The sequence below is a fragment of the Cryptomeria japonica genome, chromosome 9 (genome assembly GCF_030272615.1).
Source record: "Cryptomeria japonica chromosome 9, Sugi_1.0, whole genome shotgun sequence".
In the NCBI taxonomy this organism is placed as follows: domain Eukaryota; kingdom Viridiplantae; phylum Streptophyta; class Pinopsida; order Cupressales; family Cupressaceae; genus Cryptomeria; species Cryptomeria japonica.
Genome location: NC_081413.1, coordinates 603,798,792 through 603,870,880, shown reverse-complemented (window position 1 = coordinate 603,870,880; position 72,089 = coordinate 603,798,792). Strand labels below are relative to the sequence as shown.

Sequence of the window (72,089 nt, the reverse complement as noted above, 5' to 3'; positions counted from 1 at the left end):
GTCGGCAAGACACATCAACTATCACGTCGACATCAGTAAAAGGAGTGACTTCTTAAAACTACTTGGTAGAGTCTTATCGAACCCAGATGCTATACTGAAATCACTGCTTCTCTAGGCAAGTGCATAACAGAAAGGTTATTCAATTCCCTTTGAAGATGATAAATAACATTAAATTTATTCATACCGAATTGCTTGCTATAGAAACCAACTGCCATCTAAACAAGATCCCAACCAGTAAATTCGAGACATCCATTCTTAGCATAACTTCCTCATTGTGAATCAAACTTGCGACTTGGCTTCACTTCCTTCCAATCACAAGCTTGTCAAATGTAACTAGGTATACATGACAAAGAAATTAGTAGATGGAAAATTGAGCATATATAGAGAAATATTTGTAGCCAAAGGCTTTCAAAAAGTTCATGGCATTGACTATGATGAGACTTTTGCTCCAATAGCAAAAGTGGACTCCATTTGGCTAGCTCTTGTCATTATAGCTACAAGAAGACCGGATGTTCACCATTTCAATATGAAGAATGCATTTATTAACATGGTGATCTTCAGAAGGAAATCTACATGGAGTAGTGACAAGGATATCTACACAATTTGTGTTGGTGTAAATAAATATTCATTTTGGATATTATTACACTTACTTAAGTTAACTTAGGATAATGCATCTCTTTGTAGTTTGGATTTGAGACACTTAGGGAAGTGTGCACTTAGGGATAGAGCTTGTAGGAGAAATTCCACCTTTTGTGGTTTTATTTTGTTGTTACACTCCACATTCGATGGGTCATCCACCTCTTGTGGAATATTATATTATTTCTCCTACCTACCCTTAGTATTTCTCACCTACCCTTGTTTCTCATTGAGCCACATGTCATATTTGTGTGCTCATACATCCATATAGCCTTGCCTATATAAGCAGGCCTCTATTCATTGTATTGGTTAATCCAGTTGATCATTTGTATATTGATGAGAATACAGTTTGTTCTTGTCATTCTATTATCTCTTTTATGCTTTTCATTGTGCCCTTGATCTTGGCAAAATCCTACATGGTATCAGAGCTATTGGGGCTTCATTGATCGGTTTTTGGAGACATCGTGGAAGGCTTCTATTTTCGGATTTGGGGATCTTCAATTTTTGGGGGTGTCATATAGTGATTTGGACATCACCGTTGAATCCGGGAGGCCATTTCCATAAATTTCGACTATAAAGTCGACCTATTCTGGTGAGAAATTTTTTTTCCCCATTTTGGCTAATGTCATACGGATTTTGAAATTTAAAACAAAAAAAAAAAAATTTCAAAAAATTTCAAAAAATTTCAAAAAAAAAAATTAAAGAAAATTTTTTTAAAAAAAAGGAGTTTTGGGGGGTCCGCGGACCCCCCCGTACCCTTTCTACCCACAGGTGTTGCAGGTGCTGCTGTACCCTTCTGCAGGTCCTCCCGTCGTCGCCGCCGTGCTCGCCGCCCGTACCCACCGCATTCCCCACGCCGCCGGTAGCTCCGAAAGCCCTAGCCTGCAGCGTCTGTCTACTCAGTGCCACCGCTGGCTAGAGACCTCTGGCGATGCGCAGACTCCCGCCGTTGGCACTCTGACACCACATCATCGCGCAAAAACCTTCTGCACGTCCAGTCAGCATACTGAACTGCCACGTGGCTCTTAAACAACCCTCTGTATGCCACGTCAAATTCGTACAGTCTGTACTGTACAGGCACAGAGCCACGCAATCGTCCGTACAGTGCCACATCATCCGTACGGCCTGCACAGTCACCTGCCTAGTCAGCAGTCCATACAGTACGGACGCCCAGTCAACAGGGAGGCAAAGTTTTTGTGACGGTCATATGACCATCAAATTTAATGTAGTGAATTTCTAATGTCAGCGCCACATCAGCACTTTTTGAAATTTTTTTGACCCCTCTCCATTGGGCTTTTCAGTTTTGTAGTCCAACTTTGGAAGGCCATATCTTGCTCATTTTTGCTCTTTTTTTGGTGCAATTTTTTTTGAAATGGGCTAAAATTTCATGATATTCACAGTGGTGTGGTTATTTTATGATTTTGGTGCATAGGTTTTTTGAAATTTTTGGATTCTCTTAGCTGTACCTGTCCAATCCTCAATTCTGCAACTTCAAAGGCCTCGTTTGAGCTCATACGACCTCCTTTTCAGGTGCCATTTTTTTTGAAAGTGCTTATTATTTTGTCTACTTTCAGAATCTATGATCAGATTTCAGAGATTTTGAGTGAAAATTGTACTTTCAGATATTAGTCTTATTTGGCCTATTAGGTACTTGTAAATTGCTTGGATCTTAGTTAGATCTCTTGCATTATCAGTTTGAGACTCTTTTGGCCTTATTGAGGTAGTTGTAAAATTGTAAATCAGAAGTCCACTTTGCCATTTTTTGCAAGTGGCCCATTGTATACGCACTACCTATAAAGTGTCAAATCATCACATTTGGGGGGGTTCTTTGATTGAGTGAATTTGGGAGGGTGTCTTGTGTGATTGTGCCTCTCTTTGTGCTCTTTCCATTCTTGTTGTAATGAGTCCTAATAAGTTTCCACCATTAACTCCACATAATTATGCATCATGGAAAATTAAAGTATGGAGTAAACTAATGGAAAAGGGTCTCACACACTACATAGATGGAACAATAACAGCAGAACCTGATCCTAAGGCTGATCTAATTGCTCAATTAGAATGGCTCACAAAGGATTGCATGGCTCTTGGAGCCTTATGCAAGTATGTATCAGATGACCTCATTTTTCACATTGAGAAGTGTAAAACAATTAAAGAGGCTTGGGATATGTTTCAGAAATTGTATGGACAAGTTGATAAAATCAGAGGCTATCAGATTGACAATGAGCTCACCAACTTAGATCCCAAGAGTTTTGATACAATCCAAGATTATGTAACCAAAGCAAATGAGCTAAGAGCAAAGCTAAAGGATTGTGGAATTGACAAAAAGGATGCTCAGTTGATCTTCGACTTGTTGGATAAGCTTGCACCAGAATATGCAGCATTTGTGTCTAGCTTCCAAACTCATCGTTTGACAGTGGGGAGTTCTTATGTTATGCCTTCATTTGATGCTTTCACAGAAATGTTAATATTGGAACAAACTAAGTTGTTGAACATGGGGTTTCTCAAGTCTTCAAAGTTCAAGGCTTTGGTAGCAAATCAAGGAAATCAAGGAAGTCAAGATAGAGATTCCAACAAGAAGAAGAAGCAATCCAAGTCTAAGCCACACCAGGAAAAAGGACAATCATCCTCTCCATCACAAGGCAATTTTTCATCCTCTTCCAAGAAGGGGACACCACCTAAGAAGGATAAACCAACTTGTGCATATTGCAAAAAGTATGGTCATGATGAGCATTGATGCCACACAAAGCAAGTTGATGAGTTAACCAATCTTCTCCAAAAAAACAACATCAACTTGCCATCCACCTACACAAAGAAGGATTCAACTCCTTCCTCTTCCTCACAGTCTAAGGGAAAAGGGCAAGCATTTGTGGCTACAATAGGTTCTTCATAGCAATGGATACTTGACTTGGGTGCCTCATATCACATGGGTTCTACAAAGGAGCACTTTTCTTCATTGGAGCCATCTAAGGTACCTCACATTTACATAGGTGATGACACACAAGTAGAGGTTGAAGGGAAAGGTTCAGTTGACATGGATGATGGAACATTTGAGAATGTTCTCTATGTTCCTAACTTGTCTACCAACCTTTTCTCCATCTACCAAATCACTCACAATGGGAATGGAAAAAAGGTTGAGTTTACACCAGATTCAGTTGTGGTAAAGGAACTTGATGATGATGCCTTGGTAGCAGTGGGACAAGTCAATGACAACTCAAGACTTTATTCATTTTCCCACTTTGTGCCAAGTTCACCTTCTAGGGCCTTGCTTACTCATTCAAATTCAGAAAGTAAGCTATGGCATGAGCGGTTTGGTCACCTCAACTACCGCTATCTTCAGCAGCTAAGCACTAAAGACATGGTCACAGGTCTACCTCGAATCAATTTTTCAAAGGGTGTATGTTTAGGTTGTTCCATGGGCAAGCATCCCGAAGAGAAGTTTGATTAAGGGAAAAGTTGGAGAGCTTTGGAAGTTCTTCAACTTGTTCACAATGATGTAGCAGGTCCATTTCCAGCACCTTCATTCAGTAAGGCCCGCTATGTTCTTACCTTCATTGATGACTACTCCCACTTCACTTGGATCTACTTTCTCATTCATGAGAGTGAAGTATTTGACAGATTTCAGGACTTCAAGACTTGTGTGGAGAAGCAATCAGGGAAAGTGGTCAAGATTCTTGCACAGATAATGGAAGGGAATATGTGAACAAGAGACTTGAGGATTTTTGTACATTTGAGGGGATTGATCTTCAGCATTCTGTAGCATACACTCCACAGCAGAACGGGGTCGCAGAATGCAAGAATAGAACTCTCAAAGAAATGGCTAGCTGTATGATACATGCACGTTCTCTTGATCCTGCCTTTTGGGCAGAGGCTATCAATTGTGCCACACACATCTAGAATCGAGTTCCTCACAAAGCTTTGCAAGGTATTACTCCTTTTGAAGCTTGGACTGGTAGGAAACCGATTGTGAGACATTTCAGAGTCTTTGGGTGTTCAGCATGGGCTCGCATACCTCCACAGAAACGCAAGGCATTGGAACCTCAGAGTCGACCTTGCATATTTGTTGGATATCCTAAGGGTGTTAAGGCATACAGATTGATGGATCTATAGACACATGAGGTATTCATTGAGAGGAGTGTTCACTTTGAGGAAAGCTCTCCTAGCTTAGCCTCTCTACCTCCTCCACCTTCCTCCATTATGGATAGTGATGTTAGTGATTCAGATGATGAGACTCCCTCAACTTTGACTTGCAGGATTCCACCTCCGCAGGGTCCACTTGCAGTTGAGGAACCTCGTTCTCCACCTCCACCTAGGCCTCGTTGGGCTCGACAGACACTTGAGTCCATGGGTTCTCTTGTTGGGGATCCTTCAGATACACGGAGAACTTGATCACAACATCAGGATCTTCCACATGCATTTATTGCTACCGCTTCTGATCCACAGACATTTAGGGAAGCATCAGGGGTTCCTGAGTGGGACCAAGCTTTGGAGGAAGAGTATAGTTCCTTGATGAGGAACAACACATGGGATTTATTCCATCTCCCTAAGGGGAGAAAGATGGTTTGATGTAAGTGGATCTATCAGACCAAGTTTGTAGCGGATGGTAGTGTGGATAAGTATAAGGCTCGGCTTGTTGCAAGAGGTTTCTCGTAGGTTGTAGGTGTTGACTATACTGAGACCTTTGCACTCGTAGCCAAGATGAACTCCATTCGTTTGACACTTGCTATTGCTACAGCTCATGGTTGGGTTGTACATCAAATGGATGTGAAGAGTGCTTTTCTTCATGGTGATCTTGATGAGGAGATTTATATGGAGCAACCACAGGGTTTCATCCAGGATACTTCCTTGGTTTGTAGACTAAGGAAATCTCTCTATGGCCTTAAGTAGGCCCCCAGGGCTTGGTACGCCAAGATGGATTCCTTTCTTCTCTCTGCAGGTTTCACCAGATGTCATTCTGATCCGAATGTCTACATTTTGTGACAGGATGACTCTCACTTAATACTTGTGCTCTATGTTGATGACTTGATCATTACAAGGAGTACTTCATCCATCATTAGCAGGGTCAAATCTGCTTTGCATGACAGATTTGCTATGACTGATTTGGGTCTTTTGCACTACTTTCTTAGGATAAAGATTTCATAGTCACCTTCCGGGATCACACTATTAGAGCCCAAGTATGCTCTTGATCTACTTGCACGCTTTCATATGGCTGATTGTAAGCCTGCCCTGACTCCCTTTCTTTCAAGAGTCAAGCTTGAGGCTCATTGTTCTTCTCCACCAGTTGATGCCACTTTGTATCGTCAGCTTGTGGGTAGTCTCATCTACTTGACTCATACACGCCCTGATATTTCATTTGTAGTTGGCATGGTTTCCCGCTTTATGCAGGATCCACATGAGCTTCATTGGAAAGCCACCAAATGCATCCTTCATTACATCCAGGGTACACATCACTATGGGATTCACTATGCAGCAGGCACAGGACTTCGCTTGGTTGGTTACACAGACTCCAATTGGGCTAGCGATCTAGTTGATCATAAGTCTACTTCTGGTTACAGTTTTCACCTTGGTTCAGGCCCCATTTGTTGGCAGAGCAAGAAGCAACATGCTATTGCTCTCTCTTCGATTGAGGCTGAGTATCGAGGCGCTGTTAACGCAGCGACTGAGACCATTTCACTCTAGCAGATTCTCATAGAGTTTGGATTCACCACTCCACGGCCGATAGTTCTAAATTGTGACAATCAGAGTGCTATTGCGATCTCGAAGAACTCGGTCTAGCACCAGTGGACCAAACACATCAAGATTCATATGCACTATATCCGATAGCTCATCCAGGAGCAGGTCATTGATTTGTAGTATTGTCCTACAACAGAGCAGGTTGCTGACATATTCACCAAACCTTTCACCGAGAGTAAGTTCCAGCAGTTGTGAGCTCTCTTGGGGGTGCGGGATGTGTCATTAGGGGGGGTCAACTGACTTCTCCTTCCTCTCTTATGGGGGGGACTTTTTCCTCTTTGAGGTTTTGTCCTTCTTCTTTGAGAGTCTTTTGTACATTCATCTCTCTTTTGGGGGGGACTTTTTTCCCACTGGGTTTTCTCCCTTTCTCCGTTTGTGAGAGATTGCATTGCATAGTTTTGCTTGCATTTGCATATTGTACATGGGTACCTATCATGGCCTAGTAGCCGGGACCCATCTTGCATTGTTGACTTGAGTCTTCATTCCCTTAAGTTGCACTTAAGGGGGGGTGTTAGTGTAAATAAATATTCATTTTGGATATTATTACACTTACTTAAGTTAACTTAGGATAATGCATCTCTTCATAGTTTGGATTTGAGACACTTAGGGAAGTGTGCACTTAGGGATAGAGCTTGTAGGAGAAATTCCACCTTTTGTGGTTTTATTTTGCTATTACACTCCACATTCGGTGGGTCATCTACCTCTTGTGGAATATTATATTATTTCTCCTACCTACCCTTAGTATTTCTTACCTACCCTTGTTTCTCATTGAACCACATGTCATATTTGTGTGCTCATACATCCATATGTCGTTGCCTATATAAGCAGGCCTCTATTCGTTGTATTGGTTAATCCAGTTGATCATTTGTATATTGATGAGAATACAGTTTGTTCTTGTCATTCTATTGTCTCTTTTATGCTTTTCATTGTGCCCTTGATCTTGGCAAAATCCTACAATTTGTCTTTGTTATACACACTCAAGAAGCCACTCTATGGCCTCGAGTAGGTACCTAGAGAATAGTACACTAAAATGGACTTGTATCTTCTATCTCAAAGTTTCATATGATGCAAATATAATCGAAATGCAAATATCTAACTATTTTTCAAGATCACGGTGCTTTATGTAGATAATCTACTAATAACATATAGTTCAGTCACAACCCCTGCTACAATTAAAACTTCTTTGCATGACAGACATAGTTCTTCTACACTTTGTCCTTAGACTTGAAATTAGGCAAAATAAATCGGGAATCAAGGTTGCTCAATCCATGTATGCTAGAGATCCCCTAGTTCTATTTCACATGAAAAACTACAAGCCATTAACCACATCTTTTCTATGGGGGTAAAGCTTGAGAATGGGAAGGTTACACCATTGGTTGATTGCACACAATACTAATAAGTTGTGGGGAGTCTTATTTGCCTTACTCACTCTTGTTTAGATCTCTCATATGCAGTGGGGGTTGTTTCTAGATACATGCAAGAGGCACAACTACATTGGAGAATTGTTAAGCATATACTTCGATATGTTCATGGAACCATCATATATGGGATTCATTGGCAACACTATATCTGATTGAGTTAGTGATAACATTGATTGTAAGTCCACCTTAAGATATATTGTTAGTTTTGGATCTAGCCCCATTTGTTGGTCAAGCGAGATGGAATCTACCATTGCTATACCATTTGTAGAAGCTGAATATAGAGATGTAGTCAATATTTATGTTCAAACTATTTGGTTGTAGAACTTTCCAACTAAGCTCGATATAAATTTTCATCATCTGACTACTATTTGGTATGATAATCAGAGAACACTGAAGTTTTGCCAAGATCCTGAATAGCAATAGTGAACCAAAAATATCAAGATTCAGATGCACTACATGCGAGGCTTGACCCATGATGGAATCATTGATTTGCAGTATTGTCCCACTTCTCACTAGGTTGCTTCAATCTTCACAAAGATGTTCACTGAGCAGAAATTTCACTTTATGTGAGACCTTCTTGAAGTGAAGGACACTGCAACCTAGTAGCTGACAGTGTTTATTTTGAGGATGATTTTCGTTCGCACAGGGTTTTCCCTCTTTCCTTTTTTCTTTCCTCTTTTCTTCCCTCTTTTATGTCTCCTCAGTTACACTTAAGAGGGCTGCTAGCATAAGTTTCCTATTTTTCTTATCCTTGTTTTACGGGTGTTGTTGCCAATTTCAAGTGCTATTGCAAGTTTTAATTATCCTTGAATTGAAAACTGCTATTGCATTTTTTTTATAAGCTAATGAATATCGGCATTTTTATTACTGTTTTTATTCCCTTTGTTTTATGCTTTCATAAAGACTATATACTTTATAACTCGCTTCATTATCAATTTTCTCTTCTGTTTTACCTACAAATTGTGTTCTTATTTTCCAACAAATTCTGTATAGGTTTAGAGCTAAAATTTTAGCTGAAAACAATGGCCGCTGCCTTCTTGATATTTTTTCTCTCCTAATCCCCGTGTCATTATGTCAGAGGAAAGCAAGGGTTTTCTCTTCATTTGCTGCTGTCCTATTCGCACTCAACTCTTCGTGCACCATATATACATACTTTTTTCAATCTTTCAGTAATTTTTTTAATTTGTCAATAACTCGTTAAAATTCTTCAATGATGTCTCAAATTACAATATTCAACCACATAAACCACGTTTTCTAGTCTCATATTCTAATAATGCTAATTTGTTCTTATCCTGCTACCAGACTGCAATAGTGGAAATCAGAAGTGTATATGTCTGAAAAAGCTTTTGGATCCATTGAATAGCTTGGTCTTACCGCTGTACGAAAAGGTCAGCAAGATTTAACCAGGCGAGAGAACCAGACAGTAATTTGAATAGCTCGTACTGACATACTTTTAATTTTCAGTTGTGGGCCAGAATTTTGTGGACATTTTAGTCGAGTTGAGATCGCCAATACAAGATGGTGAGTTGCCATTATAGTCGGGTGCATTAGATTTTTACATTCAATGACTGGTACAGATTCCAAATAGCAGTAGATTTTGTCCATCATTCGTAGCGTATATGTCAAACTTCCATTGAACGTAAGTTGAATCTAAAATTGAAGCTGCGAATTTAGCCCCAAAATGTACACAACCATGAGTGGTAGGCGAAACGCGTTTCTATTATTTTGTTACCTAACCTATTGTAGATAGTGAGGGAATTCTATTAGTTTGCCTAAATTAGGAGAATATTTAATTTACAAATTGTAAATAGAACGCAATAATTGTTCCTTTCTCATAGCTGGATCTTTTAGCTAGAAATTCTATTATGATATTTTTAAATGTGTAGCATAATTCCGATTCAAAATAATTTTTGTTATGAGAATCTATTTTTAAGTGTTGGATGATAGTCTCTGTGACATTATTAGTAAAATCATTGTTCTAATAAGAATATAGATTCTAAACAGAAGTTGTAACTCTACATTATTAGTACAATATAGCTTGATATGTCTAAGTAGTTTAGATAGTTTAACAAGAATATGATAACCATCATGCCATAACTAATGCATCTTAATCCTCCCCTCATAAAATTATGTAAATGCACATTGATTGTAGGCTAGGCATTTAAAGTATTGATGAAAGCTAAATGAATAGCTATGGGTAATGCATCTATTCTTAGAAGTTGCGTATATATAATTTTTATTACATAAGCATGGGAAGCATCCAAACCCATTACAAGTTACCCATCAAGGCAAAAGGGACAAATCTCACAAGGCATGAGATTAGCAAAAACTAAACTAGCAAACTAGAACAAATGCAATAAAAAACTTAAAAACCAGCTAAAGACTAGCAAATAGCTAAATTTCATTAAGAGACATCACACCCTTAATGGCCTACAATTCTTTTTGTAATAATTCTAGGTGGTCTTCAAAACACACCTCCCTTAACAAGGTAGAGTAACCAACGCAAATATTATCCCAATTGGGAAAGCAGGGATTCTCTCACATATGATTTAGTCTTTTGTGCACTTGCTACAAGAGGCAACCTTGGGTTGAGAGCATCATATCCCTTCCCATCCACTTATCCTTTCTTCTCAAGAGTTCCTTCTGTTGACTTTTCTATTTGTCCTTGATGACAAGGCTCTTCGGTGGTAGTATGTTGGCTTTATTTGCCATGTCATGTCAATCATTATTTCAGCCTATTTCACACTTTAACTCAATGATAGATCATGGTTGAGTTTGACTTGAGTCATTTTACTTTTAACTCACGTGGCTGACATTATGAGTTCATCCCGGATGTCAAAAGGAAATCTATTATGATTTGGGATATTCCGGACTTCAAAGAAAGCTCAGTTTATTTTGTTGATACTTTCTTTTCACTGCCAAAGCCCTTGTTGTTTTGCTGCTTTTAGCTGAACTTGCTTGGTGATTTAGAACTGGGAGAATGCTTTGATGGTTATATGTTTCTACTATTTCTTGCTCCCGTCTTTGCTCTGGACATTGATGGGTTTCTTGTCAAGGATAAATACTTCTTCAGTTAGATCTCTACACATGCTCACTGCTGGTAATCTTATCATTTTCTCTAATCATAGGTATGCACACAGTAATTTCATTTTGAGGAGAAATGATAAGTGTCAAAAGGAAATATGAAGCAAGTTTTTTAATGGTTCAGTTGCATATAACTATTTGTCCTTTCCTCATTTTCTGGCACTGTAGAAGCATAGTAACTATTTTTTTTGTTTAAACGATTTGACAAAAAGTTAAGGGTTTCATTTTTACAGATTCAAAGGTAGTTATTGGAATCATATTGCAGATTCTTGTTAACCCTTTACGGGTTTGTTACTATGATTATATCAAGTGTTTTTGCAGGATGATTCGAGAAATTTTTAGAGATTTATCAAAGCAGTTATAAAGATTGTTTTAGTTGGTTATCCTATACGAGGGTTACTTTAGAAGATTTTATTATTCACCCTCCAGTTTTTAATCAAGGTTTTTCAGTGATATTGTGGGTACATATCAAGCATTTGTATTCTTATGAAAGGGTTCTTTTTGGATAGGATTTATTGAGAAGTTGATATTAAAATTAAACCCTACACAGATTGTGGTCTGATCAATAAACTCAAAATCAGTTTTTTTTTAACAGCAATGGTTAACTGTCTGGTTTAGTTAATGCTTTGGATACATTTATGTGTATGTATCAATTTCTAAAGAAAGGGATATAAATATGTAAATGTAGGTGAAGTTGAAGTGTGTTTTTTAGTGGAAAGAAAGAAAAGCTGTATTATTTATTTTGAGATCTCTGTTGTTGGTGGACTTACTGGATATCATATTTTTTGCTTTGTAATAAAGGTTCATGATAAAATAGTTGCAGAACAGATTGCAAATATATCATTATGAATCCACTCAAAAACTGTTGAAAAGGATAGGGGTTGAAGCTCCTTGCAGCAGGGCTGCTAAATTGGATGTATTGGTTGGTGTTTAAGATTAATAAAAGGATTGGAGTGTTTTTTTCCCTATGATGAAATCTAGTTGGATTTCGAGGGTTTTCACTCAGCACAAAAACTGTGTCATGGTGTTGGTTTCTTAGTTATGTTTAGTACTCTAATACACTTATTCCATTTTCTTTTATGTTCTTTTCACAGTCACATGTTGATGCAAGTTTTTCAAATGGACTCTTAGTTTTCAGTATTTGTGGCCATCTTAGTTTTATTCTTATGAATTTAAAGATTTAGTGTACTCTGATTCACCCCCTCCCCCTCTTAGAGTACTCATTACTTCTAACAATTGGTATCAGAGCATAGGGTCCTCATAGGTTTGTCCTAGGATTGATCCTGGTTATTTTGGAAGTCATCATGTCTCAAGCCGAAGGTGCCTCGCTCACTAGAGCTCCTTTATTTGATGGCACATATTACATTTTTTGGCAAGTTAGAATGGAAGCATTTATTCATTCTCTGGATGTCAGAATGTGGGAAGTTGTATCTAACAAGTATGATGTACCATCTACTATACCTATTGATGCAAATGAAAAGACAAAATATGAACTGGATAAGAGAGCTTGCTTTGCAATTCTATGTGGGTTATCAAAAGAAGTATTTGTTAAAGTAATGTACTTCAAATCGACCAATGAGGTATGGACAAATCTTGAATCCATTTATCAAGGTAATGAAAAGGTTGAAGAATCAAAATTGATTACGTTAAAAACTCAGTTTGATGATTTGAAAATGTATAATGATGAGTTAGTGGCAAGTTATTTTCTTCGTATTGATGAAGTTGTAAATGCCTGAAAGGGTCTTGGTGAAGAAATTGATGAACATGATGTGGTTGCAAAAGTAATTAGAACATTATTACCAAAATTTGAAACTAAGATATCTACTCTTGAAGAAAAGAAAAATTTCTCTAAAATGACTATGCATCAGCTTCAAAGTACACTTACTGCTTATGAAATGAGAATTGGTAATACCCCTTCTACCTCTAAGGAAACAGCTTTTAAAATTGAGAAACAGGAAGAGAGTGAGTCTGAATTATCTGATGTTTTTAAAACTTTACTGGTTAGGAAACTCAGGAAGAAGTTTCAAGGAAAGTTTAAATGTTTTAGCTGTGGTAAAATTGGACACTTTGCAGCAAAATGTCTGTATTTAGATCTAAGTAAAGATGAGGATAAATCTAAAAAATCATTTAAAAAACCTTGGAATCCTAATAAAAGGTTGAACAATTTTAAAAAGAAGAGTCTTATGTCAAAAGAAGAGACTGAAGATGAATCTAATGAGTCAAATGATGATGGCTGTGAAACACTATTTATGACCAAAGTTGTATTTGAAAAACCAGCAATAAAATCTGAACTAGATTCTGAAGTTGAAATAGAAGATGTAAATGTAGAAGAAGAGCTTCTTTGTGCTCTTCAAGAAGTAAAAAGTTTTAAGAAACTTGTAATTTCTTATGAAGATTCCAATCAGATCTTACAACTTGATATAGTTAATGCAAACAAGGTTATTGAAACTCAGAGTAGTCTTATTGAAAGAAAAGAACAAGAAATTAGTACACTACAAAAACAAGTATACACTCTTGAAAAACAACAACGTTCTACTAAAAAGGGTGAAACTTCACATCAGAATTCTGTAACAACAAACAGAAATTAGTTTTCGAATAACATATTTTTCCATGGCTATTGTCAATTTTGTAATCTATTTGGGCATAAAGTAAATACTTGCAGATTTCCAAGAGTTCCTATTTTTGGTCATAAACAGTCTTTTGGTTTTGTCAGAGACATAAGATGTTTTACATGTTATCAATATGGTCACACTTCTAAGTACTATAAAAAGTTACAAAAACCTACAAAAATGTGGAGACCCAAACTTGAACATTCTATGCTTGTTCAAACAGCTCTAATATCTACCAAATCTTCTATTTGGGTTTTGGACAGCAGATGTTCTCATCATATGATAGGAGACAAAAAGAAGTTTTCAGCTTTAGAAAATCATCCAGGAGGTTTTGTTAAATTTGGTGACAATACAGGTCTATACATTACTGGAATCGAAATAGTCATGATAAACAAAGACACTCCTATAAATGATGTCTATTATGTTGAAGGATTAAAGTATAACTTGCTAAGCATTAGTTAGATTTGTGATAGTGGACGTCAAGTTGTGTTTAATTCTTACGGATGTGTGATTAAAGAAAAGTCAGGGAAAATAATAGCAAATGGTTTCAAAACACCTGGTAATTTGTATCATTTGTCAGACTCCAAAAATCAAGAATAAAGTGCAGGCATGTGTCTTATGAGTCATATAGATGAAAATTGGTTATGGCATAAGAGATTTGGTCATGTTAATTTCGATAATATGGTTAGAATCAGCAAAAATGAAAATGTTTGAGGTCTACCTCTGATTAGTAGAGCTACAAACTCTGTTTGTAGTGAATGTGTAGAAGGCAAACAATCTAAGTCATCTTTCAAATCTAAGGAGTTTCTGTCCTCAAGGCCACTAGAATTATTTCACACAGATTTGTGTGGTCCTATGAAAACACAGTCACTGAATGGTAAAAAATATTTGATGTTGTTCATAGATGACTACACCAGAATCGTATGGGTAACCTTTCTCAAGCATAAGTCAGAGGCTTTTGATAGGTTTAAAATCTTTAGAAAAATGGTTGAAAAAGAGTCTGATTTGAAACTAAAATGCCTAAGATCAGACAAGGGAGGTGAGTTCACTTCTCAAGATTTTGTTGAGTATTGTGAAAATCATGGGATTAAAAGATAGTACTCTGCTGCTCGATCTCCCCAACAAAATGGGGTAGTTGAAAGAAAAAATAGAACTATACAAGAAATGGCAAGAACTATGCTTAATGAATCTAATCTATCTGATAAATATTGGAAAGAAGCTGTTCATACAGTTGTATATATATTAAACAGAGTACAAATCAAAATAAAAACAACTTGCACTCCTTATGAACTTTGGTATGGAAAAACAACATCTGTTAAGCATTTTAGAATCTTTGGTTGTCAGTGTTTTATCAAGAATGATTTTGAAAATCTTGATAGTTTTCATGCTAAATCTGATGAAGGAATTTTCTTAGGTTATTCTTCAAACAACAAATCATATAAGTGTTTTAATAAATGCTTGAATAAAATTGTTGAATTTGTTAATGTAGTATTCAATAAAAATCAGAATGTGATGAAAAATCAGATTCAAGATGTTGATGAGGAATCTGATTTAGAAGTTGGCAATGCCTCAACATCAAATGAACCAGTTGTTACCAAAGTAGATGAAACCAGCTCAAGTAAATAGGAGGAAGTTCTTAATTTTAAGGAAGATATACCTTAGAAAACACCTTCCAAGATAATTGCTAAACGACATCTTGAAACACTTGTGATTGGTGATAAAGATTTTGGTATAATAACTCATAGAAAGGCAAAACAAATAGAACAAGCTCAGATGGCTAAGCATTTTTGTCTTTTAACAGATTTTGAACCACAAAATGTTTCTGAAGCCTTAAAAGATCAATCCTGGTTAAATGCAATGAAAGATGAAATTAATCAAATTGAGAAAAATAAAACATGGGAACTTGTTCCTCATCCAGATGACCAAAATGTAATTGGGGGAAAATGGATTTTCAGGAATAAGTTAGATGAATCAGGAAAAGTTATTAGAAACAAAGCTAGATTTGTGTGCAAAGGGTATGCTCAACAAGAAGGGATAGATTTTTGGGAAACTATTGCTCCTGTAGCTTGTTTAGAATCCTTTAGAATGTTTCTTGCATATGCCTCATTTAAGGAATTTACAATGTACTAAATGGATGTTAAAACAACATTTCTGAATGGATATTTAGAAGAAGAGGTATATATGGAGCAACCAGAAGGTTTTGAATATTCTGATTATACAGATCATGTTTACAGATTAAAGAAAGCACTTTATGGCCTGAAACAAGCACCACGTGCTTGGTATTCTAGACTTGATTCACATTTGATTTCTAAAGGTTTTACTAAAGGTAGTGTTGATAGTACATTATATACTAAAGTTGTTAGTGATGATCTTCTGGCTATTGAAATCTATGTAGATGATATCATATTTGGATCTACAAATGATGAATTATCACAGAGTTTTTCAACTATTATGGAATCTGAATTTGAAATGTCAATGCTAGGACCTTTATCTTTTTTCTTGGGTATCCAAGTATCACAACTAGAACATGGACTTTTTATTTCACAAACTAAATATGCAAAAGAGATGTTAAAAAGGTTTCAGATGGACCAGTGTACTCATGTTGGTACACCTATGGAAACTAGGTGTAAGTTGGTTAAGGCTGATGATTCTCCACTTGTTGATCAAAGTAAATATCAGTCTATGGTAGGAAGCTTGCTCTATCTTACTGCTTCTAGACCTGACTTAATGCAAGTAGTTTGTTTGGTCTCACGCTAACAGTCTGCCCCTAGACAATCTCATCTAAATGCCATAACACAAATTTTTAAATATATCCAAGGTACTCTGGACTTTGGTTTATGGTATCCAAAACATGGTGATTTTACATTGATAGGGTATACTGATGCTGACTAGGGAGGCTGTGTTGATGATCAACGTAGTACTAGTGGTGCAACTTTCTTCCTTGGTGACTGACTAGTTTCTTGGCACAGCAAGAAGCAAGACTGTGTCACTTTGTCCATAGCTAAATCTGAGTACATTGCTACCACAACTTGCTGTACTCAAATGCTTTGGATGTCTTATCAATTGGCAGATCTGGGTGTTGTGATATCAAAACCTATGACTATATTCTATGACAATACCAGTGCTATTCAAATTTCAAAAAATCCTGTGATGCATTCCCGTACCAAACATGTTGCTCTTAAATTGCAATTTTTACATGATCAAGTTCGCAAATGAAATCATTCTTGTTCATGTTTCCTCTCAGGCACAAGTTGCAGACATTTTTACCAAAGCTTTACTGAAGGATACATTCATGCGATTGTGTGATCGATTGGGAGTTTACTCTCAATCCTTTATTTCAAACCGATTTCTCCAGTACGGGGGAGCTTCTCACCATGCTCCCACCCAGGCCCTCTTTGTCCTTGCTAACAAAAAGGGGGAGAATGCTTATCATGATGGTTATGTTGCTTATATTTACTGTTTCAGAGGTTATACATAGATGCTTTGGTTCAGAGGTTGATGGTCAGATTGCTCACTCATATCTACTGTTTCAGATTTACATAGTTTCAATGTTCTATTGGTTCGGATTGGTTATAACTTGGTTTTCTGATTCTGATTCTTGACAATGATATGTTGGTTGTCAAGTCTTTACATTTGGTCATCTTTTTGATCTTTCAATGATGTTTGATGCTTAAAAAGTTAACTCAATTGATCTGATGCTTGGTTATTGATATAGTTTGATTTTTAGTTCTTTTGGCAATATATTTTGCACTTGTAAATCAAACTGCTTCAGCATGTCAGAAGTGCTTCTGGTTCACTTAATAATTTGGTGAGTATTTGATTCCCAAGTCTGGATTACATGATATAGTTGATATACTTCTATCCCTCTGTTCAATGGTGGCTATGTTTTTGCCATCAAGGACAAAGGGGGAGTTTGTTGACTTTTCTATTTGTCCTTGATGACAAGGCTCTTCGGTGGTAGTATGTGGGCTTTATTTGCCACGTCATGTCAATCATTATTTTAGCCTATTTCACACTTTAACTCAATGATAGATCATGGTTGAGTTTGACTTGAGTCAGTTTACTTTTAACTCACGTGGCTAGCATTATGAGTTCATCCCGGATGTCAAAAGGAAATCTATTATGATTTGGGATATTCCGGACTTCAAAGAAAGCTCAGTTTATTTTGTTGATGCTTTCTTTTCACTACCAAAGCCCTTGTTGTTTTGCCGCTTTCAGCTGAACTTGCTTGGTGATTTAGAACTGGGAGAATTCTTTGATGGTTATATGTTTCTACTATTTCTTGCTCCCGTCTTTGCTCTGGACATTGATGGGTTTCTTGTCAAGGATAAAGACTTCTTCAGTTACATCTCTACACATGCTCACTGCTGGTAATCTTATAATTTTCTCTAATCACAGGTATGCACATAGTAATTTCATTTTGAGGAGAAATGATAAGTGTCGAAAGGAAATATGAAGCAAGTTTTTTAATGGTTCAGTTGCATATAACTATTTGTCCTTTCCTCATTTTCCGGCACTGTAGAAGCATAGTAACTATTTTTTTTGTTTAAACGATTTGACAAAAGGTTAAGGGCTTCATTTTTATAGATTCAAAGGTAGTTATTGGAATCATATTGTAGATTCTTGTTAACCCTTTACGGGTTTGTTACTATGATTATATCAAGTGTTTTTGCAGGATGACTCGAGAAATTTTTAGAGATTTATCAAAGTAGTTATAAAAATTGTTTTAGTTGGTTACCCTATACGAGGGTTACTTTAGAAGATTTTATTATTCACCCTCCAGTTTTTAATCAAGGTTTTTTAGTGATATTGTGGGTACATATCAAGCATTTGTATTCTTATGAAAGGGTTCTTTTTGGATAGGATTTATTGAGAAGTTGATATTAAAATTAAACTCTACACGGGCTGTGGTCTGATCAATAAACTCAAATTCAGTTTTTTTTTAAGAGCAGTGGTTAACTATCTGGTTTAGTTAATGCTTTGGATACATTTATGTGTATGTATCAATTTCTAAAGAAGGGGATATAAATATGTAAATGTAGGTGAAGCTGAAGTGTGCTTTTTAGTGGAAAGAAAGAAAAGATGTATTATTTATTTTGAGATCTCTATTGTTGGCTGACTTACTGGATATCATATTTTTTTCTTTGTAATAAAGGTTCAGGATAAAATAGGTGTAGAACAGATTGCAAATATATCATTATGAATCCACTCAAAGACTATTGAAAAGGATAGGGGTTGAAGCTCCTTGTAGCAGGGCTGCTAAATTGGATGTATTGGTTGGTGTTTAAGATTAATAAAAGAATTGGAGTGTTTTTTTTCCCTATGATGAAATCTAGTTGGATTTCGAGGGTTTTCACTTAGCACAAAAACTATGTCATGGTGTTGGTTTCTTAGTTATGTTTAGTACTCTGATACACTTATTCCATTTTCTCTTATGTTCTTTTCACAGTCACATGTTGATGCAAGTTTTTCAAATGGACTCTTAGTTTTCAGTTTTTGTGGCCATCTTAGTTTTGTTCTTATGAATTTAAAGATTTAGTGTACTCTGATTCACCCCCTCCCCCTCTTAGAGTACTCGTTACTTCCAACACCTTCTACAACACCTGAATGGTAGTAGTTGGTTTTTTATTGAGTCCCTGCAATAATCAATGATTTCTTGAATGTTGCTCATAAGGGTCCTCTAGATCTCCTTCAATTTGGAAACCTTTTCTTCAAGTTTTTCCTTTCTATTTACACCCATGTTCTTCATTATGTTCCTATTGGGGGCTATAAACATATTTAAGCATAATACAATTTTGTTATTAATTCTAATTTTTTCATATTATCTAATAGTTTATTTATATTTTGTACCCTTTTTTATTTATTATTGAATATCAATCATTAATAAAACCTTCCACCTTTATAACCTAATTGAATCTCTTTGACTAGGTATACATTGAACTTAGAAATTGAACCTATGGAAGCCAACTGAAGGTGATAAAATAGCATTTATGATTAAATAGTGGAAAATAATAGGAAATTTCATAAGAGAGGGCAATAATTGTGATTTGTTGGGCTCTATTAGACTTAAGATGATATTCATTGAGGTTTAAATAGACCAACTGAAGAGAAATAAAAGAATGTAAATAGTATAAACATAAACCATATTGTCAATACTAAAATAGTCCAAGGATTTATTAGTGGTCTTTGTTGTGCTGATTTACTAATTTTTAAGAGCTAAAACCTCATTCAAGTAGATAAAAAAATCATCTACAAGATAAAATGTCTTGCTAGGTAGTATACACAATAACATGAACACAATTCAAAAGTGGATGATGTACATGATTATAGGTAGAATAGAAACACAAAATTCTCTAAAGATGTTTCTAAATCTAATTCTTTTAGGGGTGTGATAGTTTAATGATCTTGTAGAGCTCTAGCAACCAATTCACACTAAAACTAATGTAAATAAATTTATTCTTGGATTATTTTAATGTAGATAATGATGGAATGATAAAGTGTTAAATATTAGTGCCATGATGCTATCCTAGTGACTAAGATGACATTTAAATTGTAAGATAAGTGTTTGTAGTTCATCCCATTGATCTTTAGAAAAATGGAGCCATAAATTAAAGGAATAAAGTAATGTTTGTCATGAAAGGATACAAAGAGAAACTTGGAAGAGATTGATAGGGCATGTGATCTCATAATAAGAATGGAAATCATGTGAATAGTCCTAGTCATAGTAGTTGAGCATAAGTAGATGTATACAAAATCTACATTCCTAAATGGAGAGAAAAAGAAAGAAATTTGTGTTGAATATCCACTTCACTATGATGTCCCAAGATAAGAAAATGAAATGTATGGGCTGAATAAATTCATCTATAGGTTGAAGAAAGTATCTTAATTATAGTATAAAATAATTGGCTCATATTTGTTGAGAAATAGTTTTAGTAAAAGTAGTGGTGAATGCACACTCTACATCAAGGAAGGTCATTGTGATATTTTAATTTTTTTTTTATTACTTAAGCACGAAATAGGGCCTTGATCCCTCACAATGATAAAACATCAAGTAGAAAAATAGAGTAACAATAGAACAACAACCAACATCACACAACTAGAAGCCCAACAAAGTTTAAGAAGATAACCGCGTAGCAAATAATCAAAATTACTTAAACCAAAAACATAACCCTCTTGAAAGAGGCTATCCACCCAAAACAATAACATATAATCATAGACAATCACAATATCATAAAGATGAAATCCTAAATAATAACTACTAATAGTATCATTGCTAAGGTTTATTATTATTTTTAGTTGGCACACATGCCTCATTAAACATATTTAGAAGATAAATAAACTTAGAAACACTATAACTATATATCTTATATATAAAGGATTTAATTTTTTTAGGAAATAATAACTCCCTCGCTTTTTATTTTAAAGATATGAATAGAAAGTATAAAATGATAAAATTATGTCTAGTAACACATTTCCATGACATTGAGATAAAACACGTGTATCGTGGTATTTTTATTTCTAAAATTTAACATGCAGTTATTTAAGAGGTAATGAATGCTAAAAAATAAGTCTACACCAATACCAATAGCCATACTTATAAAAAATAAGGAATATTTCAATAATAGTGTAAACCCAAGTCTATACATGGGTATAGTTGTACTTGTGTAATAGATTTAATAGCAATACTTGATATAATGCATCTAGTAATATCATTATCTAGATTTAGAGAAAAATTAAGGGATATAGATTGGCATGTAGGTATGAGAATCCTGAGATATGAAAAATGGTACCAACAACTATGATATTATCTATGGTACCAATTGTTTGAGCTAGTTGGATATATTAATAGTAATTGGATAAGAAAATTAGTTGATAGGAAGAGAACATTAAGATGTGTCCACATGGGATTATAATATGTTTCATGGACATCTAAGAATAAATCCATAGTTTTTATTTTCATGTTAAGCTATTTGGCATTAAAGGATCTTAGTATACTTGAAAGAGGAACAATAAAATGATACAACTATATATTATGATAATATATTATTAATATTTTTGGTGTGAATTGTTGATTTACATGGATGAAGAAAGCTTGTTGAGATCCACTATCATTTCATAAGGGAGCTTGTATATATTTTCAACAAGGCAATCTTGAAAGATGGTTTTGAATTTCAAATAATTAAGTTAGGAATCATGGATATAGTTGTAAAATATCTAGAGCCTTCATAGTTATCTCTAAAATTCATATATAGTCAACTTTAGATAGCTTTGAGAATGTATTGTACATTTCCAAAAGTGTATAATGAGCATGAAATGGACTATAGAGCAAGGGGGATTGCTGGAATTCAATAAAATTGAGTCAAATAATTAAGTTTTTGACATGCCATTTTGTTCAGACCCAAAATAGCGTAGATTTGGACACATCCCATCCTACAAATTTCACAATTTTTTTAAAAAAATTTAGAGCCTGAAATCATGACACTTAAATTTCGATGATATTTGAATAGAAAACAATTTTGCAAGAAACTTAATTAATAGTAGGGAGGAACCAAAAAGAGTATAAAAATGAAGAAAGAATAGAGAAATAGTCAGTAGAAGAAAAATATGGAGGATATAAGAGAGTTGACATACAATAGAGACAACTACATAGAAGAACACGTTGACAACTCCCAAAGTATATATAGAGTAGTAAAAACACTATAGAAAGGTGAATAGATCTAGCAAACCAAAAAAGAGCATAAACAATAGCATGTAGAACTATTTTATAGATTTTTTAATAATGTTTGTAAATATTATAGATCAAATATATATGCTCTAAATTTCTAAAAATTGTTCCCCCTTAATCTTTGTTATCTTATTTAATTTTCTAAGAAGTGATATCAAAAAGTAATCTTTGTAACTATTTTTCAAAACATAACTTCTATTATGATGCTCCCAATGAATACTCATCCCTCTGAGACAACTTTTCACTAAGGTCATTACGGATCCCCTCGACATTGTCCCACTTCTCTAATTTTCCAACCATATAACTAGGAACCTCCTAGGCCTATTCATCCTTTTCCTCTATTGCCCAACTATCAACCCTAGCACTTGCCTCTCCCATAGCCTCAACCCTGTTAATATTTATCACAACCAAATCAAATTGTGAGAAGATTCATTTGATAACCAAGTCCTATTGCCCAATAATCTCTTCCAACATTGACACCTTAGATTCCAAAGTGGGGGTTGGGATTGGGGTTGGAGACATCCTGATTAGAAGGAAAGGGGGCAACCTCTTCAGAGGCCACTAGAGACCAGTCAGATTTCTAGGTTGAGTAGGATTCAAATTCCTCAAAAGATTCCTCCTCATCCCAATCCAGTAGCTCCACTTCCTTAGAAGGAGAGTTAGGGAAATTTTTCTAGTTTTGTCCTTTTATAGGCTTGAAGTGAGTAGGAAATAGATTGGGATTAGACGAAGAAGCAAGATTGGGGTCAAGTTTCACAATAGGGACACCCAAGTGCTCCCCAACTAAATTAGAATCTAACAAGGGGTCAAAGAGAAATAACAAGGGGCCATTGAACGAAGATAAAGCTAGATGGAAGTTGTAGAGCCTCAGAATTAACCATTCGTGAAGGGGATGGGAATTTTTGGAATTGGCTCTAGCAACCAATTGAGTCAGAGAAGAACAAACCCAGAAGGTGAAATTAATTTTTATGCCATAGCTTAGGTGGTTTAGCATAGGGAATAGCTAGGTAAGGAACCTTTTAAACCACTCATCGAAAGTGAAGTATTTCATAGGTAATAGTGCTACATCCTTCCAAATTTTGGGGAAGTCTCCTATATTATATACCCACTCTACAACCTCAAAACCCCTTCATTGGGCTTGAAGAATCTCTTAAATTCATCTTTATAAGACCCTTTTGACTTCTTTGTAAAATTTATTCCTTCCTATGGTAAAACAATGATAGTAGTGATTGTGTCCGATGGGACTTTGAAAGAAACTCTCCCAATGTTCACATCACCCTTATCCCATGAATGAAATATTTTAATGGATAGCTCAATATTAAAGCCCTGCATGCCTTCAATATAGCTTGCAAGATTACCCTTAACCACTTTTTGTCATACCTTAACATTATTTTTAAATCCTCACAACCATCTAGCTCAAATTGTATGACGTCCATCCCCATTGTTATCACAGAGAGCTTAGAAGTAAAAACCAGGTGGATATAACAAAAATTAGTACTATGAAAAATACAACACTTACAAGGTTTGGGGAAAGTGACATTATTGTTTGAAAGAGATGTTAGCCACCAATACAATAAAGGACTAGTCAAAAGGGCGACAATACTAACTAAAAAGGTAAGCCTTGGATTATGCTCCATCATGAGATTTCATGTCCTTAAAAATACAAACATGAACTATATTTGGAATATAATATACTTGTCCATATTTTCAAATAATTCGAAAATAGGCCCAAAGAAGCGAGCCTGGTTGCAACTTTATTTCATTCCCTCCTTGTATGACAACATAATACATGGCTCATCCCTTGAGTAAGATTCCAACACTTGGCATCAAGGTGATCAAACTTCAAATTGGATTTGCCTTCATTTTCTAGCATGAAGCTACTATTTTTTGAATTACCTTCTATGATGATTCAATTGTATCTCTATCATTCACAATAACTAAGCCATAATAGATCGTTAACACCTCCACAACACTTGATGTTTGTGTACCTAAATGGGTCACATACGCAAGGATCAAATTGCCCCAGTGATCACAGATTATATATATAATGTTAGTTTCTTATATGATTTTCATTTTGTGGGTATTTTTATTTTCTTCACTTTTTAGAAAATTTCATAGTGATGCAGGCCTGATTCTATAACCTTATTAGGTTGAGAGAACTATTAACAATACACATAGACATGATATGTAAAAGCAATTCTCAAGATGCAAAATCTTCAAACTTTATTCAACATGGCTAAATTACATCCAGCTTCCTTTTCTCATTGACAAGCTCTGTCTAAGTGCTCTTTGCTATGTTACATATGCTCTAGACATTCACTCTTCTATTCTCCTTGAGTGGTGGCCTTTTCACTCTATTCAAATATCTATTTTAATGAAACATTTCTTTCTAGTAAGTTTTGTTTAACTAATACTCTGTGATTTCTCTTTCCTCTACATTAGCATCTCACGCATCTCCAATCTATAGTAACTCCTTATTGGTGGAGGCCTTCTTGCCTCCTCTTTGTACACTCCCAAGGTCTTCCTTCAAATCCTACACAAGCCCCTATAATGTATTTTCCTTTCTTATCCCCATATACCAGTGTAACTCTTCTTGTCCTTGCCCTTCTACACCTCATAGACAAACTTAGCTTCTTATGAGCCAATCTCTTTTCACATTCCTAATGCAAATTTTGTTCATATGCCTCCCTTATGGCCACTTCAATGTCCTTTATCTGACCTTTATTTATTTCAATACTTATGCAACTATAATCTCTCTCTTTTGTTTGCCTCTTGCAATTTATTCTTTAATTCACACACTTATATTTCCTTTGCAACCAATACTTTCCTCAAACAATATTTTCCTCTTTCTGTTATCCTTTTCTTAGGCTAACCTCTCCTTTGTTCAACATAGATTTTGATTTCTTATTTTTTATGCTTTCCTCTATGCACAAACTCACTCTTCCATACCCCCTTTTCTAAATTTATCAAGTTGCACGTCTCATGTGCACCTATATGCACTATCTATCTTTATTTCTCCATCCCACTACTCATCTCTGTTGAGTGGTCTCACTCATTTAGGTCAGCCCTCATTTTTATGTAATGTGGCATCTTTACTCTTTATTTCCTATTCTTCACTTATATCTCCACCTTTTGGCTTCCCAAGAGGCATTTAATCAATCCACTCTTCACATTCTTGTGTGTCCCTTCCCATTTTGATATTTGTTCTATTTATATCTTTTGATGCATAGGTTTCCCATTCCTTTACTTTTATTAACTCTAAACATAAAAAAATATCTCCTGATGTAGCCTCCTTGTCTCCCATACACAATCTTTGTCATGAGGTAGTTACAAAATTCCCATTTGTGTGGTGAATTGATGTTGCTTGAGCATGCAGCTCCATGCATTACCATTTTCTTTGCATCCACTGACCATGTAGTTGCAAGCTTCACTATTTACCCTCCACCACATGATCCAAGATCCACTGCCAAACACCACCATGCAACAAGCTAAATTTAGGAGGGTTGAATATAATTTTAGAATAGTTAATATTTTTTAGTTTAGCAAATAAAGCATGCTATGCATGCAAGTTTTTACAATTAGCTCGTTTGGTGAGAAATCTTAGTTTAGATTTTAGATTTTAAATAATGCAAATAAAATGGGACATGCAGTTCTAGTTCCACCATAATTTTAATCTTTTTTGTAATGCTGATAATTATGCATGAATCTGGTGAACAATAGTCAAAACTTAGACACATGATATGCAAGAGTTTTTATGGTATAACCATTATTTTTTTTGAGGTTGTGAATTTATTAAATAGCCAGCCTCTTTTTTTCTTTTTTTTTTCTGTAAGCAATAATATAGATTGTGTGTTCTTTGTGAGAATAGGGCACTCTTTTTTTGAAATATGATTTTTTTTCTGCAATTTGTCTACTACTGTAGTTGGTTGTTTTCTACTATTTTATTTGTTAAATCAGTTGGCTCTAAAGAGACAAGGCAGATTCAAAATTCAACAAGTGGTATCAGAGTAGGTAAAATTGTTTTGGGTTAAATATATATTGTTAGAATTTTTCCAAAGATAATCATGTCAAATTCTAATAGCATGCCTGTTCTAGAATTTGATGGCAATGATGATGATTATTGGTGCATGAAGATGCTGACCTTTTTTATTGGAAAATATTTGTGGGAGACTATTGAATCAAGTTACAATGAGCCAGCTGATTGGAATGCCCTTACAGCCAATGAAAGAACAACAAGGAAGAAAGAAAGGAAGAATAATGCTCAAGCTTTGTTTCACATTCAAATAGCTCTTGATAAGAGCTTATTTCCATGAATATCAAGAGAAAAAACTGCCAAAGATGTTTGGAAGACTCTGCAAGAAACTTACCAGGGTAGTGATCAAGTTAAGGTGGTCAAGCTTCAAATATTGAAGCGAGAGTTGGAGAGTTTGAAGATGCAAGAAGCTGAAAGTATAAGTTATTATTGTGTTAGAGTCAAATATGTGGTCAATAAAAGGGCTACACTTCGGGAAACTATAAGAAATGAAGTTTTGATAAAAAAAGGTATTGAGATCTTTGACACCCAAATGGAATCATGTTGTCATAATCATAGAAGAAAGCAAAGATTTGACAAAACTATAGTTTGATCAATTGGATGGATCCTTGATGTCTCATGAAGAAAGATTGAAAGATTATTTTGAAGGTGTAGAGAAAGTGTTTTCCTCTAAATTGCAAATCACAAAAAATGAAGTTGCAAGAAACAATAGTGCCAAAAGCAATCAAGGCCAAGGTAAAGGGCCAAACTAAAAATCTTCAAGAGGTAGAGGCAGAGGTGACTCAAGAGGAAGAGGTGGTTCCAGTGGAAGAGGTAGAGGTAGAGGCAGCTTTGATAAGAGAAATTCCCAATGTTTCCATTGTAATAGGTATGGCCAATTTGAAAGAGAATGCAGATTGAAAGAAGGTAAAAGTGCTAACTATTCTCAAGAAAGTAGTAAGAATCCTCTAGATCACTTATTTTATCTTATGCCGAAGGTGAAAACATTGCTAAAGATGTTTGGTACCTAGATTCTAGATGCTCTAACCATATGATAGGGAATGAGAAGTTGTTTTCAACAAAGGATCAAAGTTTTAAATCCAAGATCCAGCTCAGTGATGATAGATCGTTGGAGGTTTCTGCCAAAGGGGTTAGTGAGGTCCAAACAAAAGGTCTAAAGAGTATTAATGATATTTATTATACTCCACAATTGAAGTACAATTTGTTAAGTGTTGGTCAACTATGTGTCAAAAATTATGAAGTAGTCTTTGAGAATAAGACATGTACTATCTATAATAAGAATAAGGGCAATAGGGTGATCATTGTTGTGCCTATGACAAGAAATAGGATGTTCTCTTTGAGGTTTGGTGAACATAACAACAGCCTTGCAAATATGTCTTATGAGGATTCAAGTTTGTTATGGCATCTCAAGTATGGGCATTTAAATTTTCACAGTTTAAAGTTTATAACCTCACACGCATTAGTTTTTGGTTTGCCCAAGGTTGAGGAACACAAGGAGGTTTGTGAAGGATGTGCTAAAGGAAAGCATGCAAGGGAAAAGTTTCCAAAGGGCAATGCATGGAGGGCCCATCATCCACTTCATCTTGTTCATTCAGACATATGTGGTCCTATGTAGACTAAGAGTTTGGGTAAGTCATCATATTTCATCACTTGTATTGATGATTACTCATGAAATTGTTGGGTATATTTTTTGAAGGCCTAAGATGAGGCCTTGGATACATTCAAGAATTTCAAAGCCCTCATAGAAAATGAGAAAGGGTGCAAGATCAAATGTTTAAGGACTAATCATGGAGGGGAATTTTTCTCAAAGGATTTCCAGAGTTATTGTGATCTTAATCACATTAAGAGGAAACTCACAACTGCATACACATCTCAATAGAATGGGGTAGCCGAAAGAAAGAATCGTATTGTGGTAGAAATGGTAAGGTGCATGTTACAAACCAAATGATTGAGAAATACTTATTGGGGAGATGTAGTTTCTACATTAGTGGACATCCTCAACCGTAGCCCCACAAGTACACTAGAAAAGATGACTCCTTATGAAGCTTGGTATGGGAAAAGGCCTAATGTTAATCATTTCAAATTTTTTGGTTGTTTGGCTTATGTGCATGTACCTGATCAGAATAGACAAAAGTTAGAGTCATGTATTTTTATTGGGTAGAATGAGAAAAGCAAGGCTTATGGATTGTATGATCCCATCACTAATAGGCTTATTGTCACAAGAGATGTAGTTTTTAATGAAGGGGGGAGTTTATGGTGGCATAAAAAAGGCCATGTTGAGAAGATAAAATCTGTTTTGAATGATGACATAATTTCTGATATTGATCATGAGGAGCCAATTAATGTTTATGTATCCAGTGGTTTAACTCCACCAAGTTCAAGTCCAACTTGTTCTCCAAGCTCTACAAGGAAGGTAAGGAGATTGAGTGATATCTATTAGAGGAGTGTAAATCACTTACATGATGAAATCCCAATAGGCGAGATAGTGAATTTTGTTTGATTAGCCAAGACTGTTTTTGAACAATCATATTTTAAAGATGTATGTACTAATGAGGTTTGGGTGCAAGCCATGCAAGAAGAGATGAATTCCATTCACAGGAATGCCACTTAGGAGTTAACAGAGCTTCCGCATGACAAGAAAAAGATTGGCACCAAATGGGTCTATAAGACCAAGTTGAATAGTGATGGGAGTGTTGAAAGACACAAGGAAAGATTAGTTGCTAAAGGCTTCAGATAGAAGTATGGAATTGGTTATGATGAGATATTTGCACCAGTAGAAAGACAAGAGACCATTAGAATTTTGATTTCATTAGCAGCTCATAAGAAGTGGAGCATATATCATATGGATGTGAAAAGTACCTTCTTGAATGGATACTTAGAAGAGGAAGTATATGTGGAGGAACCACAAGGTTTTGAAGTGGAAGGAAAATAGCATCATGTCTACAGGTTGAAGAAGGCTTTGTATTGCCTCAAGCAAGCACCAAGAGTGTGGTATACTAGGATTGATGGATACTTTCAGGAGAATGGCTTACAAAGAAGTAAGAGTGGTCCTACCCTTTACTACAAACAAAAAGGTATTGATATTCTAATCATAAGTTTGTATGTTGATGATCTATTGTATATGGGTAGTAGTTCTAAGATGAAAGATGAATTCAAAGTTGCTATGATGAAAGAATTTGAGATGAAAGATTTTTGTCTGATGAAATATTTTTTAGGAATGGAGGTTTATCAAAGTAAGGATAAGATTTTCATTTGTCAAACAAAGTATGCATAGGATATGCTGAAGAAATTTGATATGACTGATTGTAACCCTGCCTCAATCCAAGTGGTCATGTAGTTGTGTTATGTAGAGATGATGGTGCTGATTTAGTTGATGAGATAGTTTACAAATGTATTGTAGGGAGCTTGATGTTTCTAACCCACACAATGCCTGATATCACATATTCAGTTTCACTTGTTTCAAGGTATATGACAAATCCATCTAAAATACATATGAAGGCAACCAAGAGGATTTTGAGGTATGTGAAAGGGACTTTAAATTTTGAAATTCATTACTACTCTTCTGAAAAGTTCAATCTTGTAGGCTTTAGTGATTTAGATTGGGGAGGTAGTATGATTAACCATAAGTCCACATCTAGAAATTATTTCTCTTTTGGTTCTGGTTTGATTAGATGGAGCTCGAAAAATAAAACCATTGCTGCCCTCTCATCCACAGAAGCACAATATGTTGCAATTACCTCAATAGGTACACAAGCTCTTTGGCTCAGAAAAGTTTTGGAAGAAATTGTAGAAAGGAAAATTCAGCCTACAATGATTTATTGTGATAATGTGAGTGCCATCAAGTTAGCGAATAATTTGGTTCATCACAGTAGAACAAAGCATTTTGATATGAAATATCACTTCATACGAGATTTGGTGCAGAAGAAGGACGTTGAATTGAATCACATCAGCACTCAGGATCAGCTAGCAGATATATTCACTAAGCCGGTTGCAAAAGCTCAGTTTTTAGCTCTATGAGATAAAATTGTGAACCCTCTCAACATCGAGGAGGAGTATGTGGTGAATTGATGTTGCTCAAGCATGCAACTCCATGCATTACCATTTTCTTTGCATCGACCGATCATGCAGCTGCAAGCTTGACTATTTACCCTCCACTGTAATGCACCACCACATGATCCAAGATGAACTGCCAAACACCACCATGCAGCAAGCTAAATTTAGGAGGGTTGAATATAATTTTAGAATAGTTAATATTTTTTAGTTTAGGAAATAAAGCATCTATGCATGGAAGTTTTTCCAATCAGCTCGTTCGGTGATAAAGCTTAGTTTAGATTTTAGATTTTAAACAATGCAAATAAAATGGGACATGCAACTCTAGTTCCACCATAATTTTAATCTTTTTCGTAATGGTGATAATTATGCATGAATCTAGTGAACAATAATCTAAACTTAGACACATGATATGCAAGAGTTTTTACGGTGTAACTGTTGTTTTGTTTAAAGCTTTGAACTTATTAAATAGCCAGCCTCTCTTTTTTTCTTCTGCAAGCAATAATATAGATTGTATGTTCTTCGTGAGAACAGGGCACTCTTTTTCTGAATTGTGATTTTTGCTGCAATTCGTCTATTGCTATAGTTGGTTGTTTTCTTCTATTTTATTTGTTAAATCAGTTGGCTCTAAGGAGACAAGGCAGCTTCAAAATTCAACAATTTGTCCAGATCCTCGTGCATTGCATGGTTCATATTTTAATCACTTTCATCTTAAGTTTGCTTCATATTCTGCTACTTTAGGTCCTTTATTTTATTTTAAAAGAAAAAGAAATATTAGTTTAGATTTTGCACCTCTTGTTGTTTTTATGGTCTTTGTTATGCTAAATCAAGTCTTAGGTTTTCAATTTGTTGATGGTTTTGGTTTTTAAGTCTTTACATTCATTGCTTCTACTCTTGACATTGTTGTACTTTTCGTAAGTGGCTCTTCCAACTCTCACTACTATCATTAAATGCTATTTATTTGTAAACAAGACCTGTAAACTAATAAATCATATGAGAAAACTATCATATAACAAAGTTTTCAACAATTAACATTTTTTTATAAATATTATTAAATGTATATAAACTTGTTGAGAACTCTAAATGTTGACTGAAAGAGCTAGCAAAAAGATCTATTGTTTACAAAATACAATATTCAATTACTATTACAAATACAAAGCAACAAATACACTTAATGACACTGGAATACTCTTGCTGACGTAATATCACTGGAATACTCTTCCTGAGGTAATATAGTTGAACTAAAAACATAAGGATCCTTCCTTTTTAATAGCGTACATCACTCACTATATCTTATGGACGAATTCATTGAAGCGTCGTCTCTAAAATAAAATCAAGAGCACGCTAGGGTGATTAACACGAGAATGAAAACTCTGATGTTATAATCTGCACTAGCATTCTGGGAGATCATTGGGAGGACCCTTCAAACTTTCGAGCTCACTGTGACCGTTCTTCACTAGTAAAACCATGCTCAACCCCCATGTTACATGATCATCAAAGTGACAATGTACGAACCAAACACCTGCACAAATCGAACAATCCTTCAGTATTCCATACATTTTTTCCAAATTTCAATTTTTAGTACTCCTAAATCATATCTAGAATCATGACAGAATTTTTACGTTGTTCATTACCTGGATTGGTAGCTTTGAATCTGACAGCAGTCCATCCATTCACAGGAGTTCCCACAGTATTTCGTTGCGGAGGATCGACCAGGTTGAAAGAGCTTGGATCTGTATCATTATTATAATTTCCAAAACCCTCTCCTACAACATAAAAGTCATAACCATGAATATGCATTGGATGGTTGTCTTCCTGGAAGATACTGGTTCCCTGGAACACAATCTGAACTGTGGCATTATATTCAATCACTTTCACCCTCGTTCCAGAAACTGGAGCCCACAGCGTTTTGGGTACATCACCAGTATAATTATACACAACTGGTGGATGTGAAGGAAAGTCGGTGCTAAAGACTCCATTAACACCGAAGTGATAAGCTTGCAGAATGGCAACTTCTGGCAGCACAAAAGATACATTGTTCATACTGGATGTGACTCTGGTATTGTTAGGGCCACTACAGGTACCACCGGTTTCACAAGGACGTAAACCGAGTCCTACGGTTATGATACTACTGTCGCTTATGCTTTGGGGAACGTCCACCGGATGTTCCTCTGAAGCAAGGCTTCGTAAGGATTGGGTAAATGTGGTCACAGTTTCAGTGTCATTGTATATTGGAAGCTCTGGAATGATTGGAGTGGCAGATGCATTAGAACCCACGTAGCTCATAATGGCGGTTGTTGTGGTGTTATCAATATTTGCTTCAGCTTGAGTAGTGTATACTTTGGCCCCAATATAGTATTTGGCTGTCACTTGATTGGCTGTGAGAAGAACGTCTGTAGTCTGACCAGATGTTAACATGAGAATGTCAGTTGTGTACGGCTTTGTGTAGGAGGCATCCACGGATACCACTGTAAGATTGTGTGATGCAACCTTGAAAAAGAGGTGATTATTGACTGCAGCATTGACAATACGAAGAAGATAGGTTTTTCCCTGTTGTACAGCGAACTTTGTTGTTCCTGCACATATAAAATTTCACTGCTGAATATGTTTTCAGTGTTGATTTTGTTTTGTTAGAAATGAAATTGGGTGTGCCTTAGTTGTATTCACAGTGGTCGTTTCTGGATTAAAATGTGTAGAATTAATTACTAATGGGTTACCCATCGACTCAAAATCGAATAATTTTACCGAATCGAATCTAAATCTAAAGCCTTTTTCAAGAAAACAGAAAATTGATACCTGATGTTGAGCAGGAATAGAGGTCTCCTGGCTGTCCATTTATGGTGAAAGCATCTGAGATATTCGGCGCACCTCCAGTCAGATTTGCTTCAGCTTCCACTTCGATGGGATCACTGTTCCACCACTCCCCTGTTCAATATTATTATTTAGGTCAAGTAATTAGAGTCGCAGGGACAATCCAGTGTGAACGCACAAGGGAAAAGTCTAAAAGATGGAAAACTATGAATCACAAACACATTCCCTATTCAAAATCACTAACACTTCACAGATACAGCATAAGTTTTAAGATCCCAGTATATAATTCTTATTTCAATTTAGAATTTATAGTTGACATGATATATGAAAGGATTCCACTTGACACAATATCAAACGTAATCTTGTAAGAATAAAAAATGAAAACTTTCTTAAAGCAGTAATACACTGTAACTACAACACTCGGAAATGAAATACGTATGATTCGCTATAACTTTAACCTACATTAATTTTTCCATGACCTATGGAACTGATAATATTATATTATTAAATATTGTAAAGGAATAAAGTAAGTTTTGGGAATGATGGAGATGAATAATGCATATATTTAAATTGTTTTGGTATAGAAAAAATAGAAAGAGTGGGTGCTCTCATTATTTAGAATTTTGTAATAAATTGTTGTTATCATTGAATTGAATTTAAGAATTGGGTCAATTTGACAAGTGCAGATTTATTTTTTAATTCATAGATCTAATTTTGTTAATTGCGAACTGTCACTCTCTAGTTTATTGAAATCTCTACTTTTTACAAGTTATCAAGGATTGACAATATTTAAAAATTCCATAAAGAAGTCAGATGTACATGCTGACATGTTTCCATAATGAAGTTATATCACAATGAAGAGCATGCAAATGTCTTAAATGATGATTTTAAAGTAATTATATCACTTTTAACACACCAATTAATGTCGTTCTCTAACAAATTTTACATGTATGCAAATCATTGGTTAATCAATACTTTATATAATTAGGACTTGAACTACACTATAAATGATTTTTTCCAAAATACCATCACATAGTAATAATTATGCAAAATATGTACTAAGTTAGCTCATGTTAAAAATGAATGAGTAGGAGTTAGCTAAATTTAGCTAAATTTCAATTCAAATTTTTAAAACTCAAGGGATAGTTCTATAGGTGCTGGATCAATCTAATGGATTTTGGATCAAGGAAGGCAAATTTTGGTGTAGAGAACACTTTTCTTTAAATACTATAAATGTCACATGCATTGTTATATGCATGGAAATGTATTAGATGAGGCCAAATTCAAGATAATGTGTAAAAGGTGGTGTGAAGAATTAGGAAATAAGGGTAGCTCTACACAATCTCATGTCTTGATATGCACTTGAGTAGTTTTTGTCCAAACAAGTATAAAACTAAAGGTGAACTAATATGAAAATACTTATTGACCATTATAACTAGAAAAAAAGAAATATAGTCATTAACTTTAAGAAATATGCATAGATTTTTTAAATTTATTGAGTACTGGAGGAGGAAAAAGTTAGCATAATTCATCATTAAAATATATTTTTTCATGATTCAAAAAAGAAAATGTTAGTTACATGATCATATTTGATAATCATACAATTCCTAATTTATTTTGTAAATATTTTAACATCTCAAATTCTATTTTCCTAAATATTCAACAAATTCATGTTTAGTTTAAGACAATAAATTTAATTAAAACAATGATACAATTTAAATTACAAACATTTGTAGTAAAAAAATTTAAATATACTTAACAAGCTCTAAAAGATTAGACTGGTTAGTAAAACATAAAAGATGAGATTAACTAATAAATGAGTTAAATTATACTAATTTTCTAATAAGACGTTTGCTATTCAAATAGCAAAAACTTGGATTGTTTATCTTCCTCAAATTTTAAATTTAGGGAAACATAGAGAAATTGTAAAGATAACCTTTTAGAAGGGTTCTCAATGAGTCCTCAATGAGTCCAGGAAGAATCAACTCTTGCTAAGTGCATAAGGCTCTGACATCATAAAGAATAAGGAGGAGATCATAACCTTAAAGATTTTGACGGAATGGATAATCTTCCATTAAAATAATTCAATTTTACCAATTTTCCTATGAAAGAGGCAAATAAATAAATAAATAAATGTTAGCTACAGTATGGCTAAATTATCCTTTAAAACTATTTTTTCAAAAAGATAGCTATAGAGAAATATCCAAACGCTGGTTAAAGCTTTGCTTCGTTGTTGTGCTTCCAATGTGTACTGCTAATTCTTCTCTGTAACTGATCTGACAGCTTCATGAATCTTAATACTGAAGAATGATTAAGAAAGTCGGTTAAGTAAATTTGATCAATAAATATCATATCCTGATTTATTTATTTTTTGTGGTGGTTCATTTTCCTGCAAAGGCTGTTTGCTTTAGAGAATAATCCAAATTGTAATTCTAGTCTAGAGCCAAATGAGCAGAATACGGAATGTAGGAGAGAAAAAAAGTTGTCTGATGATTTTCGATAACTAGTTTTACAGCTTCATGGGTCTTAGTATTAAGAAAGATTAAGAGAGTCATCTAAGAAAACTATAAGAGATCGAGTTGTGCAGGTTTTTACTTTCCCTTACCGAGTACTAGAGGAATCTCAGCATGTGGGTGGGTAAACGGGTATGAGCTACCCTTCTTTGGAAGGATGACCATTGCTCCATGAACTGTTGCACGGAGCCATGACACATGGGCATGCCACCAGAACGTTCCTTCCTGATCAATAATGGTGAATGTGTACGTAAATTTCCCCCCTGGTTGGATAGGGCATTGTGTAATGTACCCAGGTCCATCAGACCATGCTGTACGAATCTGTCTGATTCCATGCCTGAAAATCAAATTATTGTTAATGGATCTTGAATCATCAATGGAATTGACTGTCTACAATCACATTCCTAACATACAAGAGATATATTTACCAGTGGATTGTAGCATTGTGCTGAGCTCTATTAATAACTGTAATATTAAGTGTGTCGCCATTTCGAGCATACAGAGTTGGACCGGGAAGCTGTCCATTCACTGTGACTATGGTATAATTCTCACAAAGCCGAGTAATATTTGTCGGTCGAATCTGTGCAAATCAATCAAAAGAAATTTATTTACTGTGTTAGAACTCTTATATAGAAATATGGCTTGGATTGTGTTACTGCATCCAGCTCTGCCCTAGATTCTCCAAATAATCAACCAATGGAAAACAGTTGATCTATATCTATCATAAGTCTGACTTTGGAGGCCTATAGTAGACACCTAGAGTATAATCTAACAAAACTATTACTATATACAGATGGGCATTGGAATCAGCTTTTTAATGATATGTGGAAGTCAAAAAATGGGTACCGGAATTAACTAAAAAAAACTAAAGACAGTTTTTCCAATTCTATTAAATGCCGTTTAAACACACAATAAAGATAAGCTGAAACATCAATCAAAAACTCAATAAATCTGTCTGCTTAGCTTGACTTTTACATTATGGCACTTTCATGAAAGATCAAATTGAGGAAATATCTACTTTAGTAATCTTTATTTACCGGCGTTTACACCCACAGTAAAGATAAGCTGAAACGTCAATCAAAAACTCAATAAATCTGTCTCCTGAGCTTGACTTTTACACTATGGCACTTTCATGAAAGATCAAACTGAGCAAATATCTGCTTTAGTAATCTTTCTCTTCATGAAAAACACAATCATATTAAAATCTACTTACAACGAATGTGTGACTATAGAAGTCTGCCCATGCGAGCGAACCAAATGAGACAATGAATGTAAACAGCAGCACCAAAAACCGTGCTGAGGAACACTTTGACATTATCACCATATTACAGTCAACTAAAATGCTGATCTGAACATGCAAAGAAAGAGGAACACTTTGACATTATCACCATATTACAGTCAACTAAAATGCTGATCTGAACATGCAAAGAAAGGAGTCTTTCAATATTGAAAGCTACAAATAAATCAAAGCTTCTAAGATTGATTGCATGGCCTAAGACTGTTTGGGTAGTGGTATATATAGAACCAAGGAGAAAAAGTTATGGAGGGAAAATAGCAAATGGCTGAATAGGAAATACCTAAAATCCCGAAATTACATCGTTGAAACCATGTTCTCCCTTCATGTCTTATCTTACAGACATTTAAACTTGTACAAATCACATGGGTGAAGGACATAATGCAATAATTTAGACTATTTTAAGTGTGATGGCGATTACATCACCACTTATATGTGGACCAGAGACATTAGGTAAGGATCATTATACTATTTTTTAATCCACGTGAAATGAGCGACCATTTGTATTTTTTCAATTGTCGGCAACAGAATTTAGAAGTGTTTTCTTACGGATTCAATCCTGAACTCAACTGCTCATGTTTATCCACCAATAGCAAATGGGGGTAGTGCTTTCTTAGCTGTGGATTAACTGCTCAAATTGTGGTAGTGCTTTTCTAGCTGTGTAGTTGATTCACAATATTTAAAAATTACTGGATTCACAAAGTTGTCTCTTGCTTAAAATTTAATGTTTGACAAACATGATTTGCATTTTATTCAGATATAATTATCTCTCATATTTTTACTTCCATGAAGTTTGAAATGCAGATACTCTCTTTGACATTTTGCTACAATGGAGGAAGAAATTAAAGACAATATCTTGTTTGAGAAGCATGTTAATAGTTAATTATAAAATTTTATTCTTTTGAAAGTGAATGTGAATGCATAGTAGAGAAAATTAAGAAAGAGAGTGGACAATTTTAGTAATTGTTTTTTCTTACTAACCTTTTACAATGAAAGGTAAATTATTAAGGCTAATTATTATTTGTGTTGGTGTTCATTTTATTTTCTTTTATTTTATTTTACTGTAATAAGAAATTTAGAATTATAAAATATTGTTGGTGTTGATTAAGTGAATCGGGAAGGGTTCGAAATCATATACATATTAGCTTTTAAGGGGGCAAGACAGTCTCACGACAAGTGATACAACCAAAATGGATTCGGTTTCATTGTTATAAGGGTACAGTATAATTATCTTTTTTGGGGTTCATTGAATATTGTGCTCATAAAATTGATCATTTATAAGTAGTTTGGGTGAATTTTTTTTTGGGTTCATTGAATATTATGTTCATAAAATTGAACTTTTATAAATAGTTCCCTAAGATTTTTCAAAATTAAAATTTTCACAATTCAACAAATTTTAGTAATGTATATCTATCTCTAATTTGTATTTTAAGTCTCTCTCATAAATATTAAGTTGGTGAAAAACCTTCTATTAAAAAACATAAATCATAAAGACTCTGGACAGAAGGAAGTGGATCAGGAGGTAGCAATATGAAAGTAGTTAACCTTGGATGGAATCCCAGAAAATAAGAAAAAGAGTATTTAACCCAAAGTGTTGGGGTTTATTCTCTATTCAGGTGAGTAGGGTTCTCAAGATTTATATCTATATGATTATTATCTTCTGGAATGTTAGGGGCCTTAATAGCCCTTTAAATTAGCATATGCTAAAATATAAAATTGTGGAACAGAAGATGGATATTCTTATGATTCAAGAAACTAAGATGAATAAGGACAATTTTCATAATGCCATTAACTCCTTTTGGCCCTCGGCTCACTTCTTGAATAGTGACTCTGATGGTGCCTCGAGGGGGATTGCTACTCTATGGAACCCTAATTTTTTTGAAGGAACTTTGGTTTCTTCTTAAAGAAATTTGCTTATTGTTAAAATCAGAAACATTAAGTCAAATTTATAATAGCTTCTGGTTAATGTTTATACCCCAAATGTTTGCAGTATCAGAGCCAACTTATGGAGATCCATAAATTTACAAAATGAAAGTAGAGCTGATGAGTTATGGATGATTGCTAGAGAATTCAACTCTCCCCTCTTCTCCTTGGAGAAAGATGGTGGTAATGAAGACTTTTCAGATAGTATGAATGAACTAGCTGAGTTCATCTCTTCCTCTAGGCTCTTGGACATCCCTCTTAATGGGTCTAAATTTACCTGGACCAAAAGAAGGCAAGGGGCCCATTTGAGTCAAGTGAGACTGGATCGAGTGTTGATTTCCTCTAATTGGAACTGTCTTGATTCTTTCAATCTCTGGTCTTCTCCTCACTCAATATCTGACCATAATTCTATTCTCCAAAGATTGGATGAGCCTAGGATGAGAAAGCCTTACCCTTTCAGGCATGAGTTGATGTGGGCTCAACATGCATATTTTTGAGCGCTTGTTGAAGAATGGTGGAATACTGCTGTGGTGGGTACCCCGATGTTTAAAATTACCCAAAAACTCAAGATCCTCAAAGATAAAGTTAAGGGTTGGAATAGGTATTCCTTTGGTAATATCTTTGAGAAAAAGAAGCACATAATCAATAATCTACGGACTATCCAATCGAGAATGGAAGAACATCAGGTTATGGAGGAAGAATCCAAGGAGGAATTAGACCTGAGAAATCAGTGGCCCCCTCTCAATAGAAAAGAAGAAATGTTCTGGAAACAAAAATCAAGGCTTCAGTGGCTAAATGAAGGGGATAAGAATGCATATTTTTTCCATTTTTCCACTTCGTAACATAGAAGTCGAAATAAAATAAGGTATATTCTAAGAGAAGATGGTACTAAGGTGGATGATGAAGAGGATATTCCTTCCCTCTTCATTGATTCTTTTAGACTAATTCAACTATTGATTCAGAGTATTGGTAATAATATGAACAATATGCAGGATGTTATACCTAAAGTCATTGAAGACTTAAAACTTTTGGACCTCAATAAAATAATAACCATGTAGAAGGTGAAGATGGCTCTCTTCTCTTGCTCTCCTATTAAGGTCCTGGGCCTGAGTGGATTTTTGTTTGCTTTCTTTCAAGACTTATGGGATATAGTTGGGAGATACTTATTCAATGTCATCAGAGACTTCTTCAGAATAGATAACCTCCTTAAACAACTAAATGCCACCTTTGTTGCTCTAATTCCGAAGAATGACAATTTTGTTTCCACTAGGGATTTTAGGCCTATTAGTTTATGTAATACGGTTTACAAAATTATTTCCAAAAATAGGGTCAATAGGTTAAAATTTTTGCTTGATAAAATAATCTCAAATCATCAAAAAGGTTTTGTCGAAGGAAGACGCATTTTAGATGCGGTCATTGTGGCTCATGAGCTTGTTCATTCCATGGATAATAGTAAGAAACTTTTGATGGCTTTAAAATTGGATATTTTGAAGGCCTGTGACAGAGTGTCCTGGGAATTTCTCTTTGAAGTTGTAATTCAAGGGAATATGTTTGCACCCCTAAGTTCTCAATCCTCAACAATGGTTGTCCCAAGGGAAACTTTTCTTGTGGTAAATGGCTTCACTAGGGTGACCCGCTCTCCCCCTATCTTTTCATTATTATTGTTGAAGTGTTAGGAAGAAATATTTAACAACTGAGATGTGCGAGTGTTATAAAAGGTTTCAAAGTTGCTTCTCTCTAAACCCTAGTACCCATCAACAATTTTTTGATGATACCATCATCTTTGGTGAAGCTTATATTTCAGAGCCAAAGCAATGGAAAAAGACCCTAGACAAATATGCTAACATCTTAGGCCATCATATTAACTTTGTTAAGAGTAAAATGTTTTTTCTAAATGTCAAAACCCACCCTCCAATTCAAAATATCCTCCATTCTTGGTTGTCAAATTGCCACCCTCCCAAACTCTTATCTCGGGTTGCCCCTTGTCTCTAGAGCTTCTAATCTGAATTTTTTGAATGATTTCCTTGAAAGATTTCAAGATAAGTTAGCTATCTAGAAAGGAAAACTTCTTGGCTTGGCATGAAAGATACAACTGTTTAAATTTTGCCTTCAAAACATGCCCATTTATTACCTATCTCTATTCAAGATACCTGGGGTGGTTGCTGAAAAAATTGAAAAGATCTAAAGGAGGTTCCTATGGTTTGGTATGGAAGAAAAAAGAAGATTCTCCTTGGTCTCTTGGGATATAGTTTGTAAACCCTGGAATTGCGAAGGACTGGGCATAAGAAAGATTAAATATTTTAATAAATCTCTTGTTTCTAAAATCGGTTGGTAATTTACTAAGGAACAAAAAGTCTGGACTAAAATTTTGAAAGCCAAATACCTACAGAGTAACTAGGAGGATAAATTTTTCAATTAGGAAGAGCTACATATTGGTTCTTCTATTTGGAATAGTTTGATTAAAATCAAACATGACATCAAAAGAAATGGCAAGATGATTATAGGCAACGGAAGAAAGACCGATTTCTAGAAAGATACTTGGGTGCTTGATCATTCTTTGGAGTCCATTGCCCATTTGATGAATATTGATAATTTCTTAATTAGACATTTGGGGAAGAAGGTGCATGATTTTATAATTTGGTATAGGGGACATGCTTCTTTGATTGATCTGAGTGGTTTTGTCTCATCCAAACTGGAGATTCACATTAGAAGGTTTATTTTGAAGTTGTCAATCTTTCTGCCATGCTTCCTCACTATTCTCTTTACACTCCTAATGGGAAGGACGAATGGATATGGAAATAGAGTTTGTCAGGGAATTTCTTTGTGAAGTCTTCCTACCACTAGCTAGAGGAAAACAATGACAAAAATTTATTATGGAAGGCAATTTGGATTAAGGGTCTAATCCCAAAAATCAACTATTTTTGGTGGGCGACTGCTTATGGTCGGATTCTTACTATTGATAACCTAAATAAAAGGGGGTTTTCTTTGGTAAATCAGTGTGAACTCTGTTACATTGAATCGGAAAGCATTGATCACATTTTTCTACATTGTAGCTTCACTCGGGAGATTTGGGAAAAATTATGGAAGAAGCTTAATATTAATTGGGTGCAACTTAGTTACTTCAAAGACTTCCTCGAGGCATGGTAGGTTTACCCTTACTCCCACCCAATTGCCAAGAGTATTTGGCATCAAACTCCCCCCTTCTTGCTTGGAATATCTGGAAAGAACTAAAGAACATGATATTCAGAGAAGAGAAGAGAAACAACATGCTCTTGGCCACCATCATTATTCAACAAATTAAGGAAAATATTAATGTTGAGTCTATTGGTTTCTCTAAAACCCTTCCCTCTCTTCTGAATCTCAGATTAAGATAGGTTTGGGGAATTAGACACAACTTCTTGAGTGTTAATTGGCAAAGAATGATCCTAAGAAATTCTTGTTTTTGGAAATCTCCTGAAATTGGATGGATTAAGTGCAATTTTGATGGTTTCTCTAAAGGTAAGCCTAGGAACTTGGGGGTAGGAGGTTTAATTCAGGATCATAAAGGCTTCTTGGTTGTTGGGTTTGGCTTTGGTATAGGGACTACTACTAACAACAAGGCTGAAGCTTGGGCAGCCTGGATGGGTCTTCAAGGTCTTTATGATATCTCTAAAAAGAATGTAATTCGAGAAGGAGACTCCAAACTAATTATTGACTGCCTCAATTCTGTAATCTCTCCTCCTTGGGAGATCTAAGAGATAATTGAAAAATATAAATGGTAGATTGGTTTGTTTGAAAACATCAAAATACAACATACCTATAAAGAAGGCAATAGATTGGCTGACCTCATTGCCATTCAGATTCTTCATATAATGGATCATAAGATCTTTAAGTTTGAACATATTTCTAGAGAGTTGAAAGAAATTCTCATGCAGGAAAGGGGAAATTATAAAAAAAGAAAGCGGGAAGTGGGAGTAATAACCTATTTGAATGAATTTGGTTTTATTTATTATGCTCACATTTTTTGTAAGTTTCAACTATCAGCTGGGCTCACACAGTTGGTGGGATTTCGAGGAGATGACTCAACACCTTGTGGATTGGGGTTCCATCAATTGTTGGATGGCTTACGTGGATAATATCCTGGAAAGGATATTTCTCGACAAAAGCATGATGATGACAAATGAGATTTGTTCTTGGATTTGGGATGATAAAGTATTTATTAGAAGGGCTATGAAAATGACTAATTTTTTCACTTTAGAGAGCATGAAATGGAGTGATTTTTTAATTGTGTTTACAAGAAATGATGATCTTGAGTCTCACACATGTGAGAATTATCATTTGAGGGTTATCAAGATAAGCATTTTTATGTTCTTCCCTTCCAAATGAAGTAACAGTTCTCGTTTTAGCTTCTTTCAGCTCAATCGCTTTCCAAGCATTTGGTTTTGTTCTTCTTTTTCCTGTGATAAGATGGGGGGCCTCTGAAATGCACTAAACTAAGTAACTATACATATTTGAGAGACAACAAAGAGTTATGGGAGCTCTTTCAAACAATGAGCTTCCCTGTGTTCTTTCTGGCAATGAAGGGCTACAACAAGGAGCTCTCAGCCAGGGTTTTTAATTCCTAACAGAATGGGGAGGTAATGGTGAGAAGAATTACCTTTACGGTGACGCCTGAGTACATAGCCGAGGTGACTGGATTGCAGAATGAAGGAGAGAAAGTCAAGAAAAGAGTACGAGAGACTATAAAGGCTTCATGAAGAAATTCTTTTAGAAAGGCAAAAAAATGATTCACTTCCAAAATGGTTACGATCATTCGACCCTCCCTAAGCCTTTTCCTTTGGTTAGCTGTCATGTTATGAAAGATTTTACCTTAGAGGTATCGTGCCTGTGAAGTGTATACCTGTAGCTGCAACACAAAACACTCAATAGATCATTACAAGCATGGTTATCAAATTTAAAACAAAGAAAGATAAAACCATGGCTAATCGATCTATTGCCTCCAAATAAATGCGAGTGTAGATTTTCCCTCAGATCTAGCTAAGCAAATTCTAGTGACTTGAATACATCTAGATGGAGGATTTAAGATGATAATGATGCATTTAAGTTAAAAAAAGAGAATGATTAAGCTACATGATTCAACAATTATGTTAGAAAATAAGCTAGATCTAAGATTCCATTGCCTATAATAACAATGCTCAAATGATATGCTAAAATCGATATGCCTATAGCAACAATGCTTGAAATGCAAGTGAGATGGGATGATTATTGCTCCAAAATGGGGTCTATTTATAGGATTTCCAAGGCCAAGGGTGAGGTGGTAGGAATCAATGGTCAAGATTGAGTCTGAAGATATCAATGGTGAAATTAGAGGAGGTTGGAAAAGAGGTTGGATGAAAGGGAACATTTGCCATCTCTATGGTGACAAGTGTCAAGAATCTTCTAGAGAGGTTGGATGAAAGGGAACATTTTTCATCTCTATGGTGACAAGTGTCAAGAAGCTTTGCTCATGAGAGAGAAAGTATATAAGGAAAGGGGACATGTGGCCCAAGAATGCCATGTGTCTCAAGGGAAGAGTAGGTTTAATTAAACCTAGGGTTAGATGGAAGGGGTTAGGTTAGGTGGTTAAAAGTTAGGAGGCATGTTGGTAAAATTTGAATTTAAAATTCAAATAAGACTAATTAATTCTCAACAACTCATAAATTGATTTGTTTTAATTAATTAGAAGATTAGAAGAACTAATTGAAGATGGGGGAGAATTAATTAATTTAAATTAATTAATCAAAGGGAATTATGAAATGAACCTATCAAATAAATCCTTAGATTTATTAATAAGTAGATGAAAGGGGGAATTTAATCAAATTGCTTAGTGAATTCAATTAAATTGGGAAGGGGGATTAATTAAATAATTGCTTATTTAATAAATTATCTTCAGACCATTTTTAGATGTATACATTTTGCCCCTCTTTGAAGCAAGGTGTGATGACACGTTGATTCAAAGATTAATTTCATTTTGATGATGATATAATTATTTAATTAATTATCTTCAGACAAATCTTAGATGTATACATTTTGCCCCTCTTTGAAGCGAGGTGTGATGACATGTTGATTCAAAGATTAATCTCATTTTGATGATGATATTTGTTTGATAGGATGCCCCAGCTCTTGATTTATAGATTGCAATATGATGATGCCCCCTTGGGAGATCAATTGAGATAATTGATCTTTGGAGTTTTTGGATATTTGCGAAATTGATATCCTGATAGATTATTGATTTGATTTCTGCAACTGTGGTTGATGAAAATCAAAGAATGATATATCCTGTACAAGACATGATCAGAACGTCTGGTTTCAGGAAAGATACATCGTATATAAGACATGAGAGAATCAATTTAGATGTGATTGATTGATAGAATTGATAAGATTGATTGGATAAAGAACTGACAGTTTGTTGATATCAAATTGTAGAAAGATTTAGATATGCTGATGTTGGTTCTATTGAGAGGGTAGCATAAGATTTTCACTGGGTCGACAATATCTAGAGAGATATGAGTCATTAGTTTGATTTTGTATACACTTGTGATGATACTTGTTGTTTCCTGCAATAGATTTAACCTTGGATAAAAGGAACATGTGAGATCCCATGCAAGAATGTGATGCAAGCTAAATGCAAATGAAATGCAAAGCTACGAGTGGACCAGTCACTGGATTATTGCATTTTGTCATCATTGAGATTTTTAAAATGTGGGAAGTAAGTGCAAACATCAATGGTATAATTAAACCTTGATGGCCTGAGCATTGCTTTTTGGATTTTGATATGGAAAGTTAGCACAAGCATCAAGATTAATTGAACCAAGATGACTTGAGTGTTGCTTGCGTAGAACAGGCAGTATTAAACATTTCAATACGCAAATTAGAAATGTCTTCAATGATGCTCTGATGATCATGTCCTGAGATAAATTTGCACATATTAATGATTAATTTTCAGACAGCAGACAAGAAAAATATCATGCTTCTTCCTTGTTCCTCTAGTCAAAAACATCCTAGAGTCACTCAGAAATCATGATAGCGAAAATCAATATAGAAAAGAAAAGTTGAACAATCATGTTAAAATCATTATCCAAAAGATATCATCCATGCGTTTAGATTGACTTTGTGATAGTTTGATGGTTGATAATTTGATCTCGTGTTCAATGCTAGATATGTCTCAGTTTTTGCTTGATAAGGGTTGTCTAACCATTCATTCTACATGTTTTATTAAGCTCAAAATGATCAAGAAGTTTTTGCCCCCAGCTAAGTGCAGGATTTTTCCCCAAGACTAGAAACAAATTCAGTATGATATACCCAATGATCCAAACCATGGCAAGAGATTAGCTAGGATGCCTACGTATGTACAAAGGCTTTATGATGAATATGAACATCACTGATGGAAAATGAATGCAAGCGGAAAGATGCATGAACTAATAGATGGAAGAGCTAGTCGACAGATAGTGCTTGTTTGCCAGGTTTTCACCATCTTTTTTTATTGCACTTTTTCTCATATTTAATTTTTTTTTGGGTTTTTTGCTTTTTCACTATTTTTGAATTTTTTTATTTTATCAATGTTTTTTTATTTTCCTTCTTTTTCATTGTTTTTGGATTTTCTACTTTTTCAGACATAAAACTTCTTTAGATGCATGCTATTGATGGGTTCTTCAAGCTGATCTCCATCTCGTGTTGATAGCTGATATGCTGCTGACCCAAATATTGTTGTGACCACAAACGGACCTAACCAGTTTGGTTCAAATTTTCCTTTCTTTTCTCAATCTGCCTGGTTGCATGGATTTTCCTTTAGTACTAGTTCCCCTACTTGAAAGATTCCTGGTTTGACTCTGTGATTATAACTCTAGCACATTCTTTTCTGATACCTTTAAATGATCAAAGGAATTTTATCTTCGTTCATGGATCAGTTCTAACTCTTGTAGTCTAGATACTCGTTGTTCTTTATCTGCGATGAGACCTTTTATGATACTCGTAGAGAAGGTATCTCTAATTCTATTGGCAGTATTACTTCTGATCCATAAACAAGAGAAAGGTGTGGCACCTGTTGGTGTGCGGATACTAGTATGGTAGGCCCATAGAGAAGGGTTCAATTGAATATTCCAATCTTTTCTAGTATGATTCACTATCTTTTTAAGGATTTTCAGAATAGTTTTGTTTGATGCTTATGCTTGCCCATTCCCTTGTGGATAGTAGGGTGTGGATAATTTGAGTTGGATCTTGAACTTCACACATAGCTCTTGTACATCTTAATTCTTGAATGGTCGCCCATTATTAGTGATAATGGTCATTGGTATTCCATAGCGCCAGATGATATAGTTCAAGATAAATGCAACAACTTGTTTTCCTATGATATTTTTGAGAGGTACTACCTCAGTCCATTTTGTGAAATATTCTATAGCTACAAGGATGAATTTGTGACCATTAGATGAAGAAGGAATTATTTTTCCTCCTAGATCAAGACCCCATTGACAAAAAGGCCAAGATGTTTCCAAAGCATGAAGTTCTTGTGCTGGTGCATGAATCAAATTCCCATAGATATGACATTATTTGTATGTTCCAGCTATCTGAAAAGAATCTCATTCCATGGTCGGCCAATAATAGCCCAAGCGTATGAGTTTTTTTGAAAGGGTAAGACCACTTGAATGAGTGCCACAAATGCCATTATGGACTTCATGTAAGGATTTCTCAGATTCTTCTTGTTCAAGACATCTTAAAAGAGTATCGTCTATCCCTCGTTTAAATAGGGTATTTGCGACAAGAGTAAAATAGGAGGATTGGCAAATAAAGTTTCTTTTTTTATTTTTCGATAAGTCAAGATGTAGGGTGTTATCTTTCAGGTATGTGTAAGTTTGGCCGTAGTGGGAGGAATCATGCCCAACAAGGTGACTGATAGTTTGGGAATCAAGACAATTATGAGTAGGGTAAAACAACTCTTCTACTAGGCATTCATAACGTTGTTGATTTTCCTGTGTCTGAAGTAGAGAAGCAAGTGTAGCCATGGCATCTGCTGCTTTGTTGTCATTCCTTGGAATCTACTGAAAAGTTATTTCTACAAAGTATTTCTTGATATCATCAACCATCTTTTTATAAGGCATTAATTTTTTGTCCTTTGTTTGATAATCATCATTAATTTGATTGATGACGAGCTGAGAGTCTCCAAAGACTTGAAGTTGTGTAATGTTCCCTTCTACAACCATTTTGATACCTGTAACCAATACCTGTAACCAAAGCTTCATACTCTGTTGTGTTATTGGTGCGTGGAAAGCTTAATTTGTATGCTTTTGGGATTGTGTGACCTTGTGGTGTGATGAATAGAATATCTGCTCCCGATCCATGTTGTGTTCTATTATTGATGCTTGCTCCTGGACTGATATTTGGGTGATGTATTGTAAGATATGGATCAATCCCCGGAATGTCTGCATATGACCAGGTGAAAATGACTTTCCATCTTTTGAAGGGTTCCAAATATTTTTGCCTTACTAGTTCTGACAGATAAGTTGTTGGATATACATCAGTTGTGTCAATGATAACTGCCTCTATTATTTCCATTAGGATAAATGACCTCTTTTGATAGAATTCAGGTAAGGTGTCAAATCTCCCATCTTTCGGTGCCTTGAGGAGGTTTTCACCATTAGATATGTCCTTTATTTTTACTTTTTCCCGATCTAATATTGCCAAGAAATGGTTTTCAGCATTAGATATGATATTCATTTCGTTATTTTCACTTTTGCAACTAGGATATTTGGCACCCACTTGACTGGAAGATGCGTTGCAGAAACTCCTGGTGAAAGTTATTGTGGGTTTGATTTCATGAAGTTATAAGGATATGGCATGTTCATTAGGAAAGATATTAATTATAGTTGTCCTTAATTTTCCCAGTGCATAGGTTCAGGAGGGATTAAGGATAAAGGATCTTCATGTTGAATTATGTCAAAGATATTAGGAGTCATGATAGAGATATCAGAGCTTTCAATATGTATTTCCATGTCTAGAACGATACTCTCATCAGAATGACCTTGCGCAAGTAGCTCCTAGTCATCCTTGGTTAATTCCAAGTCAATTGAATGTAATCCTAATTCAAGTGGACTAGTTCCTAATGTTTGTACTACATACCTATGAACTATATCGACACCTGCATCTAGTTCTTCCCTTTAAATTTCAAGTTGCTCTTGTTTGTTTTACCATGATAACAAATATTCTTCGTTCCCTTGATCTCAGCTGCATTTGTTTTTCCATGTTTGACAAAATTGATGTGAATGATTGTTCCTTGGATTGTGTGCTTGAAGATGTTGCCTCTCTATTATGTGAAATAATGACCTCTTCAGCTGATTTCAGATTACTACAACACTATAATGGATTTGAGTTTGCTAAGATCATGATTTCCTTCCCATTGTAGGGAAATTTTAAGCACTGATGACATTTTGATGGAATAGCTTGTATGTCATGTATCTAGGGTCTTCCCAAGAGTATGTTGTATGATAAATCTAAGTCTAGAACTTGGTATGTTGTTTCTTTCTGCAAAGGTCCCACTCTGAGGGGTAATATCACATTTCCTTTAGAAGAAAGTTCTTCTTCATCATAGGATTTGAATGCGATCTTTTTTAGGGGATCAACTGCATCTTCTAAATAACCAAGAGCACAGACAAGACTCAAAGAGAAAATGTTTAAGGCAACTCCTCCATCTATTAGGACATATTTAACTCATGTCTTATGAATGTTGACTTCGATATGCAAGGGAGCATTATGGGGATGTTGCAAGGACATATCATCTTCTTCGGTGAATGATAAGTAGTGAGGGGCTGTTAGGTGTCCCACCATGGTTTTGAATTGGTCGATATTAATATCTTTGGAAACTGTTGTATCTACTAATGCTCATTCAAGAATTTCTTTGTGTGCAGGTGAAAGTTTTAATAGTTCTAAGATGGATATTGGTGTGGGTGTTTTTTGCAATTGATCCACTGGGTTGTATTGTTTGGTAGTGGATGATGTGTTTGTCGTAGGACCCAGCAAAACAAATTTGGCTTTACTTCGGGTGATAGCATAAGCATGTTCTTGATTTTTCTTTTTTTTAACTACAATCACGTTTACCACATTATCATATGTATGAGCGTAGTTTACCTTCGCTTTAACCTTACCATTATTTGTTGTTGATGATTCACCTTTCTCATTGTTTGGAAGCGGAGTTTTAAAAACTGTATTAGATTCATTCGTTGTATGTCCATCCACAAGTATAACTCCATTATCTATCAAATCTTGGATGACATGTTTCAACCACTAACAACTATCTATGTGATGTCCCTTGTTTCGATGAAAATAGCAATAATGGTTATCATTCCACCAAGGTGGTTTTATTTGACGTCCGTAGTTCCTTTCTTATGGTAAAGTGATAAATTTGTTTGCAAGAAGCGTCTGTAGTACTAATCCAAGGGGTCCACCAATGTTTGTAAATTGCCTTCGAAATTTTTTTTTGATAGTTGCTTTTTGGTGATGGTTGTTTTGTTGAGCCACTGTTGAGTGAGTGGATAAATAAAAAACTGGTTGCTTTGGTTTCACATTGTTGTTATCCACTATTCCATCGTTGACGATATTTTGATTTCTATTCCAAAATTTTGGCTTATCTTTGTGATTGTTGTTATTGGTATTGCTAGGAGGATGGACTCCGTCTTTGTATATTTTCAATTCACCTTTCTTTATCATGGCTTCCTCTATTCTAATTTCATTATCAATCATTTTTCTGAAACTTTGATTTCCTTGTATTTTTAAGTAATAACTCATTTGATCATTTAAGTTGTCGATGAATATGTCCATTTTTTCATACTCTGGCATTGTACGAGGATACCACGAAGCTAACCATCTCCATCATTGTAAAAATGTCATGAATGGTTCTCCACTTTTTTGTTTGGCATTACATAGATCTAGCATTGTTAGTTCATGTTGTATGTTGTAAGAGTATTGTGAAACAAACTTATCTACCAATTTTGAGAATGATCTTATTCCATGTGGAAGTTTGGAGAACCATTCCATAGCTAATCCAGTTAAGCTTTTCAGAAATAATCTCATCAAGTAGGTATCCTCATGTGCAAACTCCATACTCATTGTGCAAAATTCTCATATATGATCTTGAGGGTCAGTTCTTCCATCATATTTTTTCGTATCTATGAGTTTCAAAACCTATAGGAAATGGTATCATGTTTAGGTTTCTGTCAAATGGATAAGGACATATTTCTTGAAGTGATTATCTTCTAACATTTCCTCTCTGCATATCTTGAATTTGTGTTTGCAGTGTTTGTAGTTGTGTGAGAGTTGTGACAGGATTATCAACATGATTTGTTCTTGCATGACCATGATTTTGTATTCTAGGAGGATCTGATTCTCTTCTTGTTTCATCTCTATTCCTTCTTGTATCTTCATTGGATTGAATGTTATTTAGAATTTCCACTTCATCTCTTTTGGGTATGTAAGTTTCTTCATTGGTTCCGGTATTATTGGGAATTGATGTGTCATTCATGTGGAGACCAAAAATATCTTTGTATTGTTCGTTATTAGGGGAGAATCACTTTTCTTTTGTGTCAGTTTGTTCACATCAAAATCTTGGGGAAGTGTAGCACCGGATTTTGCTAACATTAGGAAATATTTTTCTTTTTCTCCCTCCAATAATTTTTGCATAAATTTATCAAATTGAGGATCATTTTTGATGTTTCTGATATTTTGTTATGTTATTTCTTCTTCAACTTGTATTTCATCTTCATGTTCCATGGTTATATGCTCTTCAGTTGTTTCCAATGTTTTGATTTCTGTCTCTATGATTCTTCGTCTCTGAGCTCTGGTTAGAATGGGAATACACGTGTGTTATTTTGCTAGGATTAGATTGTCTAAAAGTTTGTTTTGATAAGTGATCAATTGTCAAGGTAAATATGATAGCGCAATATGACACGAAAAGATGGTTCAAGTGTTTAAATTTTTGCAAGTTTTTTGATATTTGGTTTTGGAGTGCAACGATGATTATTTGATAAAAACCAAGTCCAGTAGGAATGATATATCCTACAATGTGGGACAAGATTATCCTGGCCAAACGTTTCAGTTTCATGATAAAGGATGATAGATCCTGATGAGAAACTATGTTTGAGTGATCAATTTACCAAAGAGGGTGATAATGCACTTTGAGATGTTTAGATCTTGAACTTGTTGAGGGTGAGTACTTGAAAATCTTAATGTGTTTATGTTCTAGAGTCTGATTTCAATGGATGATAACTTGACCAAGAGAACTAATAAGACAATCCAACCACAGAATAACAGAGAATAGGCGTTTATGATTACTACAAATTGATCAAGCAGAAATGACAAATCTGAAAAAGGCATGCAAGACACAAATCTGGACTGGCAAAAATAGAGACTCATATTAAAAACTATACAGCCCCAAACAACAAAAGATACAAGCCTATACAATGAACTAGGATTTTTGTGTGCAAATGGACAAGCTCGTAGGACAAACTTTTCTAAACCATACTGTATGGTGGAAAAGTGGGCGAATAAAACTTAAAATGTGAAAATTATGAGAAATACCAGTCCACACACACACACAGGACTTCTTGGTGCAAGCTATGGAGTAACGTAGTGTTACTCAGCTTCCCAAGGAGGGTCCCATGGTTCTCTATCTCACAATGTCCCTCAAACCAACGTTTTTGCTCTCAGACTACTGAGCAAAATGGTTTAGGGATGGCAAATATGAGAACAAGAGATGTTTTTGATTGATTTAGTATGAGATGTGTTATAAGCTATGTATGATCTTCGAAATGCAATAAACTAAATGATAAGATGACAAGATTAGTATGAATACTATCCTAACATACTATATTTAGTCTATGATTGAACTAAAATGATAAATAAAGTAATCTAAGCATGCATATTTAGTCTACTTCCTGATTTAAAGAGAGGCTAAATGATGAGCATATATGAAATGAAAGCTTGAAAGAATATGAGCATAAGTGTGATGCTTCAAATTTGAAAGATGATTGTTAAAAATGGAGGAATGAGAGCTCTATTTATAACATAAACAGGGCAATGGATGGTCAGGATTGAAAGTTTCAATCAAGGGCCAAGTTTGAAAGTTGGGGATCCATGTGCACAATTGGCACCAATGAAATGGTGACAAATGTCAACATAGGATTGGGTTGAAAGAAGAGGTTGGAGGCATTAAAGGCCTGAGAAGACCTCATGGTTATCTAAAGGCTAAGGGTCAAGTCTAAATTAGGTTTACCCAATGGTTTAAGATTTAATCCAAGGATAAACCTTTGTGCAAATGATTAAGAGATAATCATGGTCAAAACATTAATGGCTTGATGAGACCTTTGGGTTGGGTAAAGGTTGAGTCAAAACAAATGTTTTAACCATGTGGGAGAGTTTGAATTAACCATTAATGGTTATTGGAGACTTTGGGGATTAAGTGGTTGAAGGTTGGAAGCCTTCAATGGTTTTCAAAGACTTTAAGGGTTTTGGTGGTTGAAGGTTGAAAACCTTCAATGGTTATCCAAGACTTTGGGCCATTTGAGAAGTGACCTCCCTTTGCTTAGGGATGTGACAAAGTTTAGAGGAGGGTTAGGTTAATTAGAATTGATTAGAAGATTCTAGAAGGGATTAGGAAGGGGTTTGGGATTTTGCAAGTGGATGGGGGATAATAAGATTTAATTGAATTAATTGATTTTCATTCAATTTGGTTATAATTTGGGGAAATTAAATAAATTAGATTTATTCAATTTAGGATAACTATTTAATTAAATTTGAATTTAATTAAAAGTGGCTAGGGGGATTTAATTGAATAAAATGATTTATTCATTAAATGGTATAGTGAATTTTATTTAAATAAATTGAGTAATTTACTTAATAAAATAGAAGAATGTGGATAATTTAATTAAATTGGATTTAATTAAATAGGGAAATGAACATAAAATATTCATTTAGGAATGTGGTCATTTTTATACGTCTACATTTTGCCCCTCTTTGAAGTGACGTGTGTGCACATGTTATTTCAAAGAAAATGATGCCTTATCATGATTTATGATCAAATGCAATTTTTGTGTCGCTCTTTTGATTTGCAAGTCATGCCCCAGATTCGATATTTGATGTGATGCCCCCTCGGGAGATGAATCAATTTTTTTTTGAAAAATTTTTGATTTAAATTGATGAAGTGTGTATGATGTTTATGATTTCGTGCATGTTAAAAGTGTGCAGATTGATTCATCTCGCGATAAGATCTAACTGTTTTGGTATAGGTGAGACCGTGACCATATTATAGGTCCAGTTGGCTAACCCTAATTTCATTTTCCTCCTATAAAAAGGGAAAAGGGCTTAATTTAAAGTCATTTGTGCTTTGTTGACTTTTGAAGAAAGAGAATTTGCTCTAGAGAGAAAATGCCTATTCCCTATCACAGGCACCGTTTTGAGCGCGTTCGGAGGTACCGGAGACCAGTAGTGCGTGGACCACCAGTAAGTCAACATTTTTGACCCATTTTGCATTTTTTATTTTGTCGTTTTTAGGTGTTTTTTTATTTTTAAAGTTTGGGCTTTTCGGTTTAGCGCGTCTAAAGCTTAATTTAGCGCATACGAAGTGTAGAGTAGCGCATCAAGGTCAATTTTAGGGGTTGCGTCCGAAAATGTTTTGCTAGCACATAGGACACTTAGGTTAGTGCGTGCACATAGAACAGTGCATGCAAAGGCTTGGGTAGCGCGTCGGGGAAACAGGGTAGTGCGTAGGTATGACCTAGCACATAGGAGCCGCCGGGGTTCGCATAGGAAAGGGGGTTTAGTGCGTAGGACTAACCTAGCGCATAGGGCTGAAAGGGTAGCGCTTAGGAAGGGTAGATTAGCGCGTAGATATGTTCTAGCGCATAAGATAGATTGGGTAGCGCAATGGAAGAAAAGAGTAGCGCGTAGACAGAGTCTGGCGCATAGGAGAGATAGATTAGCACATAGGACAAGTAGCCTAGCGCGTGGGTTTGTTTTAGCACATTGAAGGTCTGTTTTAGCGCATCCGAAAAAATTTGCAGTTTTGGCCGAGTTGAAAAGTTGTGTTTTTGTGTGCCTGTTGCAATTTTGACGCATTTATCCAAGATGAGTATTTGTATAACTTGTTTTGATGTGCAATTTTCCAAGTTATGTATAGATATCAAGCTATTGTTTTGATCAGAATATGATGTATTTGCGTTGTCTGTTCCAAGTTCAATATGTATGAAAGCCTGAGTTGTTTTACAAGCCGATATGGGTTGGAAACTTGAGTTGTTTTTCAAGCTAATATGGGTGGGAAACTTGAGTTGTTTTTACAAGTTTATGTGATTGTGGTACTTGAGTTGTTTTACAAGTTTTGATATGGTTTTTGAGAACTTGAGTTGTTTTACAAGTTGATATGAAATGATAGGATGTTGAACTTTGATTGTAGATGAGCAAATTATTTCATGTTTTTGATGTAAGTTTTATTTTGATATCTTTGTGTGGATGTGGAAACTGATATTGGATATGTTTTGTTTTGTTGACAGGAGCGATTGGGTATTGTGCAGTCGAGGGAGAGATTCTCGAGACCATGGATGCTGATACCATGTCTGTCACAGGCAGATTTGGATATTATAGAGAGATGTGGATTGACCTCGCTTCTTGATATGCCTCGGTTCACTGTGAACCAAGGACTTTTGACAGCATTGGCAGAGAGGTGGCACAGTGATACGAACACCTTTCATTTTGCCACTGGAGAGATGATAGTGATACCGGAGGATTGCTACCAGATTTTGCGCATTCCTGTGGTAGGAGCCATTTTACCTTATGAGCAGTCAGAGGAGGGCGGTACAGAGGCACTGCGCCGTATATTTCATGATGAGAGTGTTTGTGGCTATGAGATCCCCTGGCAGGAGTTTCTGGATCTGGATTATGCACTGCTGCCATCTGTATTAGCAGGATTCATTGGGGGATTCCTTTGTCCTGATCGCAGGTCAAAAAGATTTTCAGTAGGATGGGGACTGGTCCTAGAGCAGATGGTTACACAGGGTCAGAGATTTTCGTGGGGGTCAACGATGCTGGCCCATCTTTACAGGAGCCTACATGAGGTAGTATACCTCGGTTATGGGAGCTTATCAGCGGGTGTGACCCTATTACAGGTATGGTGCTGGGAGCACATCCCAGCAGCGAGGCCATTGGCAGACAGAGATAGGCCCGTAGGTGCAGCATATGCCTATGGGTACAGAGGCCTAGTTGTCCAGCGTAAGCTGGGCAAACTAGAGCACTGGAGGAGAGTTTTTGATGACATAGATACGGTCACCTGGAGACCGTATATAGATTGTGAGGTGTGGGCGGAGGATGCGATAGAGATGCCTTTCATTTTCATGACGAGGTATCTGATTGGGAGGACTCCGTTCGTCATTGAGTGGTTTTTGGTGACCCGAGTTTTGCGGCAGTTCGGGCGGCAGCAGGGGATTCTGCAGGGAGCGTGCTTGTATGCATGGAGGCAACAGGATGTGGCCGATTGGGGGCCGACTATTGATAGTGCCATGGCCATAGAGGAGTTCACAGGGTTGGTAGGATAGATCTGGGATTATGCCCTAGAGATACAGGATGCAGGGATGACTGATGAGTTCGCTCGTTTGTTTGCAGCACGGGCAGTAGCGAGGATCTCAGATCCAGAGGAGATGAGGCTAGCATTTGATTCAGATGGAGAGGAGGGGGGGATGATGGAGATGATGGAGACGATGGAGATGATGGAGGAGGTAGAGGAGCCAGAGGGAGGCAGGGTGGTAGAGGTGTGGAGAGAGCTGTACGGCAGGGGAGGATTGAGAGAGGGAGAGGAGGATTGGCTATCAGAGCTGGAAGAGAGGGGAGAGTGACGGAGGTGCTAGCGACAGTGGGGGCTGAGGAGGAGGTGGTGAGACCAGCACAGAGGAGGAGGGTAGATATACTCCCACCTCCCGTACCTAGGACAGGCTGAGTGGGAGGGGTGGCGCCAGCACAGGTACCGCTGCGGGTTCGAGTGTTAGGGCATATAGAGGATGCACAGATCCGGACCCTGCAGATTACTGTTCAGCAGCTACAGGTGCAGATTTTGACATATCAGCGACAGATCTCGGAGTTGACCGCTGAGAGAGATACGGAGATAGAGCGGCAGGGTCGAGCAGAGGAGGCTTTAGCGACTGTGCAGAGAGCAGCGGCGGGTGGTCCTTTGAGAGACACCCTTAGGGAGCTGACACAGAGTGTCCAGGAGGCGGAGTATTACAGGTGGCACTATGAGGCTGCAGTCCCTAGAGATCGGCGAGTGGAGAGCTTTGCACAGTTGAGATCGAGTCGATCTCGAACTTCTGGAACACGATCTGAGAGCCGAGGAGTGACTAGGCCGACGAGACAGGACCCTCGTGGAGATCCAGGGGCAAGCGTATCTGGAGCTAGACAGGACCCGCCTGGGGATCCAGGAGCAGGTGCACCTGGAGCGAGACCATCTCCGTCTGGAGATAGTCATACTTGAGAGACAGGGTCTCTGTTGTATTTTTGGATCTTTTGTATACTTTGTACTAGACAGTGTGTTGAGACACATTTTGTAGATTTTGATCATTTTTTGAGATATATATATACAGAGCACCATTTTTGATCGATGTGATGTGTTTATGGATGCATTTTTATGTGTGTTTCTTCTTTTTCATATGATGATGTAATGTTTACATAGATGATGTAACATGTGATGCAAGATGTATGTTTTTATATGCTGTGAGATGTATCTGGAAAATGAGATGTATGATTTAATATGCTGCTACATGTAACATGATATGATGTAAAATGATGTAATAATGATGCAAAATGATATGTAACTAATTGTAAAATGATGTGCAGCTATTTGTAAAATGATATGCAACTAATTTGTAAAATGATATGCAACTAATTGTTTTTAATATGTAACTAATTGTAAAATGAAATGCAACTAATTGTTTTTGGAGTATCTCTCATTCTGTATTTGCCATCCGATATAACCATGTGTTTGCTTTCTTTGTAAATACCATCATGGAGCATTTATTGATTTTTGGATATGTTGAAAATTTATACAAGCATAATGGTATAATTGAACCATAATGACCTGAGTAAAATTTACATGATATTTGATTTTGCAAGATAGCACAAGCGTCAAGGTATAATTAAACCAGGACGACTTGAGTGCGTATTGCGTAAACATACAAGAGTAGATCATTTATATGCGTGAAATGGAATTAGGCCTTCAGTGATATGTATCACGTCTCAAGGCAAATATTCACACAGTACAAGTGATCGCCTCCCAGACAGAAGACTAAGAAAATATTGGAAGTTCCTCATGATCTCGAGCTTTGAATCTTTTTATGAGAGAAGGAGAAGATTCCAACAATTAAAAAGTTCAAAATGCAAAATAATCAAGACTTTTATGCGATAATGCAACATTTAGTATTTCAGAAAATCATCCATCCTTGAGATTCTTGTGTATTGTTTTTGTTTTGGTTGTTGCGATGAAGTATAGTTGTGTTTGTTGGATGCCACGTGTCTGGGTTTTGCAATGGTTGGAATGTCTTGAATGTTTGCAAGTGTTTTGAACAATTTAATGCCCCTAGCTGAGTGTACCTCTGGATATGATTATGTACAGTGATTTCCAAGCCATGGTGGAATGTGATAGATAGAGATGGATAACTCAGGATAGTGACTACGCTAAGTATTTCCTGAATGGATATATGCTAGGTGTCGGGCGATGGCCGATAGTGTTTTGATGGATAAAATGGCATGAATATAGATAAAGGAGCCGGTCTTTCACAAGGGCACCTATTTACCAGGTTTTCACCATTTGTTTTTATTGTACTTTGTATTTTTGCTTTTTGTGGATTTTTTTTTTATTTTTTATTTTTTGGTTTGTTTTTGGCTTTTTCCGTGCACTAGGCTATCCTAAGTATAGTACTTCTTTAGATGAATGCTGTTAGTTGGATCATCAGGCACATCTCCTTCAGAATTTGTTAGCTGATAGGCACCGATCCATAGACTGAGATGATGACATAGGGACCCAACCAATTAGGTTCAAATTTCCCTTTCTTTTCTCTATCTTGCTGATTTTTGGGATTTTCTTTGAGGACTAGATCACCAACCTTGAAGTTGCGAGGAATGACCTTGTGATTGTAGCTCCTGCACATGCGTTGCTGATATGCTTTGAGATGAGTATAAGCATGTTGGCGTCTTTCATCTAATAGTTCCAGTTCTTGCAATCGGTTAACTCAATACTCTTCATCGGGGATTAAACCTTTCAAAGAGACTCTAAGAGATGAAATTTCTACCTCCAAGGGTAAAATAGCCTTTGATCCATATACCAATGAATATGGTGTAGCTCCTGTAGGTGTGCAGATGCTGGTCCTATATGCCCAAAGTGCTGGATTGAGTTGTATGTGCCAATCTTTGCCTGCATCATTCATTGTTTTCTTGAGGATTTTTAGGATTATTTTGTTAGATGCTTCTACTTGACCATTTCCCTGTGGATAGTATGGTGTAGAAAACCGATGTTGGATTTTGAATTTTTCACATAGTTCCTACACATCTTGGTTTTTGAAAGGTTGTCCATTATCTGTGATGATTGAACTTGGAATACCATATTTGTAGATCAGATAATTTAGGATAAAAGAGGCAATTTGTTTCCCGGTCACTGTGGTCATGGGAACTGCTTCTATGCATTTGGTAAAGTATTCTATGGCAGTTATAATGAACTTGTGTCCATTTGAAGATGAAGGATGTATTTTGCCAACTAAGTCTAGTCCCCACTGACAAAAGGGCCAGGATGTTGTAAAGGGTTGCAGTTCCTGTGCTGGTGCATGTATTAGATTGCCATGGATCTGGCATTTAGGACATTTCTTGGCGAAATGATATGAGTCTTTCTCCATTGTAGGCCAGTAGTATCCCATTCGTAGAAGCTTTTTAGCAAGAGTAGTGCCACTTGAATGTGTACCACAAATACCTTCATGAAGCTCGTGTAAAGCGGAATCGGAATCATTACGATCAAGACAACGAAGAAGAGTACCATCTAGACCTCGACGATATAATGTATCAGCGGTAAGGGTGTAATGGGCAGCTTGTCGAATAAAGTTACGTTTTTGATTACGGGATTGGTCAATGGGTAAGATATTATGCTTGAGGTAGTTGTATATTGGCCCATATAACGGAGAATCTGAACCGGTCAAAGCATATATAACCTGGGATTCAGAGTGGTCATAGGCGGGAGAGAACAGTTTCTCTACCAAGAACTCATAACGACTCTATTGTTCTGGAATTTGTAGTAATGAAGCGATCGTAGCCATTGCATCGGCTACTTTGTTGTTTAACCTTGGTATTTGTTCAAAAGTGATGTGCACAAAATACTGTTTGAAGTCATCCACCATCCGTTTGTAGGGTACTAGCTTGTCATCCTTTGTTTGATAGTTGTTGTTGATTTGATTGATGACCAGTTGTGAGTCTTCATTGACGTTTAATTCTGTGATTTTCCATTTGACAACCATTTTGATGCCTATGACCAATGCTTCATATTTAGCCACATTATTTGTACATGGAAACATAAGCCTGTATGATCTTGGCATAGTGTGTCCTTCAGGGGTGATGAATAGAATGCCGGCCCCTGAACCATGTTGTGTATAGGATCCATCAAAGTATAGGGTCCATTGTTTGGAGGAAAGAGCAAAAATGTCCCAGTCTGAAAATTCAATGTCCATGGTTTGTTTTCCTAGTAGCTGTGCTTCAGCCAGTTGATCTGCAATTGCTTGTCCTTTAATGGCTCGTCTTTCTGTGTAGTGGATGTCAAATTCACTGAGAATCATGACCCATTTAGCCAATCGGCCTATGAGAGCTACCTTGCTGAGTAGATACTTGAGAGGATCAATTTTAGCTACTAGCTTGATAGTGTGTGCTAGCATATAATGTCGGAACTTTTGAGATGCAAAAACCACTGTTAGGCAAGCCTTTTCAATGAATGTATAATTGAGTTCATATCCATTCAATGTTCTACTGATGTAATATATGGCGCATTCCTTTCCTTGTTGATCTTCTTGTGCCAAGAGTGCCCACAGTGAAACATCTGTTGTTGAGATATACAATATAAGAGGCTTTCCTACAATTGGTGGTACTAGAACCGGTGGATTCATCAGGTACTATTTAATTTGGTAAAAAGATTCTGCACACTTAGTCTCCCATCGAAACAGTACATTTTTGTGTAGCAAGTGGTTAAATGGTAGACTTTTATCTGCAAGTTGAGCGATGAATCGCCTGATTGATTGAAGTCGTCCTTGTAGAGATCGAAGTTGACTGATATTCTTTGGTGGTGGCATGTCCATGATGGCTTGTACCTTTACTGGATCAACTTCAATACCTTTAGCTGAGACTATGTAACCTAGTAACTTGCCTGATGTAACCCCGAAGACACACTTCTTAGGGTTGAGTCAGACTTGGAATTTCTGCAACCGATCAAAGATCTTTGTTACTATGCCAAGATGTTCAGCTCTGGTGAAAGATTTTTCTAGTAAATCATCCACATAGTCTTCCATAAATGTGTGCATCATATCATGGAATATGGTTGTCATTGTTCTTTGATAAGTTGCGCTTGCATTCTTTAAGCCAAAAGGCATAACATTCCAGTAGTATGTTCCCCAAGGACAGGTGAATGTTGTTTTGTCTTGATCTTTAGGAGCTATTTTGATTTGATTATAGCCTGAGAAACCATCCATTAAGGAGAGCATTGCATAGCCTGCTGTGAGATCTACAATTATATCAATACTTGGCAAAGGAAAGTCATCCTTTGGACAAGCTTTATTGACATCTCTGAAGTCAGTGCATATTCTGATACTACCATATGGTTTTGATACTGGAACAATGTTGGAAATCCATTCTACATAGTCAATAGGTCGAACAACTCTGACAGCTAATAATTTCTTTAATTCCGTTTTGACCATGAGTGCTACCTGTGGATTCATCTTTCGTAGCTTTTGCTTGACTGGCTTGACTCCTGTAGAAATGGATAAGTGATGCATGATTAGGTGTGGATCTACTCTAGGCATATCAGCATATGACCAGGCAAAGTTAATTTGCTATCCTTTAAAGAAGATGATGAATGCCGATCTTTCCTCCTCTGTCAGAGATTCTGCAAGGTGAATGTGTCTGGCTGCTTCTGTGGAACCAATGTTGATTGATTGAGTGGGCTCAATCAGTATGGGTGATCGTTCATGAAAATGTTCAGAAAGAGTGTCAAGTCTCCCATCGTTAGGTGCCTTAAAAAGGTTTTCACCGTCAGATGCGTCCTGTATTTTTACTTTTTTGGGATCTATAGCTGCCATTAACTAGTTTTCAGCATTAGATTCATTATTTGATTCATTTTTGCGACTGAGAGACTTGGCACTCCCTGAAGAACAGACATCGTTATTTGGTTCACTGGTAGAGCCTGTTTCGGGTTTTACGGTACATAGGTAATGGATAATAGATTCATCATCTGGAAAAATTGGGATATCATGAGTCTCAGGTTCATTCCAGTCGATGAGATCAGGGAAGACAAGTGGTAAGGATTCGTTGGGCGGGTCAAGTTCAGCTATTCTAAGTGTTAGGACAGAGTTATCATTGTGATGGGTCTTGATTTTAAAGAAGTCTAGGGTTTTATCGAGGTCTTCGATGGTATCATCTTCTACATAGGCTTGTTCGTAATATTTCTGTTCGCTTTCCTGAACGTCATAAATATGTTGTGGTCTAAATTCAAGAGGTCTATCCTCTGCATTATGTTCTTCTTGAGAAACGGATATGAAATCAATATCATCTAGGATATTTGTAGTAGTATCAGAGCAGGTACCCCATTCATATTCATTTGAATATGTCTCATAGGCATCATCCCAAATTCTATCTATGCTACAAACAGGTATGTTGTATGGTGAAAACAAATCTTTGATGATGGATACTTTTTTGATATTCTGTGTTGATTCTATATCTGATCCATCTTCCATGGTCTAGATTTGTTCATAGATCGTGCTTCCTCGGGAAGGAATGACAGTTTCTTGTGATGACATGATTTGTTTTTGAGCCATGGGTATGTTAATATAAGCCACTGCTACAGATATGGCCTTCTTATGATGTAAAAGCATTCCCTGATGCAACTTCTGATCTTGACGTTCTCGTGCCTTACGGATTGTTTCGGCTGATTCAAAGAGTGCTTCCTGCCAGGATTCTTCCTTGTACTTCTTTTCCTTCCATTGAGGTTTTGCATTTGTGTGTGGCGGCCGTTTCAATAGGAAAGTGAATTTAGAACCTAATCCTGCTTTATTTCTACTAGGTTGTGAAGGAAGATCTATAGGTTCAGTGACTCCTTCTTGGCATTTCCCAATAGGTCCTTTACCATCATATCCCATTTGTTTCATGATCAAGTAGCCTTTCCCATACAGGTGTGTCAGTAGAACAATGTCTAGAGCGGCTGCTCTATTAGCTTCTTCTTCACCTTTGTATAGCCAGTTAAAAACATCCTTATGTTCTGATTCATGCGCTAGAGTCCCCAATTGGATGAAGGTACCATCAAATTTAGTTATGGGCTGAGTTGCCAGATGTGTTGATATAGTAGGTAAACCATGCGATCTAGGTGATGTTGGCAATCTGGTCAAACGTAAAGGCTCCATAGAATATTCACCCATGCCTTGGTCTTTGATTTGCATTTTCGGTTTGTAGTCTCCCCATAAGGAGTTGGATGTTGTTGTTGGTGGATCGGATGTTAAAGACCGCTGCTTTTCTCTGTTATAAGGAACCAAACTGTCTTGGGCTGCCCCCATTGCGTTGCAATGTTGAACTGGATTGTGATCAGCTGATATGGAGATTTCTTGTCCATCATAAGGAAACTTGACACACTGGTGATATGTAGAAGGTACGGCTTACATTTCATGTATCCAGGGTCGGCCTAATAAGATATTGTAGGTGAGATCAATATCTAAAACCTGACAGATAGTATCCTTTTGTACTGGTCCTACTTGAATAGGTAATATTACTATCCCTTTAGAGGACCTTTCCTCATCATCATATGCTTTTATGGTAATCTTTTTACAAGGATCAATAGATTCTTCTGAGAAGCCTAGTACACAGATAAGTTTTAAAGTACATATGTTAAGTCCGGGTCCTCCATCTATTAAGACTCTTTTGACACGGTGTTTGCAAACAATGACTTCAATATGTAGAGGAGTATTATGCGGGTGACTCAATGAAGTATTATCATGCTCTGAGAAGGTGAGGTTATGAGATTCTGTCATATGGGCAACCATGGCTTGGAATCTGTCTGTATCCAGATTTTGAGGTACATTTGTTTCTACCAGTGCTTTCTCTAATATGTCTTTGTGTTTTGGAGATAGTTTCAACAATTCTAGGATAGATATCTAAGCTGGAGTCTTGCATAGTTGGTTAACTAAGTCGTATTGGATCTTTGGTGTGGTAGTTGGAGGTGTAGTGTGCCCCTTCAAGACATATTTCTGAGTCTGGGTTGTTACATTGACAGATTCATGATCACGTTTATCTCGAATGGTTATAACATTGACTTGATGGTCTTCGGCTAATATGTGGTTGATTGTGTTGTTGTAGATGTGATTAATACGAGCTCCGCGTGTATCATTTGAAGTTGATGCTCCATCTTTGTTATAATTTGGGAGAGGATTTTTGAAGGCTTCGTGATCATTATTTGTTTTGAGACCATCCACCGTTAAGTCACCTCAATCAATCATGTCCTGGATTATGTGTTTCAATCTCATGCACTCGTTTGTTCTATGACCCTTGTTGCGATGGAAATCACAATAGTGTGAATCATTCCACCAAGGTGGTTTGATTGGGGGTTCATAATTGTTGATTGGAGGCAAAGAAAGAATCTTGTTTGCCAGCAGTTCTCTGAATGCAGACTCTAATGATTGGCCCAATGGTGTGAAGATACACTTTTGGAAATTGTTGGTGTTGTTGCGAGAATTGTTGTTAGGTCTTGGATTCAGGTTTTTGTTTTGATTATCGTTGGCGTTGTTGGTATTGAGTTGTCCTTGAGCATTGTTTGGTGCATATGTGTTAGCACTAGGAGTAGCATTTTTAGGATTTTTCGTATTTTGAGTGTTTCCTGATAAGGCAAGCACTGGTTGTTTAGATTTGGGATCATATGATTCATTGTTGCCTTCGTTTTTGTTTTGCGTCCAAAATCAAGATTTGTCAAGATTGGTGTTGTTTTGGTTATTGTAATTTGATGAGTTTCTTCCTTCCTTGTAGAACTTGAGTGTTCCCTTTTTGACACAAGATTCCTCTACTTGAATGCCATTTTCAATTAATTTGGTGAAAGATGGTATGCATTGAAGTTTGAGTCTGTAACTCATTTCACTATTTAAGTTATCAATGAAGATTTCCATTTTCTCTTTTTCAGTAATATCTCGAGGATATCTTGATACCGTGCGTCGCCAATGTTGAAGGAATAACATGAATGTTTCATTGTTCTTTTGTTTGGTGTTGCAAACATCTAGCATGGTTATGGCATGTTGGATGTTGTAAGAATAATGGGTGATGAATTTGTTAACCAATTCATCAAATGATCTAACAGGTGGTGTAATCTTGGATAACCATTCCATCGTTTGTCCTCCCAGGCTTCTTGGGAACAACCTCATTAGATAAGTGTCATCATGAGCAAATTCAAGACTCATGGTACAAAATTCTTGAACATGATCCCGAGGATCACTTTTCCCATCATATTTATCAAATTTGGGAACATTTGAGTTTGGAGGAAAAGGTAACATGTTTAATCTTCTGTCAAATGGATAAGGACAGATTTCGTTTATAGAATACCGCACTGTTGTCCCTTGTTGCATATCTTGGATTTGTCTTTGCAACATTTGCATTTGTTGAGTAAGAGCAACCAAGGGTGCATTATCTTACCAAGGGAAGAGTTCTTCCCTTGCATTTGTTCTTAGCTGAAAAGGTGTAGTAAATGGTATGTATTGTTCTGGGGTTTCGAATGCAGGTACTCACATTTCTAGTATATGTTGCTCTGGAATATGTTGTTTAGGTATGCAAGATTCTTCTTCTCTTTGTCATTCTTGATATGTATATTGTTGAGACCCGGTTTGAAAGATGTTTGCGTCGAAATCTTCAGGAAGTTTGACGCCTTTACTTGTAAGCATGAGTAGATATTTTTCTTTGTCATTTTCCATGAGTTTTTCGATGAGTTTTTGGAATGAAGGATTTTCTTGACATTCCTGAAGAATTGCGTCAGTAATTTCAGGCTCTTCTGAGGATGGAACTTCAAAAGGATTTGATAATCTGCGATTCATACTTGATTCTGCGGGTGTCTCGCTTTGTTTATTTCTTTGAGAGTGAGTGATAGGCATTTCAATAGAAACTTTCAGTGATGAAAGGAACAAAGTCCTCGTTGATGTTTCGCTCGGGCGTTGGTGGTTCTGGTCGAGATGTGTGATATGTGATGCACTCGTCGAGCAGGAATGTTGGATTGATCTTTCTTCCATGGTTTATCTTTTGATTAAAAGCAGACTTTTGACAGTATGCTCTTGTTTTCAGGGGTTCTTTGTCAAATTCACTGGATTTGTTTTGGATATAATGTTTGACGTGATGAAGAAATACCCGATGGGATTTGAAGAGTTGACGATTGATGTATAAAAATTTATTTCTCTTGATGAATTTGGAAAAGCTAGGTTGTTGTTTCTTCAACGTGATGTTACGATAGAGGTTCTTTCTTCTCAGAATAAGGGGATTAGTCATGCATGAGTGATCAATGATTTCCTTTGATTTGTTTGGATTTAGTTGATTCTTGTTTTGAAAATTTCAAATCTTACTTTATCAGAATGAAGGTTTAGATGCCCCTTCACGATAAAGCGTGTCAAATGATATGGATAAGAAGTTTCCCGATCTGGAAACTGGATTTGACAATTTGAAAAAAAATTTAGACAAGTGTTTGTGAGATAAAATCCGTAAGATGTTAAAGGATTTGATTGATACTAATGATGAAAATGTTCCAGATTATGATAGGAGAGACGTCCTCTATTGTGCGATTCGTTTCAGATTCTGACAACTATGTTTGACACAAATTTAACCTTGAGAAAAGTTTTTAACCGTTTGTTTTTGTCACTCTGGTTTGATAAAAGATGATTTTTGATGAAAAACTGTTTTTAAAATATTTTTGAAATTTTCAAAAATTTTCGGTTTTTAACTCTCGGTTTTTCTGCCTTGTCTCACGCGCTAAAACAGAGGTTTGATGCGCTACTGAATTTTCTTGATGCGCTAAAATATTTCTCACACGCGCTAATCTGCCCCTAGTTACGCGCTAAAATTTTGATTCTGGAAAAATTTTGCTCTAACAGGTGAAAAATCCACGCGCTAGACTGGGCTTGATACACGCTAACTGTTTCGGTTGATGCACTAAAATATGGTTTTCACACGCTAAGCTGTTTCTCTTACGCGCTAAAATTCAGGCTGTTTGAAAATTGCTATTAAGTTTGTTTGAAAAAATGACGCACTACCCTGTGCCCCCTACGCACTAACTGTTTTCTTTTATGTGCTAGATGTGGGTTCCTACATGCTAGGATGTTATTGCGACATGCTAGACTATTTTTCAGATGCACTAAAGTATGGTTTACTATTTTTGCCTGAGGGTGAAACGCTACTGTTTTATCTGCATGCGCTAATTTGTGGTTTTGATGCACTAATAGAAGTGCTATACGTGCTAAGATGTTGCTGTTATGCGCTAGACTGTTCTATGTTTCTGTTTTTGATGATTTTTGTGAGATTTTTGATTTTTTTTTTTTTTTTCAGAGACTTTTTCAAGTGTGATGGATGATTTTCTGAAATAACAAATGTAAGCACAGCACACAAAGTACAATCATTTTGCTTAATCTAACAGAAAGTGTATGTTTTGGTGAGGATGTGTTCAAATCCCTAATGTTTTAACAGGTTTGGACACAAATAAGACACTTCAGAAAGACTCTTTATTCAAGGGTCATAAGTAACATCATAGCCCACTAGTCTCGATACTCCGTCAGCTCAAACAGCCATGTCACCCCCTAGAGGGCGCCCGTTTTTTTGCCTTTGCCAGAAGTTAACCCAAAGTGAATTGCTTCACAATTGAGTAGTTATCTTGGGAGATATATGGTGAGTAATCTTGGGGGTGGATTCTTCCCCACCCTTGCACTATGATGTTACAAATGTTTGGATACTGACTCGGCTCAAAGTTTCTAATTCTATGGTTCGTAATTAGGCTTCACGTTCGGTCGTCAGTGATAAACTCCCTCAGGAGGCTTCCCAACCTTTAGAACAAAGGCTTTACGTATCTCGAGGATATTGGGGGAAGGCTAATCACTACGCGCAACCGTTGAAAAAGACTTTCATCACTTTCCATATTTGATTATAGTGGGTTGGAATTCTTTGCGTCAAAGTCGTTCCCCACTTAGGTTGTTCCCTTCACACCAGCCATAAACGGCTTTAAGAGTTGATTGCAACTCCTCGAGAAGGCAGGTCTGCTAAAGGATTTTTAATGTGTGAAGTACTGAAAGCGTAAGAGTGGTTTGGCTTTTTGATCACCCAGTTAAGGGGAGAGCATATACCTTCCACTTTCAAGACAAAGCAAACAATGAGGTCTTATTTTATCCTTTTAAATCAGTGATTTGCTAAAATCTATGCAGAGATGTTGCTCCACAAAAACATGATGTTCTTTTTAATCTTTCAAAGCAATGATTGTCTGATCTATGAAAAAGAAATAGTCAACAAAGAAAATTTGATGTTTTTGGAGGTCAACAAAAGAAAGTCATTTTGCTGTAAAAGTAAATTTCCTCGCTTTACCTGCAAGAAACCGTTAAAACCCTACAAACGAACAAAACGATAAAATTGTCAGTTGATTCGGGGGACTTCTACAAGTCTAGAATTTTAACTCGGTTACAATAAATTTTTTGTTTTTTGTTTTGTCTGTGATGCGCTACAGAACAAACTGTACGCGCTACAATATGGTCCAGATGCGCTATAGTTTCTTTTCTCTATGCTATTCTATTACCTGGATGCGCTACTCTGCATGTCGTAAGTGCCACTCTGTGTTTTTCTTTTTCCTGCGGTCAGGTATGCAGGAAAAGTTTAAATCTGATGCGCTAATGTTTGGCTTCAACGCGCTGGAAGATGTATTACAAGTGCTAAAAGGTAGAGCGGATGCGCTAATCTGTTAAGTATATGCGCTATTATGTGTTTTGCCCGCGTCGACACCTACAGGAAAATTTGTTTAAACAGCATCATGTGCTAAGGAAAAGTGTGTACGCACTAAGACAGAGAGCACACACGCTAAACAATAGGCTAGAAGTGCTAAACTGTTAGGCAGATGCGCTAAAATATCTTTTCAATGCGTTGATTCTCGTTTCCCGCGGACCTGCAAAAATGATCAATTTCAAAAATCGATGTGTTATTTGGGGTCAGGCCCCATGGTGGGCGCCAGAAATGTATGGTGGAAAAGTGGGCGAATAAAACTTAAAATGTGAAAATTATGAGAAATACCAGTCCACACACACACACAGGACTTCTTGGTGCAAGCTATGGAGTAATGTAGTGTTACTCAGCTTCCCAAGGAGGGTCCCATGGTTCTCTATCTCACAATGTCCCTCAAACCAACGTTTTTGCTCTCAGATTACTGAGCAAAATGGTTTAGGGATGGCAAATATGAGAACGAGAGATGCTTTTGATTGATTTAGTATGAGATGTGTTATAAGCTATGTATGATCTTAGAAATGCAATAAACTAAATGATAAGATGACAAGATTAGTATGAATACTATCCTAACATACTATATTTAGTCTATGATTGAACTAAAATGATAAATAAAGTAATCTAAGCATGCATATTTAGTCTACTTCCTGATTTAAAGAGAGGCTAAATGATGAGCATATATGAAATGAAAGCTTGAAAGAATTTGAGCATAAGTGTGATGCTTCAAATTTGAAAGATGATTGTTAAAAATGGAGGAATGAGAGCTCTATTTATAGCATAAACAGGGCAATGGATGGTCAGGATTGAAAGTTTCAATCAAGGGCCAAGTTTGAAAGTTGGGGATCCATGTGCACAATTGGCACCAATGAAATGGTGACAAATGTCAACACAGGATTGGGTTGAAAGAAGAAGTTGGAGGCATTAAAGGCCTGAGAAGACCTCATGGTTATCTAAAGGCTAAGGGTCAAGTCTAAATTAGGTTTACCCAATGGTTTAAGATTTAATCCAAGGATAAACCTTTGTGCAAATGATTAAGAGATAATCATGGTCAAAGCATTAATGGCCTGATGAGACCTTTGGGTTGGGTAAAGGTTGAGTCAAAACAAATGTTTTAACCATGTGGGAGAGTTTGAATTAACCATTAATGGTTATTGGAGACTTTGGGGATTAAGTGGTTGAAGGTTGGAAGCCTTCAATGGTTTTCAAAGACTTTAAGGGTTTTGGTGGTTGAAGGTTGAAAACCTTCAATGGTTATCCAAGACTTTGGGCCATTTGAGAAGTGACCTCCCTTTGCTTAGGGATGTGACAAAGTTTAGAGGAGGGTTAGGTTAATTAGAATTGATTAGAAGATTCTAGAAGGGATTAGGAAGGGGTTTGGGATTTTGCAAGTGGATGGGGGATAATAAGATTTAATTGAATTAATTGATTTTCATTCAATTTGGTTATAATTTGGGGAAATTAAATAAATTAGATTTATTCAATTTAGGATAACTATTTAATTAAATTTGAATTTAATTAAATGTGGCTAGGAGGATTTAATTGAATAAAATGATTTATTCATTAAATGGTATAGTGAATTTTATTTAAATAAATTGAGTAATTTACTTAATAAAATAGAAGAATGTGGATAATTTAATTAAATTGGATTTAATTAAATAGGGAAATGAACATAAAATATTCATTTAGGAATGTGGTCATTTTTATACGTCTACACATACAATAAAAAAGATTACTCGTATGACAAATAATACTAAGCAATACGACATATCACCAGTTGGTACGAAAGACTTTTCTAAACCATATGACAAGATAAATGCCTCGTACGATAGAGAACAGGATAAAGAAAAATGTGTTTGTTTGGTCAAATTTTGATCACTAAATTCTAATGTTTTGCTTATTGTTTCCAGTTTTAGATGTCTAATTTTTCAATATAGGGATGAATACACAGCAAACATGTGATATGTTAAGTGTTAAAGGGGGAATTTAATCAAATTGCTTAGTGAATTCAATTAACTTGGGAAGGGGGATTAATTAAATAAATGCTTATTTAATTAATTATTTTCAGACCATTTTTAGATGTATACATTTTGCCCCTCTTTGAAGCGAGGTGTGATGGCACGTTGATTCAAAGATTAATCTCATTTTGATGATGATATAATTATTTAATTAATTATCTTCAGACAATTTTTAGATGTATACAAGAGGATCGTTATCCCACCGTCCATGGCTATCACTTCCCCTTTTTGAACCACATTAGGCACCATGTCAAGATAAATATATCATTCTTTATGTTCTTTTCTCTCAGTGCATGTATTCGAAATGGGACGAATCTGCCCTTACATCAAGGTTTAATTTACCTAATGTATAAGTATTTCGTTGATAATACCCCCACCGCTAGTTGTATTGCCTCGGCATCTGGTAGTGAGGGGAGCTGTAAGAAAACTCCCAAAAATAATCCCAGCTTAATCTTTGAGAACCCTAAGGAGACGTATATCCTCTCAAGACCTGGTAAAAGCATGGGAAAATGCCCTATTATGACCTTCGAAAACAATTCCTTTGAGCTACCCTTGTTGGATTTAACCACAGACAAAAGGAAATGTGAAACTCCTAAAAAACATCCCGACGAAAGATAATAGGTCTGGTAGTCAGTTTGTTGGAAAGAGCTTGACAATTGACCTAGAGATTCACAACTCGAAAGAGGAAGAGGTGAAAGGAACAGAGCAAGAAAAAATTGAGAGTAGCTCGAGGAAAAGAAGATCAGCTAGGCTTTGCACCAAGGAAAGGAAGCAATCTACCAATAATAAGACAAATTTGTATGAAATTTATGACATTGAAGATGAGTATGACTCTCAAGATAACTTTGAGGATGAGGATGTCAATGTGGATGAGGAGGAACAAATTGAAAGCCCTGATGAGAACATGGACGGCGGACATGAGATTGAGGAAGAAAACAACAAATTAGAAAGTGAACAGGAGTCTCCTTTCAAAGAGCACAATAG

The 72,089-nt window shown here is 36.1% G+C and overlaps 1 protein-coding gene across 1 annotated transcript; it reads right to left on the bottom strand.

The window, feature by feature from the left end:
• Positions 1 to 31,452: 31,452 nt before the first annotated feature.
• On the bottom strand, positions 31,453 to 36,972 carry LOC131043172 (laccase-3). Its single transcript, XM_057976453.2, has 6 exons — positions 36,826 to 36,972; positions 36,041 to 36,192; positions 35,705 to 35,949; positions 33,085 to 33,213; positions 31,923 to 32,864; positions 31,453 to 31,810 (listed from the first exon to the last, which is right to left on the bottom strand). The coding sequence occupies exons 1-6, from the start codon at positions 36,934 to 36,936 to the stop codon at positions 31,680 to 31,682; spliced, it is 1,710 nt and encodes a 569-aa protein (XP_057832436.2). The 5' UTR covers positions 36,937 to 36,972; the 3' UTR covers positions 31,453 to 31,679.
• Positions 36,973 to 72,089: the final 35,117 nt, after the last annotated feature.

Bases quoted from the DNA above. Each gene is read 5' to 3' on its own strand.
- LOC131043172 (XM_057976453.2), bottom strand. From the start codon at position 36,936: ATGGTGATAATGTCAAAGTGTTCCTCAGCACGGTTTTTGGTGCTGCTG. The intron at 36,193-36,825 runs GTAAGTAGATTT...TGATTTGCACAG, and splicing joins TCTATAGTCACACATTCGTT to ATTCGACCGACAAATATTAC. The intron at 33,214-35,704 runs GTAAGGGAAAGT...AATATTGAACAG, and splicing joins TGAGATTCCTCTAGTACTCG to GGGAGTGGTGGAACAGTGAT.